Source organism: Meriones unguiculatus, chromosome 6 (assembly GCF_030254825.1).
Source record: "Meriones unguiculatus strain TT.TT164.6M chromosome 6, Bangor_MerUng_6.1, whole genome shotgun sequence".
Taxonomy (NCBI): Eukaryota; Metazoa; Chordata; class Mammalia; order Rodentia; family Muridae; genus Meriones; species Meriones unguiculatus.
Window position 1 is genome coordinate 117,045,899 of NC_083354.1, and position 72,089 is coordinate 117,117,987.

The 72,089-nt window shown below is 38.0% G+C and overlaps 2 protein-coding genes across 2 annotated transcripts in view; both read right to left on the minus strand.

Moving 5' to 3' along the window:
* Positions 1-360: 360 nt before the first annotated feature.
* On the minus strand, positions 361-39,457 carry Tcea1 (transcription elongation factor A1). Its single transcript, XM_060385920.1, has 10 exons — positions 39,251-39,457; positions 31,018-31,080; positions 24,076-24,181; positions 18,712-18,799; positions 16,016-16,161; positions 8,313-8,369; positions 7,248-7,402; positions 4,661-4,807; positions 3,169-3,240; positions 361-1,779 (listed from the first exon to the last, which is right to left on the minus strand). Exons 1-10 carry the CDS (start codon positions 39,311-39,313, stop codon positions 1,771-1,773), a joined length of 906 nt encoding a protein of 301 aa, XP_060241903.1. The 5' UTR covers positions 39,314-39,457; the 3' UTR covers positions 361-1,770.
* Positions 39,458-52,924: 13,467 nt separating this feature from the next.
* Lypla1 (lysophospholipase 1) overlaps positions 52,925-72,089 on the minus strand; it is a 25,767-nt gene continuing 6,602 nt past the window's right edge. Inside the window, exons 3-9 of the mRNA XM_021627828.2 lie at positions 66,269-66,334; positions 64,915-64,962; positions 64,174-64,244; positions 61,050-61,123; positions 58,708-58,809; positions 57,337-57,513; positions 52,925-54,631 (exon numbers count right to left, since the gene is read on the minus strand). Of these exons, the coding sequence (XP_021483503.1) occupies positions 54,578-54,631; positions 57,337-57,513; positions 58,708-58,809; positions 61,050-61,123; positions 64,174-64,244; positions 64,915-64,962; positions 66,269-66,334 (592 nt within the window). The 3' untranslated portion in view covers positions 52,925-54,577. The remainder of the gene's footprint in view (positions 54,632-57,336; positions 57,514-58,707; positions 58,810-61,049; positions 61,124-64,173; positions 64,245-64,914; positions 64,963-66,268; positions 66,335-72,089) is intronic.

A 72,089-nucleotide genomic window follows, 5' to 3' on the forward strand; every position in this document is an offset into this window, starting at 1 on the left:
AATGTATTTATTTGTCCAAATCACTTACCCTGTGTTCACTCAAGTTACTGTGTCTGGGGAATAGCTATAAAATAAAACGCCCAAGAATGCATCCAATATTCTTGAAAAGAAGTCACATGTGACATTATGTGCATGTAAGATGAGCTCATGTACCTGAGAACCACCACTCTCTTATGCCAGCAGGGGCTAGAGCAAAGAAAAATTAAACTCTAATATTTTATACCAGTTTTGACCTGAGTATGACCAAATTTACTTAGAACAGAACCTCAGAGTATTTCTAATAGATGGAGGAGGAAAGGAAGACAAAACTTTTAAATAAAGTTTCAACATCTAAATAAAATGATTAAAAAAAAAACCCGGTACATTTTAACAACAAAAAATTTATTCATTTACAAATTTTAAAATGGATCACTTAAAAGTGGGACTATTTTGTTAACCTTATTACTTTTAAACTAATTCTTTCAAAATGTACTTTATTTTTAAAGTGACAAACATTACCCATGGAGCACTCCTTTTTAACAGACATTTAAGTGTTTTCTATGGTATGTCAAATGATCTGCAAAGCAGAGCAGAGCAGAGTGCAAAGCTTGTGCAGTGGTCTTTTACATTGAAGTCTGAACAGATGCATAAGCACTTAAGTTGTAAGCTTTGCACAGTGGCCTTCACTATACACATTAGAAAAATCTGTATCAAGAAAACTATGTGAAAACCACTGCTTATTACCATCAAAACATTAAACAAAATTAAAACTTAATTGTAAAATGTGTATTATAAAACTACTTGCTATAGCCTACATTTGAGTTGGCTCAACATCATCATGTAAGAAAAAGTCAGCACGAAAGATTCAGACTAAAGGAATTTTTTTTTCAACCTCCATATGCAAAGAGCACAGCTTAATGATTTACACAGTTCTTAGGCTTAATCCTTGGTCAGTAGGTTTCCAAGTGCAAGTCCAGTCATGTTGCCTCCAAGAACTTAACTAAGATGCTAACATTTTCTTCATAGCATGTCTTCCTAGGGGCAAATTCATCAGAAGCATACCTGTGAGGGGCTTTATGAAAAGCGTAGGAAGTTATCACAGTTCTGCAAAACTAAAATAGTTTTAGTCACATGTGACAAAGTAAAAAAAAACCAAACTGATAGTAACCAAATCAGTTCCCAAAGTAAAATCTATTAAAAAATGGTAATATACATATACATGTATAAGAAATACAAGAAATGATCACTGTGGTTAGTCACAGACGCAAGAGCTTTGAGGATCCGAGGCACGGATTATCATCAGCACGTTAATTAAGAGCCAAGTCATATGCTAGTTTAAATAGTGTGCACAATTTTGATAAGCTGGTCAAGTACTACTGGAATATATAGTGTATTTGGTAACTCTAAAATTTATATTATTCCTGTTTTCCTCCTTGAGCATTTTAGGTACATAACAATGAGAAAAGCAATTTGTTTTTATGCATTAACAGAGAATAACAGAATTTTTGTGTTCTAGATTGTAAAAAGTTAATATTTAATAAAATATAACATCACTTACAAAAAAAAAAACCCACAACACATTATATAATTATTCTATGGTCTCCTAGCTGATCTGAGACCACAGAAGGCATTTAGGAAAGAATGTTAGGTGAAAAACAAAGACAAACCCATGGGATGTGTATTGTTTACAAATCTCACTTGCAGGGAAAGAGTTGCCTGGTCTAATTTTAAAGCTAATTACAAAATCCATTTTTCTTTTACTGGTCCAGATACTTTGCCGATTCTTCCAACTCAACAGAACTGCAAAAACAGAAGAATTATCTTGTAAAAATTTTAAAATACAAGCAATGGTATATATTTTAACTTTATATACCTTATAAAAAAGCCATCTTTGGAAAAGATTAACATAGTAAAAACTCATTTTGACCCTTCATCATAGAATTATGAAGACCATATACATAAGAAAAAAAAATATAAAGTTTTAGTATTTTTTAAAAGTATTTCTCTTAGTGTTCCTTCATTAAAAAATTAACAATTCTTATTAGCTTTCTACATTAAACTAAACTTTCTTAAATTCATTAGGTACCATATGGCATAGCCTGTTTGGTAAACCACTTGTATTAAAACAAACTGTATTGTACTCACTCATAGCAGAGAGATAAAACTATCCAGCACATATAACAGATCTCTGGACAAGTCAAGTTTGCTCAACAGATTGGAAAAGAGAGGGATGACAAAGGGGGAGCTCAGGTATTATATGCCCACTACATTAAGAAATAATAGTTCAGTGAGGGTGACAGGCAAGGAAGTTCCAATTACTGTGTGACTCTAAACACTTATCCCCACTATGGGCATCACACATTACTAACATCCCCATCACTACTGATAATAAAAGTAAGCTTGGGACACTAATTTTATATTTTGATTTTGGAGCTTAAAAAAAAGAGTAAAAACTTAGGTTTCCACTGGCCTGTACCAAAATGGGATGGTCACCAGCAGTCAATTTTGAGTCAGGAGGGACTTCTCTCCTTGCTTAACTGTTGATGAATTCTGGGACAGGAGCAATGGAAACTCCAATGGACAGTGGAAAACCTATAGTCACACAGACTATCCAGGTTAAACTCAGTGGGTCAGAAAACAAAGCAAAACAAAACAAAACGATTGTGAAAAAGAGACTTGTAGGGAAAGGGTACTGACAGTGAAAGGAGAAAGATGAGAAGCTAAGAGTGAGAATAACTGAAGTACATTATATACATGTGTGTAGTCAGCAAGGACCACATACAATAAACAGAATAGAAAAACACTTAAAAATACATTATTTTAAAAAACCATAAACTTGCCTATATGAGACAAATTCACAGATATATAGGCAAAATGAAGGTACCAAGTCACAATTAAGCCCACTATAATTCCTAAAATAAACACTGATATCATAGAATTCTATAAATTTTTTCAAGATCAAAACATATTAACATACGTAATATACATACATAGCTTTTCTGGAAGAACAGGAGTAGAAATAGTTTAATAACTACAATATATGGAAATGTGTAAACGCAATTTAATATTCTTTCCTGTGTTAAAACATGTGTGGCTAAGATCAAGTTCTACGAGGTTACATGTTAATATCTTAGTTGGCTTATAAAGAGAAGACAGAAAATTATTATACATATCCAAGGGGTGCCATACCTTCCACCGATTTCCACATTCATTACATACAACAAATGTTGTCATTGGTTCATCAGCACTACGAGTTTGCACCTGCAGCAAAATTAAATGAAATATATCACTTTTTGAATTACCATCAAAAATAATCCAACCCATGTAAGAACACTGTACATATACAATAACTATAGTGATATCACCCTAAGATGTGTAAGAGTTTAAACAAGTTCAAATACTCTATTGGAAAAAGAGCATATATCTCTAAACTTCATTTTTCTAAATCCTTCTGTTTGTCCTTCTTGTGTAATTTATCCAGCTGAGTAGGAAAAAAGCAAAAAACAAACAAACAAAAAACTCTAAAAGTCACTCATTAAATTGTACTTTTTAGCTGGGCACTGTGGTGCATGCCTTTAATCCCTGCACTCAGGAGGCAGAGGCCAGCAGATCTCTGTGAATTTGAGGCCAGCCTGGTCTACAGAGTTCCAGGACAGCCAAAACTTACACAGAGAAACCTGTCTCCAAAATCCAAACAACAAAAACAAAACAGAAATGGTAAAGAAACATTCTAAGTAAGAGCTGAAGAGATAACTTAGCAGTTAGGAGCACTTGATATTCTTGCAGAGGACTGGGGTTCTATTCTAAGCACCCACATGTTACTTTACAACCACCTATAAATCCAATTCCAGGGGATCAGACAGCTTCTTTTGATCTCCAACAGCATGGAGATGTATGTGTTGCATGACAACATTCAGGCCAAACACTCCATACATAAAACATAAAATAAATAAGTCGAAAAGAACAAGAAGGAAACATTCTAAAAATAGTAAAAGGCCTTCCAGATCTCCCCCCCGCCCCCGCAACCCCCAATAAAGGTCCTTCTGGCCCTCTGAGATGATCAGTGGGGAAAAGTGGTTGCTATTAATTGTAACAACCTGAGTTTATGGCCCAGGTACCCCATGGCAGGACGAGACACTCAAATCCCAAAGCTGTCCTCTGGCAACACACACACACACACACACACACACACACACACACACACACACACCCCTCACTGAAAAAAAAAAAAAAGTCCTGTTATTCTGTACACAATGGCAATAATACCTGGGCCCCTGAAGAGTATAAGGCAACTTTCTGTTCTCTGGGATTATCTATTTGTAAGGCAGTTTAAACCTAAAGTATCCATAAGGCCATGTGAGAGAGTGGAGAACTTCCCTTAAACTATGGTCCTACTTACTCTGACAGTAACCAGTAACTGCTTATGAGCTGCTTCAAACAACCTGACCATTGTAGTACATCTTGTAGTTTATATAAGTGCTGTAGTTTTTACAGTAAATATTTTCATGACCATATAACTATATCAACTCATCTTCACCAAGTTGGAATCTTCTAAAAAGCACTTTTTCACAAAAGAGGTCACATCTCTTCTAGAACAATATCAGGTTCTATAATGACCTTTACTCTGAAACAGGAGTGAAACATTTTTAATGTGTCCATAAGGCCACAGTCAATCACAAACCTGTGTGTAAGTGCAGTTCTTCTTTTTACATTTGCCACACGTGAACAAGTCAGTCTGGGTCCCACCTGTCTTGGCCATCTGATGCTCCCTAATGGCTTCTTTGGTCAGGTTTTTCCTCATCTCTTTGAGCTCATCACTAGCCATTTCCTAGGGCAGAAATGGCAGTATCAATGAATCACAATATTGTTTATAACTACTCTATAACCTAATGCTTCCATGTTCACAAAGCTTAACACTAGTCAATAACAAAAGTAAAACCAGCTTATAAAATCTTAAAAGCATGAAACTTAAAAGAAGACTTAAAATAATTTGTTTCCTTTCAAATCTCTTTAAAGACTTGTAAACCTTTTGTGAACTTTAGTTCCACATACTGCTTATAAATTAACAATGCAAACATGAACCAATCAGCACCTCTAGCATTCAAAAAATGGTCTAAATATATCACCACCCATGCCATCCTCAAAAGAAGCCAGGGACCTTTGGACGAACACCTGGAATTGTTTTCAGACGAGTATACAGGATATGCCAGAGTTACTTTTTTTTTTTTTGACTTCAGTGAAAGAGACTTTATTTAGCTTTATTGAGGTGCTTATTCAAACATCCCTTTTTAAGACAAACGAATGCTTGTTAAAGGAGCATGTCTGATTGCATGCGGGTTGATGCCCCAGGTCCCGCCTCTGAGAAAAAGGTATCAGACGGGTCTGATGCTCTTTGGGTGGATGACACCTAAATGAACATCAGTACAAAGTCCCAATTTCTTTCTTTTTTTTTTTTTATAACACATAATTTTAAATTTATTTAAAATTAAGATCTATTATTTTTTATTTCAAAGAAAAATGTGCTCAAGTTAAAAGAAACAAGTTAAACACGAATAGCTAAATTCATCAAATACAGATAATCTGCTTTCTACAGAGTTACTTTTTAATGCCCAGAAGGGTAGCATCAAGGAATGTGTGGTGGTCCAATACAGCTTCTTCAGTCACGGAAATAACTAATGTAAGGAAAAATCCCCACAGATAGAGGCCTCAAGTCCATGATAGTACTTAGTCAAGGGCATGAATACACAAAAGCAAACAGCTACCATTTTGATAATGGCTCAACTAAACAAAAATAATTTTAAGTTTATCCTTTCTTATCAAACCAACTGGGTAACCAACAACTTGAGTTTATGTGAGAAACTGCTTCTTTAAAAGAATCCTAGGTATAAAATGACATTTTGGAAATCGCTCTCTTGCAGTGGTTATCCTAGTCAAATAACACATGATCATCAGTGGATGAACTCATTGGATAAAAGATTAGTGGAGAATTTTACAACAGAAAAACTAATATTATCCAAAGCAATTGATAAAACTTAGCATGCTAAGAGAAAAACAGTAAGACACTATGTGCCTTCTGACAGAACGCAAATGAAGCAAAACTCTTCATTTAGGAGAAGGGGATTTATTTTTCCCCAGTGCATGCCTTTAATCCCAACATTTGGGAGGCAGAGGGAAGCAGATTACTCTGAGTTCCAGGCAAGCTTAGTCTACAAATTGAATCTAGAACAGCCAGTGCTACACACAAAGAAACCCTGTCTCAAAAAAACAAAAACAACAACAAAAAGCAATAAGACAAACAAAAAAAGGAAACTTGAGTATAATTAGTCAATATAGTAAGTCAAAGGGAGAAAAAATTTAAAAAATATGATCTCATGCAATATCCACAGAAATTCATAATGTGTGGAGAGAACTAGCTAAGCCTTCAACACAGCAGCATAACAAAGGAAAAAGGCAGAGCAGAGGAGATATAAGGAACAAAAGAGACTGGTTTAGATGAAAAAACACAAAGGTAGAATGTAGAATCTAGTTCCTCCAACAAAATAATGCTCAGGGAATTGTGTATGAGCATCATATCATGGTGAGGGAAAAATGTTAGCATTGTTGGACATGGTGATGACAATGTAGTTACACAAGGAAAATATGTATTTTAAATTATGTGCACACATATAAATATATAAAGTAGAGTTGAAAGGATAAATGCCTGGGATTTGCTTGGCATAAGTTCAAGAGAAAAGAAGGAAAAAGAAAAAAGTGTGATAAAAAAAGGACGATAAATTCTCAAAGGTAGTTAGAACTCAGGTGATAGATATATGGAATCTGACTACCCAAATCTCTGCTGTGTTCTCTGTTTTGTAGAAGTTGTAGATATTTTAATAAATTTTTAACAAAATTTCTTAAAGGTAAACTTTATTAACTATTTAAAAAGTCAGTATTACTCTATACTGGATGGTTAATAAAAATCAAAATTGTAGATACACTATAGCTAATGTGTGTAAGTAGCAGGCTATGATTCTACCCCATCATTCTCTCTATACAATTAAAAAAATAATCATGAAGATGACCAAGTTTAGTTTTTAATCATGATAAAAGCTTTCATGCAAAGTCTGTTCACAACTAAAAGATTCACAATTCATGTAAATTCACAAGACGAAGAGTTTCAGATCATTTAATGTATCACACAAAGAACATCCTGACAGCTCAAGACAGAAAGAATAAACCAACACTGTCAATAAGATATTTATACTGTACTGATATACAGACTTGCTCACCTCTGCTGTCATTCTAGCAAACAGGTCAGGAGGAATATTCCCACACAGCACATTTTTCCTTAAATTTGGATTCTTTGCATCTTTAAGATTTGATATTCTACTTCGTACTCTGTTTTTATATTTCATGTCTGTATTTCTTATTTCTTGATATATAGGTACTTGGCCATTAAGGAAAAAATATTAAGTCATAAAGATAGGAACATTTTTTGTTCTGCCAAATTAATAATTCTTAAATTTTCTAAGCAATTCACAAAAATGGTTTCCAATTTAGATAAATTATAAGACCACACTTCATTCAGATCCCTTCATCTGTAATTGGTCACTAATGATAATCTTTATAACTGTGATTGATTTTTTTTTTTTTTTAATGCTTAATGCCAGAAGCATGCATCAAATGACTTCAAAGAATAACGGGCACAACCCAAGTTAGCAAATGTATGAGAAACAGTTTTAAAATTATACAAGCTTTTAATTTGCCCAAGTCTGAATCCCACTAAGGATCTCTAATTTCTATGAGCATTACCACAGTTCCCTTGGAGGTCTTCTGAGACAGTACTGGAGGCTCATCTCATCTACCAGCTCAGTGACAAGATATTAAAACTGGCTCTTCTCCCAGTAGGTCAGGTCAAAACAGTGATCAAGGCCAGTTCCTCAAAAAGGACAGTCCCATCTTAAACTGTCACTTAGGCACTCCACATGCAAGACCTCTCTCAGTTTTTTTCTATGGTGTCAGGTATAAACACGTCCTGCCAGAACAAACAGGGGACTGTGAGTATTTAGCTAATGCCCTCCCACTGAACTATCTTTACATATTCCCTGACATTTTACACAACTTAAATTCAGATGCTGAATTCCTAATCTGGAAAGGCAGAAAGACAAAATTACCATCAAATATATGCTGTTTAGTTTTGAATGACAGAGAAACAGGTGAAACAAATTAACACGAATATCCTTCTCCTTCCTAAGAAAGTATAGAATAAATCTCTGACTTATATACTAGCATGAAGGAGACAATTAACCTCACAGATTACTAAACACAGCTATGGATGTGCACACAAAGGATATCTTCCTCAATCTGGGATCCCAGTTCCTCCTCATCAGCTCCAATAGCAACGTAGTCATCTAGAAACAAGAATGAGAAACTCGTTATTATAAAGCGTAAGCAAACCACTCCTATTTCTTAAACCCTATTTGCCTCATACAAAGAACCACTGAGTTAAGATCTGGTATCTTACTACCCACTACTCCTTTCCTCTAGGACTGATCTAAGATCTGTGCCACAGTACTCTTGCACTGATGTTCTTTTCCCAAAGAAGTAATTCATATACTAGGCAATTTCTCATTTTGTAACACCATAAATTCTGGGTGTTCAAACAGAAGGAAAGAACAGATACTAGGAAGAGAACTGTCTTGTCTCCTGCGACCCAGGCTTCAACACAGAGAAACTACTCATTTAATCTGCCAATCACATACATAGATATACTCAGAAGACTTCCACAATGCTCAAAAAGATATAAGGAATAAATAGAACTGCTAGATAGAAAAAGAAAAAAAAAACATACAAAGAGGAAATTAAAGAAAATTAAAGTAGAAAGGGCCAAGTAAAGAACAAAATTGGTCACCCTAGCTATGCATAAATCAGCATAACTGAAAAGAAAAAAATTTGTATGTCATATATCCTGCCAATCAATCTTACTTTTTAACTGATATATTTTAACACGTATATATTTTGCACACTTTAAGGATAGCACATTGTTTTTCACTGTATATGAAACCTTAAAGTGAAAACTTTACAAGTCTAAGGATTAGTCCCTGAGTATTTTCCACATAAGTGTAAATTGTAAAATATATATTACTTTTCCAACTATAAAATGTAAAAAATAAATTATTAATATAAAATTTAAATACTGCATGTCACATGAACATTTAATAATTCAGTGCTGTTACCTCTCAACCTAAGATTAGGGTAAAGAGTTTGCAGATTAAAGTTTGTGTAAGAGTTGCTGCGTGCCCAGCTCTCCAGCACAGAGCTGTGCGCCCCAGGGCACCAACAACTGGGAATCACTGTCGGGAGAAATCCTCACAGGGAACGAAGCAAAGGGGACGGACTTAGGCCATCCACTATAACTCTGGAAAAGGCCCTGCAGACCGGCCCAACCCAGGGACCTGCTGTGCACCAGATAGCCTGCTGTTACCAGGACAGCGGTATCCACCTGCCACAGATTACTGCACAGAGCCCCAACCTCAGACCTACAAAAGCCCGGAATCCCCAAGATCAACCCCCAGATACTGCTCCAAGGGGCAACCAATTATTCCTAACAAAACTGACCAAACCACTGGGCACACAGGTTACAGCAGCAGATCACTAAATTTACAGCAAGAAACCCAGAAGCAGGGCAGCTGTCTTCAGGACTTCTCCGGATGAGAGGAGAGCCCTCTCAACTAACAAGGACCACAGTTACCACTTAGGTCTCTATGCCTGAAGTGAGCAGTGGCAACTCCTGAAAAACACCTGCCATCCAGTTACTATACCCAAAAAGCTGAGAAGGCTTCCTTCAGGAAAAATCATCTTCCTGCCAAGGGGATTCTCTCCACCACAGGATTCTAGGAACCACCAGAAACTAACACCCAACAAATAAGATTTCCCAATGGGTAGAGGCCAGCGTAAAAGCTCAACCAACAAAAGGCAGAGCAATATGGCATCTCCAGAACCCAGTTATCCAGGGGCAAGTAGCCCTAGACACCCCAGCATAATTGAAATTCAAGAAGATGACCTAACATCTATGCTCATGAAGAGGATAACAGAGGAAACAAAATGCGTAAAGACCTAGAGGAAGATAAACTCAAACAGATTATGGCCATCCGTAAAGAAATACAGGAAGTTGCAGCCAAACAGTTTGTGGTCTTTAGAGAGGAAGTGCTTAAATCACTGAATGAAATAAAAGAAAGAGAAGATTGTTCAAACAAACAGCTGAAGGAATTGATGGAAAAACAGGAAAATACAGTCAGACAGGGGAAGAAAATCAACAAAACAGCTCAAGATCTGAAGACAGAATTGGAAAAATTAAAGAAAACACAAATGGAGAAAATTGTGGCAAGAAAACTTAGGGAAGAAAACAGGAACTACAGAGGTTAGCATAACCAATAGACTACAAGAGATGGAAGAAAGAATCTCAGGTGTGGAAGATACAATGGAAGAAATAGATGTATCTGTCAAAAAAAATGTTAAATCTAAAAAATTCCTGACACAGACCATCCAAGAAATTCAAGACAACATAAAAAGACAAATCCTAAGAATAACAGGAGTAGAGGAAAAAGAAGATTCCCTGTTCCAAGGCCCAGAAAATATTTTCAACAAAATCATTTAAGAAAATTTCCCCAACTTAAAAAAGAGGCCAATGAGAATACAAGAGGCCTACAGAACAACCAATAAATTAGACCAGAAAAGAAAATCCTCCCGCCACATAATAATCAAAACAGCAAGTATACAGAACAAAGAAAAAATACTAAAAGGTGCAAGGGAAAAAGGCCAAGTAACATATAATGGCAAACCCATTAGAATCACACTTGACGTTTCAACAGAGACTATGAAAGCCAGAAGGTCCTGGACAGATATCATGCAGACCCTAAGAGAACACAGATGTCAGCTCTGGCTACTATACCCTGCAAAACTCTCAGTCCTCATAGATGGAGAAAACAAGATATTCAATGACAAAAACAAATTTCAACAATACCTACACACAAATCCAGCGTTACAGAAGACACCAGAAGGGAAAATACTAACCAAGAAAACTAGCTACATTCAAGAAAACACAGGAACTAATTAACCTCATTACAGTAAAACAAAAAGCAACCGAGCACACAATCTTATGACCGCAGCCAACATCAAAATCAAAGGATCTAACAGCCACTGGTCATTAATCTCTCTCAACATCAATGGACTCAATTCTCCAATAAAAAGACCCAGACTAACAGAATGGATGTGTAAACAAAACCCAGCAATCTGTTGCATACAAGAAACACACCTAAGTCACAAAGATAGACATTACTTGAGGGTAAAGGGTTGGAAGTCGGCTTTCCAAGCAAATGGACCCAAGAAGCAAGCAGGAGTAGCCATTCTAATATCTGATAAAATAGATTTTCAACTAAAATTAATAAAAAGAGACAGGGAAGGACACTTCATACTCATCAAGGGAAAATTCCACCAGAAAGACATCACAATCCTGAACATCTATGCCCCAAATACAAGGGCACCCACATTTGTAAAAGAAACATTGATAAAATTTAAACCACATATAGATCCCCACACATTAATAGTGGGAGACTTCAACACCCCTCTCTCAACAAAGGACAGGTCAACAAAACAGAAATTAAACAAAGAAACAATATCTCTGACAGAGGTCATGAATCAAATAGATTTAACAGCCATTTACAAACCTTACACCCAAACACAAAAGAATTTACCTTCTTCTCAGCACCTCATAGAACTTTCTCCAAAATAGACCATATAGTTGGTCACAAAGCGAACCTCAACAGATACAAGAAGACTGAAATAATCCCTTGTATCCTGTCTGATCACCATGGAATAAAGCCGGACCTCAACAACAACAGAAATAGCAAAAAGCCTACACACACATGGAAACTGAACAACTTGCTACTAAATGACAGCTGGGTCAGGAAAGAAATAAAGAAAGAAATTAAAGTCTTCCTAGAACTCAATGAAAATGAAGACACAACATACCCAAACTTGTGGGACACAATGAAAGCAGTGCTAAGAGGAAAGTTCATAGCATTAAGTACCTTCAAGAAGAAATTCGAGACAGCTCATTCAAACAACTTAATGGTTCACTTAAAAACCCTAGAAAAAGAAGAAGCAGACACACCAAAAAGGAGTAGATGGCTGGAAATAATCAAACTCAGGGCTGAAATCAATCAATTAGAAACAAATAAAACAATTCAAAGAATCAATGAAACCAAGAGCTGGTTCTTTGAGAAAATCAACAAGACAGACAAACCCTTAGCCAAGCTAACTAAAAGGCAGAGACACATCCAAATCAACAAAATCAGAAATGAAAAGGGAGACATAACTACAGACACTGAGTAAATCCAAACAATCATTAGGACTTACTTCAAAAAGTCTATATGCCAAAAAATTTGAAAATCTAAATGAAATGGACAATTTTCTTGATCGACTTACCAAAACTGAATCAGGACCAGGTAAATCAATTAAATAGTCCTATATCCCCCAAGGAAATAGAAGCGGTCATCGAAAGTCTCCCATCCAAAAAAAGCCCAGGACCAGATGGTTTCAGTGCAGAATTCTACCAGACCTTCAAAGAAGAGCTAACTCCAGTTCTCTTCAAACTATTCCACAAAATCGAAACAGAAGGAACATTACCAAACTCATTCTATGAGGTCACAGTCACCTTGGTACCTAAACCTCACAAAGACCCAACAAAGAAAGAGAATTTCAGGCCAATCTCCCTCATGAATATTGATGTAAAAATACTCAACAAAATACTTGCAAACCGAATACAAGAACACATCAAATATATCATCCACCATGACCAAGTAGGCTTCATCCCAGGTATGCAGGGGTGGTTCAATATATGGAAACCATCAATGTGATCCACTATATTAACAAACTGAAAGAAAAAAAACACATGATAATCTCTCTAGATGCTGAAAAAGCATCTCACAAAAATCCAACATCCATTCATGTTTAAAGTATTGGAGAGATCAGGGATACAAGGCACTTATCTAAACATAGTAAAGGCGATATACAGCAAGCCTGTAGCCAACATCAAACTGAACTGAGAGGAACTTAAAGCAATCCCACTGAAATTAGGGACAAGACAAGGCTGCCCACTTTCTCCATATCTCTTCAACATAGTTCTGGAAGTCCCTTGCTAGAGCAATAAGACAGCTGAAGGAGATCAAGGGGATACAAATTGGAAAGGAAGAAGTCAAATTATCACTATTTGCAGATATGATAGTATACGTGAGTGACCCCAAAAATTCTACTAGGGAACACCTACAGCTTATAAACACCTTCAGCAAAGTGGCTGGATGCAAAATTAACTCATAAAAGTCGTTAGCCCTCCTGTATACAAAAGACAAAAGGACTGAGAAAGAAATTAGGGAAACAACAACCTTCACAATAGCCACAAAAGACATAAAGTACCTTGGCATAACCCTAACCAAGCAAGTCAAAGACTTGTATGAAAAAAATTTCAAGTCTCTGAAGAAAGAATTAGAAGAAGATATCAGAAGATGGAAAGATCTCTCATGCTCATTTAACATAGTAAAAATGGCCATCTTACCAAAAGCAATCTATAGATTCAACGCAATTCCCATCAAATTACCAACACAATTCTTTACAGACCTGGAAAGAAAAATTCTCACCTTCATATGGAATAACAAGAAACCCAGAATTGTTAAAACAATCCCCTACAATAAAAGATCTTCTGGAGGTATCTCCATCCCTAATCTTAAGCTGTACTATAGAGCAACAGTTATAGAACTGTATGGTACTGGCATAGAAACAGAATGGTGGGTCAATGGAACCAAAGAGAAGACCCAGAAATAAACCCACAACTTATGGACACCTGATCTTTGACAAAGATGGCAAAACCATACAATGGAAAAAAGACAGCATCTTCAACAAATGGTGCTGGTCTCACTGGATGTCTACATGTAGAAAAATGCAAATAGATCCATACTTATCACCCTGCACAAAACTAAAGTCCAAGTGGATCAAAGACATTAACATAAAACCAGACACACTAAACCTGTTAGAACAAAAAGTAGGGAAGGGCCTTGAACTCATTGGCACAGGAGACAACTCCCTGAACAGAACACCAACAGCACAGGCTCTAAGATCAACAATCAATTAATGGGACCTCATGAAACTGAAAAGCTGCTGTAAAGCAAAGGACACTGTCATCAAAACAAAACGACTGCCTACAGATTGGGAAAGAATCTTCACCAACCCTTTATCTGACGGAGGGCTAATATCCAGTATATATAAGAACTAAAGAAGCTAAAAAGCAGCAAACCAAGTAATCTACTTAAAAACTGGGGAACAGAGCTAAACAGAGAACTCTCTGTAGAGGAATATCGAATGGCAGAGAAACACTTAAAGAAATGCTCACTGTCATTAGCTATTAGGGAAATGCAAATCAAAATGACCCTGAGATTTCACTTTACACCCATCAGAATGGCCAAGATCAAAAATTCAAGTGACAACACATGCTGGAGAGGTTGTGGAGAAAGGAGAACCCTCCTCTACTGCTGGTGGGAATGTAAACTTGTACAACCACTCTGGAAATCAATATGGCGCTTTCTCAGACAACTAAGAATAGCGCTTCCTCAAGATCCAGCCATACCACTCCTAGGCATATATCCAAAAGAGGCTCAAGTACACAATAAGGACATTTGCTCAGCCATGTTTGTAGCAGCTTTATTTGTAATAGCCAGAAGCTGGAAACAGCCCAGATGCCCCTCAACTGAAGAATGGATGCAGAAATTGTGGTACATCTACACAATGGAGTATTACTCTCCAATGAAAAATAAGGAAATCATGAAATTTTCAGGTAAATGGTGGGACCTGGAAAGGATCATCCTGAGTGAGCTGTCCCAGAAGCAGAAAGACACACACGGTATATACTCACTCATATATACATATAACATAGGACAAACCTACTAAAATCTGTACACCTAAAGAAACTAATCAAGAGGGAAGACTCTGGCTAAAATGCTCAATCCCCATCTTAAAAGGCAGAGGCTGGACATCAGAAGAAGAAAACAGGAAACAACCTTGGAACCTGCCACAGAGAGCCTCTGAAAGGCTCTGCCCTGCAGACTATCAAAGCAGATGCTGAGACTTATGGCCAACTGTTGAGCAGAGTGCATGGAATCTTATGAAAGAAGTAGGAAATACTAAGATCTGGAGAGGACAGGAACCCCACAAGGAGAGCAACAGAACCAGAGAATTTGAACACAGGGGTCTTCCCAGAGACTCATACTCCAACCAATTACAGGCATGGAAATAACCTAGAACCCCTGCACAGATGTAGCCCATGGCAGTGTCCAAGTGGGTTACATAGTAATGGGAAGAGGGACTGCCTCTGACATAATCTGAATGGCCTGCTCTTTGATCACCTCCCTCTGAGGGGGGAGCAGCCTTACTAGGCCACAGAAGATGACAATGCAGCCACTTCTGATGTGATCTGATAGACTAAGATCAGAAGGAAGAAGAGGAGGACTTCCCCTATCAGTGGATTTGGGGAGAGGCATTCGTGAAGAAGGGAGAGGGAGGGTGGGGTTGGGAGGGGAGGAGGGAGGGGCTTCTGGGAGGATACAAAGTGAATAAAGTGTAATTAATAAAAAAAAAGTTCCTTCTATAGAGGAGGAAGTAGGAATATTAGACAACCCATAATAATATCCTAAGAATATACTGCAAGAGGAAATACACAGCAAAGGCTATGAGTGTGCCTACAGTAAAAAAATAAAAATAAAAGTAAATAAAGTTTTTGTAAGAAAAGCTTAAATTAGCATGAATCAGAAAAAGTTATCAGCTCCCTAGAAGGCTCTGCTTGTTGGGGTCCTAGTGCTGCGTTCTTCTTCCCAGTGGCCTCTAAACACTGCTACTATCAATAAACTCCTAAGCTGAGCCATCAGTAGGATGATTCCTACAAAACAAAAGCACGAGGGTGACATGACACAGGGATACAAAAGGCTAAAGAACAAGCAAACACTAAACTTACCTCCTGTCCGGAGAGCTGCAGCAAGCATCTCCCTACACTTTAACCGCACAGAATCAGAAGTGCTTGGTGCCCGGGGAAAAGATGAAACATAAGTATCTCGAGCATTTGTCTCATCCTTTCTGCTGCTTACATTGCCGCTGGAACTACTACAATACACAACATAATATACACACAGACCAGAAAATATTCAGGAAAACCTTCTTAATAGTATTGTCATTACTCTCTAAAAATATTTGGGGTCTAAATGAGACAATATTTCAATCTCTAACATATAACAAAAATGTTGCCTGCATATAGTCTAAAAGTTTTTAAAAAGTTTGAATGCAATCGATAAATCTGTCTTAAAAAATTTAAAAAGCAAATACTCTGCCTTGATTTTCCTTTTAGACATTAAGCAGAAACAAAAAAAAATTTTTTTTGAGATGGGGTCTCACTATTTAGCTCTGGCTAATCTGAAATTCTCTAACTCTCTAACCCCTCAAACTCAGAAGTCTTCCTACCTCTGCCTCTTGAGTGCTAGGATTAACTTGAGCACCACCACATGCCAGCCGTATACTATTTCTAACAGAAAAAAATTACACACACAATATTAGAGCTCAGCATAGTATATAAAAAGTAAGGATTTCGGCTTAAAGAAAGAGATGAGGGGATATGGTCAGAGACACAGGGCAGCTTGCAGGCAAACTAGAAAGAAAGAGAAATTGTTCAAAACCTCTATTCTAGTTAAATAAGATTCTAACTCTCTTTAAGACAAGAACAGGTGTAGTAAGTTTCAGAATTATAAAAGGATTCCTTCCTTGAAATACTAGCTTAATCTGAATAGTTTTATAATTTTCTACTCAACTCCAAAATTTTAATTTCATCTGATTAATTTCTACTGGACATTCACCAAAACAAGTTCTTTTCGCAATGCTTCTGTCACATTTTGTCCCATTAGTAGTATCTATCACAAATCCTGTTTGTGCCCTCCTGCTGTGTTTGCTGTTAAGAATACACTTCCTTCCCTTCTCTCTAGGACAAGCTACTATTAAACATCAGAACAAGTTACAATTGGCAAGACAGTCATCTGTGCCATCCAACTTCAGTCAGTTGTTCAGGGGCCATTTCTTCTGACTCACTTTACTTAGAAAATACAGAGGTTTGCACATAGCTTTTCACCCAATCTTTCCTGCAACACTAAGTTTCCCCAAAGGAAGGTCTAGGATTTAATCCTGTGTGTTATTTTCAAGCTGCAGCATGGCACCTGTAAGTAATAAATAAAAAAGTAATTGTTTATTTTTCAGATGGTCTCATATAGCCCAGGCCGGCTTTGACTCTCTATGTAAGCTAAGAATAACCTTAAATTTCTGATCCTTCTGCCTCTATCTCCCAAATACCAGGATCAGAGATATGTGCCACCATGTCCCATTTTATGGGTTTCTAAGAATTGAATTCAGGGCTTTGCACATGCTCAGCAAGCACTATACTAATTGAACTACAACTCTAGCCACCAACCAATGTTAAAAACAAAACTTTTCAAATATTTTAAAGGTTTTCACTTCTTTGCTTATGGCCAGTACTTAGCCAAAGCATTGCAAACTGCCTATGTGGACTAAGGGAAACTAGTTTCACTATTACCAACCTGACCTCTTAAAATGTGATGCCTAGGTCTGATCCATTTAAATTAAATGTTTCTCAAATTCTTGCACCAAAATATAACACCTTGTTCAACTCCAAATCATTCAGAACTGACCTTCCTTTATATTATACCTCAGACTTGTCTGGACAGTCCTTCATTGTTTCCTCCTGTGTCCTGTATTTGGACAGATACTAGAATCTGGCAGATAGATACTCCACCTAAACTTCAAGTACTAATAAAAATACACTAAAAATTCATTTTCTTCTAACTGGCTCAGTTTGGGAAGAAAAGTGCTCAAAAAGCAAATGATTTCCAGCACCAATCCCTAATCACTACCTTTACTTTTAGATCCCTTATTGCTAGTCCTGCAATCTTATTCAAACTCAAGTACGATATAAATAATCTCACTTTATGTAGATTTCCATTTTTCTTTTAAGATTCTAAAATATCTTACTAAAATTATTTAAGTTAGCTATACATGTACACTAGTTCCATCTGACTAAATAGTGGAAAGAGGAGTGCCAGGTCTCTTTCAGCAGACCAGGAACAAAGGATGGAACAGGTAAACTATTTAGTTATCCTGGCTCTTTGTTTTTGTTAACTTGACACAAACTCAAGTTACCTGGTAAGATAAACCACAACTGAGAAAATATCTCTATTAGATTGCCTATAGATCATTCTGTATCTTTTTTAATTAATAAATGATGTGGGAGCGTCCCATTCACTGTGGATGGTGTCACTATTGGGCAGGTGGTCCTGGGTTGTATAGAAGAGCAGCAAGCCATAGGGAGCAAGCAGGTAAGCAGCATTCCTCCATGGATCCTGCTTTGGTTTCCCCCAATGTCCTGAGATACATACAATTTTGTTCATGGTCTTGGTTTCTTTTCTTTTCTTTTCCCTTGAAAGACAGGGTTTCTCTGTGTAGCCCTGTCCTCAAACTCAGAGGGTTCTGCCTCCCAAGTGCCGGGATTAAAGGTGTGTGACACCACTGCCAGGCTTCAGCATGGTCTTTATCATAGGAATAGAAACCCTAACAACAGCAACCTCAGCAGAAATTAATTTACATAAAGTGAGCTACCTTTCTTCTCTTGCTTCAGGACTATTCTGTGATGAAATTGCAGGCTCTTTTTTCTTTTCTTCAGAGTCTTTATCAGTTGATGGTCCGTCTGAAAAATTTATCAAATTCCTAAACAGTCTATTTTTTCTTAAAAACGAACACAAAGTGCTATACATTAATAGCCTAAACTCTCTAAATAAATAAATTAGTAATTAATAATCAAGCCCCAAAGAAGATCATTAAAATCTGCATATAAATATAAGAAAGCTATTATATTAGCATACTGGGCATTTTTCACAACAGCCATACAATTAACAATACTAAATTGTCACTTGGAATGAAACAGAAATTCACATGCCAATGGCACCTGAAAGTTTAAAAGGAAATTATACAAAGAAAAGAAGGTGAATGAATGTAAGCATGGCCATTCTGAAAAATGAGAGCCTAGTATAAAGATCAATAGCATCTGAGTGACTTTATAATAAATTAAAAGCTTTAAAGTGCTACTTAAAGCAAGTTAAATTATTTCTGGGAGAGTGAATGAAGAGCATCTTCATAGAGACCACTCAAGCATCAGTATGGCCTATTCAGCAACTCATTTAACTTAATGATTTATCAACAGAACAGCAGTGGTTCTCAACCTGTGGCCACATACACTGCATATCAGATATTTACATTATAGTTTATGTAGCAGTAGCAAATTACAGGTATGAAGTAGCAATGCAATAATTTTGTGGTTGGGAGGTCACCACAACATGAGGGACTGCAATAAAGGGTCAGAGCAGGGTCACAGCATTGGGAAAGTTAAGAATCACTGAGAGGAAAGCAATTGAACACTGTGAACACATGTAACGTGAGTCAAAGAAATTATCTTTGCATTGACAAGAAGCATTCATTCATTCATCCTTCCTTTGCCAGTCAAAACTGGTCCCATGCTAGATTTAGAAAATATTTAGGTCTATTGGAGAAATTATTTCACTTACCTATACTTTGCTCTGTCTATATAAATAACCCTTTTAAACATTCATCTCACTCTGCATAAAACACTGAAGAACATATATTCAACTGGTTATGAAGATCACCTAGACAACTTTTAAACACAATCTCATGCCATGCTTCAAGCCAAATTCATTCAATCTAAATCTCTAGTAATGAAGCATAAGCATGATAATTGCTAAAATTCCACAGACAATCCTTACACAGCCTGGATCATTAGCATGGCTAAAGAAAGGTCTATAATGTAACTGTACAATTTCATTTCAAGTATAATTTTATCAACCTGAAATACAATTCAAGCCCTCTATACATGAATGTATTCTTTAGTTTTTTACATATTAATTGCATCACACTTTGTTATTTTCAGTTATTTTCCTGAAAAGCCTGAAAAACTGCACCTTTATAATCCCAACATTCAGGAGGCAGAGGTAGGAGGATTGCAAATTTGAGGCTAGTCTGGGACACATAGTGAGTCCTTGTCTCCTAACCATAAGGCAAGGGGGAAAAAGCCCCAAAGTCTTAGTATTGTGAATTAGAAAGCCAATACTAATAATGACACAGGAGTGGGGTTAGGTGCACACCCAGCATTTGGATGCAGAGGCAGGCAAATCTCTAAGTTTGACAGCCTAGTTCATAGTCTCCAGGCCAGTGAGGACTAGAGTAAAACCTTGCCTCAAACAAAATGTGACTTATGGTGAGTCAGAAACAGACCCATAAACATTCCTACTGGTATTTAATGGGGCTTAATGGCAGAACTCTTGCTTAGTATAGTCAAGGCCGTGGGTTGATGTCTACTCCTTGGGGTGGGGCATTCCTACCATTCAATATAGTACTGTAGGCAATAGAGCACAGTGGCAGAGAAGGAAGTACTTAGACCTCCTATAGTAAGGCTCAAGCTCAACTTTTTACCACTGACCCAACTTGTCCAAGATATTTAAACTGGTCAGTGCTTTAATTGCCTCCAACAGGAGTTTATTAATAGCACCTAAAACAGTAGATTATACTGAAGCTTAAATGCATGGATGCATGTCAATGCTTGACATATCCGAAGTACTAAAAAATGTGTACCTACTAACACTAGCACTAAATCTTTAAACCAAATTAAGAATCTTTAAAAAACAATTTAAAACAGAAACTCATCAGGATGGAACAGCCAAAAAGTTAAAAGCAACAGTAACAAAGCTAACAAAAGCCAATTGATAAAATCACTGCATGACCACTGACTGGATTACACTGAAGCCAATTAAATGACAATTACAATGAAAAATAAAACAGTATTTTCATATATAAAAATGACAACATAAATAAGTACACATATAGAACCAGGTAGCCATACCCAGTAGGGGCTAGAAAAACTGATGGGCCCTGTCCTGGTTAGTCTTTTGTCAAATGGACACAAGCTTGAGTTATCTGAAAAAAGAACCTCTGTAAAGAAAATGCCTTCACTGACTGCCTATAAGCTGGTCTGTGGGGACATTTTCTTGACTGACTGACGTGGCCTCCCACATGCCAGCCCACTTTAGGTCACATGCCCAGCCCACAGTAGGTGGCGTCACTCCTAGGTAGGTGGTTCTGGATGTATAAGAAAGTAGGCTTAGCAAAACCATGAAGAGCAAGCCTGAAAGCAGCATTCCTCCACAGCCTCTGAGAGCTTTAGTTCTTGCCTCCAGATTGCTGCTTAAGATCCTGCCCTGACTTTTTCCTTCATGATAGATTATGATCAGAATGTGTAAAACAAACAAATCTTTTCCTCGCCAAGTTGCTTTTTGATCATAGTATTTCACCACAACTATATAAACCAAACTAGGACAAGCCCAATATATACTATAGATACAGAATGTTGGTAAGTGATCAAACGCATTGAAGAGTGCTAACCAAGAAACCAGCCTAAGCCAAGGTTGGAATAATGTAAATACATATGAATAGTAGTAGATTGCAGCCCATCATAGAGAATAAGAATCTATGAAAGACAATGTTTTCTTTTAGCTTAATGATGATTTGAAGGGTAAAGAAATAAACTTTGTAATCATCACTATAAAGACTGGGCAAAAATAATAAATACTAAATTTGGGGGGACATGATCTGATAAAATGTAAGACAGATTCGGGGTCTTTCACAGAGTAACTGTTACAAGAACAATAAAATACATACTTTCCCTGGGTATGAGACTTAAGACTCTAATATACTTAAGTAATATTCCAACTATGGATGTTCAGCCTGATCTAACCCTGAGAAGCAGTAGGAAAAAAAAAGCCCAGACAAATGGCTGATTTGCCTATTTAACATATCAAAGTGGACCGGGGTGTCAGGTCCTCTTTGCATCCCTTAGTCCCTACTTGTAACAGGGCCCTCCTGGCTGACACAACCCACCTCCTATCCTAAATTCTCCAGCCCAAGAGCTGGGCTGCCCTTCCCAACATTAATTCAGCCATTTTGGTCACTTCTCTTTGGGGCTTCCTGACTGCTGCACCTGGTTCCCCTCTCTCTTCTGCATATATGGTTCATGGTGACCACTCTGGACTCTCCCAGATACCTCTGGTGATGTCTCTCCTCTATCTACAATAAACTTTCTCCTCCAGCACACACAGAAGCAGTCATGTCTAATTTCTTTTTTCATTCATCTGGTGCTGAAACCAGGGAGTGCCATAAATGAGACAGTACTTCTAACCATGCTGCTGACCTGAATCTCCTAAGATATGTTGGGATCATTTGTTTGTTTCTGCTCGCTTCTGCTACCCACAAAATTGGATTCCAAATTCCAGAATCCAATTATTTTTACTTTTCTTGGTTTTTCAGACAGTGTTTCTGTGTAGCCTTGGCTGTCCTGGAACTCACTCTGTAGACCAGGCTAGTCTTGACTCAAAGATCTGCTTGCTTCTGCCTCCTGAGTGCTGGGATTAAAGGTATATGCCGGCTAGAGACCAGTTCTTAAGCTACTGCTTCCCTCTACCTGCTTTCTAAACTCTGGCCTGCTATGGCCTCCATGTGGGCACCAAAGTGTTCCACTGGTTCCTGCAGCCTACTACACCTCTAGCCTGCATGCCTGTCATCCTAGTACTTGAGTGGTATAGACAGGACAAGCAGGAGTTTAAGGTTATCATTTGATACTTCCAGTTCAAGGTTAGCCTGGATTACATGAAACTTTACCAGAAGAAAAAAAGAAAAGAGAGAAAAGGAAGGGAGGGAGGGAGGGAGGGAGGGAGGGAGGGAGGCAGGGAGGGAGGGAGGGAACAAGTCTATTATATTTTCCAAAATGTCATTACAGAAGAAAAATTAAAGACTTACAGAATTGTTAAGATTAAAAAACTAAACATGATTATGGACTAGATAGTAGAAGAGGTCAAAAACCTCAAAAGAGCATTATTCTGTGTCCGACTTTGCGTCTCTGTTGCTGTAATAAAACACTGGCCAAAAGCAACTTGGGTAGGAAAGGGTTTATTTGGCTTACTATCTTGAGTAGGTAAGTTACTGTCTTGGCTGATGGAAGCCAAGGCCGGTCAAGCAAGGCAGGAAGAGACCAGAATGAAGCTGAGACTCTAGAGGAATACTGCTTTCTGGCTTGCTCTTCATGGCTATTTGCTTTCTTTTATAACCCTGATCATCTGTTCAGTGGTGTCACCACCCACAGTGGATTAGGCCCTCCTACATTAATTATTAATCAAGAAAATGTTCCACACATTTGCATATAGGTCAACCTAATGGTGGCAGTTTCTCAGTTGAGGTTTTCTTAGATAGCTCTAGCTTGTATCAAGTAAACAAATAGTGTAAAAGTACATAGGGATAGCAGCAAACTAGAGCATGGACTGTAAGTTAAAGGATTACATTAATGTTTGCTTTCCTTTTATCACAATTGCATAAGACTTGTGCTGTAAATGCCAGCACATGCCTATAATTCTAGACACTCTGGAGTATGAGGCAGCATCTCAGGTCCCAGGACAGCTTATACAACATAGTGGGAGCCTATAAATGAAGGAAACTAAGACAGGAAAGGAAAAGCCTGTTCTGAGGAGATGTACACCTAAGTATTACAAAATAAAATGACAATTAATCTACTCTCAAATTATTTACTAAAAAAAAAGATTAAATATGAAAAATAATAAAAGCTGACTTAGACAGAGTAAATATGAGCAGTCTTCATTTTAAAATGTATAGTTACAAGTTATTTTAAAATCACTTCAGAGAGCATATACAACCTTTCCCTTGGAGAAAACTATGAAAGAGCTTATCTACAGAGACCACCGAGTTTATTAGCCTACAACTTAAAAGCAAATTAAACTATGCCCCTCATCCTTATTACAAAGCACTAATTTTACTAAGTCTGGATTCACAGACAAAAAAAATGAACAAGCCAGGACGTAATAAATATATGTAAGCAATGATAAGTTTTACCTAATAATTTTTTCCAGGACTTGATGAGAGATTTGGCTAAAGATGTGACTTCTTCATCTGTACTCTGCTTGCGAATAGCATTGACAGACATTCCAATTCTTGTGGACTGCAGGGCAACAACAACAAAGTGTCCATCAATGCTGTTTCAAATAACTTATTTACCACTCTTCTTTTTCAAACTTCTCTTTCTACTTCGGATTTAAAAACTTATATTATTCACATTGTGATGAAAGTGCACATTACAAACCTGAAGTACGTATGTCTTCAGATCATGCACTGAATTCACCAATGCTTCATTACTGAGATCAACAACCTTTAATGTGGTATAAAGGCCAATGGAGAACTGAAATCAGTCTTTCAGAGAGAAACGAAAGTGATATGTAAAATGTACTTGCACAGTAGGTACTCACGACCATCACCCCGCATGCCTTTGTTTGCACTATACTCTTCTACAAAGATTACCTCAAAGCACTGCCTGCAACTTATAACAAAGCTATCCAGACAAAAACTACCACCTAAAGAAGATTAAAAAGAATCTTTATTTTTGATCCCATATAAGCAGAATATAATCGGGTATTAAAATGGACTTCATAGAATACAGATAAAATTTAACAAGCAGCAATATTATATACTAGGATTATACTAGAATAACTAGGTATATAAATCTTCCCAAGAACATTGAGATCATTGTTAACTATTTTTAAAAGCCAGACTGGAAATACCAATATAACCAGCCCAGCATCATTAACCACTGCTAATTGGCAGGACTGGAATTTTCATCTATGCTTGACCACCTCCAGCATGAATGTCCTTTCCAACTCATTAAAACCATAAAAGCTAGGACAGCTGAATTATGAACAGCAAATAACAATGGTAAATTATTCAGTAAGTTCAAGTTGTTAGTAGACAAGCTTTCAAAACAGTCTATGGGAGAAAAACACAACAAAAGACATTCTTAGTTGTTTAAAAAAATAAAGGAAAATCCCTGCTGATTCCTTTGAGATACAAAAGTAGGTACTTAAAGGCTTCCTTCTAAATTATTTAACACTGCACAAAAGCAGAAGTTTTGTTCAAGAATTTAGAATATATATGGACTGCAGTAGCCTGTGTTGTATCTCTCAGAGCTGAGCACAGCAAGTAGGATTCAACAGTAGAACAAAAAAAAAAAAAAAAAAGGCACGAAATTCTAACACCCACCCCTAATATTTGGGGTTAACAAAGTAAGTTTTCAAAAAGAAAACCTAACTTTGGATGCATGGAGGAAACAACCTGAATTAATGAGTTGTTATGAAGTGTAGACTGACAAACAACAGTGGTGAAATTTGCATCATAGAAGGTCCTGCAGGAGACCAAGGTATAAGGAGATTAATAAATTGTGCTGTTGGGCAACAGCTGTTTAATTATCAGAGGATGCTTTGATTACTAAATCCAACCATTACTTTTCTTGGCATCTATTCTAAGACTGTAACTTTCTACAGTAAACATGCTTATTTAAGGAAGAGACTATTTAACTGTATAACAAGAGGTCTGGCTGCTGAAGTGGAGTGAAAAATAAAAAGACCACAGCATATCTCAGAAATAGAAGGATGGAGAATAGGAAGATAATTACTTAGGCAACCGAGTCTGGATTTCTCTCTCAAAAGACTTTTCCTAAAACTGGTTATGTTAAGATTTTAACAGATGTTATAAATAGGCCTGTGACACTGTATCAAATAAATTCCCTATCTTGTACCAAGGTTCCTGTTTAAAATCAGACACACAGGAGAAAAGGGAGAAAGGAAAAATGGGAGGACTAGTAACTGGACTGCACACCTATACCATGCTGCTCCAAATCATAAATTCTATTCACCATCACTCACAAGTTCCTATGTTTATTTTACTTTCTGGGCACAGAACCCAAGGCTTGTATGTGTTAGGCAAATGATATACCCCTAGTTGAGTAATTAAAATTGTTTTATATATTTTGGTTATATTTTTCCCTCCTCCTCCCCATCTTCTCCCATATCCTTTCTGCCTCCCTACCTACCTAACACGTTCTTTCTCTTAAAAAAAAAAAAAAAAAAAGCAAGAAACAAAAAGAAATTGCACAAAACCCACAGAAATTAAAACAGGGAAAAGACTAGTAAGACCAAAAATAACAAACAAAATGAAATAAAGAATCCACAAAAATAACATTGAGTTTATTTTCTGTTGGTCAACTACATGAGGCCTGACCTGGATTGTGACTGATATACCCAAGAGATACTCCATTGAAAAAAATGATTTTTCAGCTGGAAGCAGTGACACATGCCTAAAATCCCAGCACCCAGGGAGGCAGAAGTAAGATCTCTGTGAGTTCTAGCCTAGCCTGGGTCTCCAAAGTGAGTCCAGGACAGCCAGGGCTACACAGAGAAACCCTGTCTTAAAAAAAAAAAACAAAAACAAAAAGAGAAAAAAATATTTTTCTCTTTCCCACCAGGTGCCAATTGCAGATAAGCTCTTGGTTAAAGGTGGAAGTCTGTGTCCATTTCACTTTGTCAATGCCGGGACCCTATCTGGCTTGAACCTGTACATGCTGCCAGTCTCTGTGAGTAAATATATGCATTAGTACTGTTGTGTCTGGAAGATGCTGTTTCTTTGTCATCATCCATCACCTGTGGTTCTTAATCTTTTCATTTCCTTTCCCAACCCTTGAGAAGGGTTTGATGAAGGCACCCAATTTAGAAATGAGTTCTCCAGAACTCAAAAGTCTCTGTGTTAATTACCATCTATTATAAAAAGAACCTTCTTTGATGTAGGTTGACTGAAGTGAGGAACTGATCTGTTGGTACAGCACTCCTTTCACTAAAGTTGTTTTATAACTTTCTTTAGCAAAATAATAGTATTAGGTTTTTTGCTAGGTCCACGACCTATCTAGTCTCAGGTTCTTGACTACTTTATCAGTTTCAGATTATGGGTTGCATCTCATGGAGTGGGCCTCAAATCCACTAAAAAAAGCGATTCATTACTTGTGCTAATATCATACCAGTAATAGTTTGCAGGCAGGTTACAGAATTTGTAACTGGGTAATGCTGATGATTACCTTCTCCTTCAGTATCATAAAAAATACTTTCCAGCACCATGAACAATAGTTAGTAGGGTAAAGCTTCTAGTCAAGCTCTAGCTCAACTTCTCCAAGTTTGTTAGTAAGTGTCCTCAGCAACAGGGTCTTAGCACCAGGTTGTACAGACAATCCAACAGCATTGGCAATGACCTATGATATTTAGGAATCCTCTGCCAACAACTCAACAAGATGTAATGCATTCCTGGCACTGGAGGTTTGACTTGATAGTACGATGTCTAGTAGGGGCATTGTCTCCACTATTATTTGATGACTCCATTTGGATTCCTTTCATGTTCTTTTAGGATACTTCTACCTTAGTAGATTTCCATATGGCTTTTCAAATGGCATTTGTGTTAGTAGTCTCTTTATTACTTCCTTTCCCCTCTCTACTAAGTCCTCCTATTCTAATTTCCCTTATTTCTCCATAACACTATTTTCCCTTCCTTGGGAGATCCTCCTCTACCTGGTCCCTTACTAGGCACATAACCTTTGTGGTTACTCGGATTGTAGCATACATATTGCAGCACACATATCGAAGGCTTAAAAGCTAACATCCACATATAAAAAGAAACATGCAATACTTGTCTTTCGGGGCTGGGTTACCTCGTCTGGGATGTCTTTTTTTTTCTAGCTCACTCCATTTACCGACGAATTTCATTTATCAGCTGGTTAATACTCTATTATGTGACTATACCTCACTTTCATTACCCATTCATCAGCTCATAGCTTTCTAGGCTGTTTCCAATTTCTGGCTATTATAAACAGAACAATAGTAAACATGGATGAGGAGCACGTATCTCTGTAGTAAGCCTTTGGGATTATGCCCAAGAGGCATAACTGGATCTTAAGGTAGATAGATCTATTCCCAGCTTCTGAAGGAATCCACACTAATTTCCAGAGTGACTGTACCAGCCTACAATCCCAACAGTAAATGGATAAGTATTCCCTTTTCCTTGCATAGTTGCCAGGAAGCATTTGTTTGTTTGTTTTGCTTTTCTAAAATTAACCTTGACCATTCTTACTGGATTAAAAGAGGAAATCTCAAAGTAGTTTTAAATTTGTATTACCCTGATGGCTAAAGATGTTGAACATTTTTGTTTCTTAGTCATTTGTATTTCATCTTTTGAAAACTGTTTAGCTCTATAACCCATCTTAAAATTGGCTGATTTCTTTATGTTGCTCGAGTTTTGTTTGTTTCTGTTTTTCGAGAGAAGGTTTCTCTGTGTAGCGTTGGCTGTCCTGGACTTGCTTTTTAGACCAGGCTGGCCTTAAACTCACAGAGATCCACCTGCCTCTACCTCCTAAGTGCTGGAATTAAAGGCATGTGCCACCATCCCCAGCATTATGCTATCTTTTTAGTTCATTATACATATTAGATAATAGCCCTCTGTCAAATATATTTTTGGTAAAGATCTTTTCCCATACTGTAGACCCTTTGCCCAAATGATTATATCCTTTGTCACATAGCTCTTCAACTTCATGAGGTCCCATTTTTGATTCTTGGTCTTAATGACTATGCTATTAGTATCCTATTCAAAAAGTCCTTTCCTGTGCCAAGAATACTTTCCTTCTATTAGATTCAGCATATCTGTTCTCATGCAAATATCCTTGATCCATTTGGATTTCAATCTTTTACAGACTTAAATAAATAACTCCACAGACATACATAAGGGCAAGTTGAGGTCGTTTTCTTATTTCAGACTCCCTATACTCAGATGACTCTAGTTTGTGTTATGTTGGAAAAAAAAAATCTGACCAACACACTACTAAAGTATATACTTTAAAGGAAAAAATTATGTGGCATGTGAAGTATAAATTAATAAAGGTGTTAAAGAAAACTAAAGGGAACAGAGCTAGACATGTAGCTCAGTGGTAGAGTGCCTCACTTAATAAAAGATGTCTAGGGGCTGGAGAGATGGCTCAGAGGAAAAGAGCACTGCCTGCCTTTCCCAAGGTCCTGAGTTCAATTCCCAGCAACCACATGGTGGCTCACAACCATCTGTAATGAGATCTGGTGCCCTCTTCTGGTGTGCAGGTGTGCATGCAGATAAAACATAAAACATTGTATACAGAATAAATAAATAAATCTTAAAAAAAAAAAAAAGATGTCTAGGTCCCTACCACAGTAGAAATCAAATAGATGACTAACAATCAAATATAGCTGTATTTACTAGCTTTTTGGTAAGTTTCATCCTAAATTCTTTTCACCCTCCGCACTTTCAATCAGCAAACAATTCTTATAAATTGTCTATCATTATCCAATTCCTCTCTTCAGGATAAAGATGAAGCTTGGTGGTAGATCTCTTGCTTAGCCTGTACAAAGCCCTAGACCATGGTTTGATTCTTGGTTTAAATACAAATAAATGAAGCATTTATTTATAAAAATAAACAAATGAAATGGGCATCATGGCACATGCCTGTACTTCCAGCACTTAGGTGAGGCAAGAGGTATCATAAGTTCAAGTCTAACTTGGAATACATGGTAAGACTCTGTCTTAAAATTTAAATTAATAAAACTAAAACAAACAAACACTTGTTTGCCTAGTATAGTGGCACGTCCCTCTAATCCCAAACCAAAGAGGCTAAAGCAAACAGGACTGCTATGAAACTAGATTACTTACTGACCCCACCTCTACACCTCCCATACTGCCACCACCTTAAATTCTCTTCTATCCACTTTTACTTCTGATACCTTTGTTTATTCCCCTATCAGAGCATACCTGATTAACTTTACTAGTAAGTCTTCCTGTCTTTCAAGTCTCCCATTTCTCTCAAGGTACAGAACTGGTTATATATTCTCCTAACACCTCCATGCAGTACTGTTCTTGAGAGTATATGACAGTCTATATGCTACCCTGCCTCTAGCTCTTCCTTGCCCTGCACTACTTGAATATGCCACACCGTTTCCTCATGCTACTTCTGTTGAAATATTCTTCTCTATCCTGGATGCTGAGGGAAAACCTGAATTTCTTTGGAAACCACCTGTGTGAAGGCTTTCTTGAACACCCAGATTATGTCAACTTCTGGGGCTGGAGAGATAGTTCAATGGTTAAGATGGTTTGTTGCCTATGAAGAGGACCCAGGTTCAATTCTCAGCATCCACATAACAATTCCCCACCGACTGTTACTTCCAAGTTACAAGGCATCTGATGGCTTCTTCTGGCACACAGTGCAGAGACACACATGTACTCTGTTTAATTGTTTGCATGTATGGCTGATGCTGAAAGAGTGATTCTCTGTTATGCCAATACTAAGCTGTTGCAGGATATTTGATCCCACTGTGAAAACCGAGACTGTGTATTGGAAAAAGCTGTTTCTGGTTGTGGTGTGGCTCAGCCCTAGCATACTTGTATTATCCAAGAGCATTCTGTAAACAGGATTAAATAAAGTTAACCCTAGGTCAAGAGGTAGAGCAAGAAACCAGTTGATAGGGAGTAAACAAAAAGGAAGAACATTGAGTTCAAAGTATTTAAGACATCCTGGAGAAAGAGGAAGGGATATTTTTTTTCCTTCTGGAACATGAGCTGAGTAAAAAGGGCTTTTTCTTTCTGGGACATTGGCTGAGTAGGAAAGTCAGCTAGGGGCTTTCTCTGCCTGAGTTAGTAGGCTTTCACCCCTGCATTTGGCTCCTGAGTTTTTACTGGTAAAATTAAACAATTGGGATTTTCCTTCTTTATTACAAGACTAAACTACAGTGAAATGCTGAAGGACCAAACCAGGCCAGAAATCCAGGGATAGTTCTTACAGTGAGCTCTCGTGACCCCACAGCCTTGGAAAGTTCTTTTTGAGGAAGATGTAATGAAGATGATTATCTTATGGCAATTGCTAATTCAAATACTATAAATCATAGAAGCACATACCTGTAATAATTCCAGGGTCATGGGAATATTCTTAAGCTCTTTCAGCAAATCCAGTGCACCAGCCTATAAAATAAAACAGGTTCATATTGAATTTCCATGGCAGTAAAGCAAGGACTAGCCTAGGCGATTAACAACTTGCAGTGGCTCATCACTCATTTGAGTACAAAGATACATGTATGCATATACATCACCTTGCAATGAAGACTGAAATATCACAGCTTAATAACAACTGATTTCTGAGTTATGGCTATTACTTACTGAATTGTTTTTTTCAATAGTATTTATTCAAATGTGTGTTCTGAGAAAAAAATGTAAAATTTCTTACTGTAATAAAAAACATACCTAAGATGTTCATGGGACACACCTACATGAAGGAGGTCTAATAGATGTTATCAGTCCCGCTAGTACTTATCTGTGCACAAGGCAAGGAAAAGACACTGTTTTGTGAAAATTACAAATCTCTGCACTTCAATGGCTATATCTTGCGATCTGTCACAAGAACACTACTATCTACCTGATAGATAATTCAAAAGTTACATGTTATACTCCTAAGATTGTCTACTGGCAATTACCATCTGGAATCAAAAGCTTCTACATGATGCTGAAGAGGGAAAAAAAACCCATGGAAAAATTACAAAGCCTGGCATTAAAGAGGAAAAACAGTGCCACCTATAGCTTTTGGCCAACTATCATCCCCCACATCCCACCCGCACTACCTTTTTTTGTTGTTTTATTTTTTGTTTTTGTTTGTTTGCTTTTTGAAGACAGGTAATAGGTAGCTTAATAGGTAGCTCTGGTTTGAAATTCCCTATATAGATCAGGATGACCTCAAACCCCTAAGTGTGAGGATTAAAGAAATATACCACCACGGTGGGAACACTGCTATTCACTCAATTTCATTCCACCTAAAACAGTTTCTTAATCATTTCATTAATGTTCTACATTTTAACAGCAAAAAGGAAAACAGGAGGGGGGGTTATTTTGTTTTCTTATGTGCATTATGTGGGTGTATACTGTCCTGTGTGTCAGACAGCCCTAAGAGCTCTAAGGCTGACATCAGGCATTTTCCCTGAGTCCCTTCACACCTTACATACTCAGACAAGGCCTCTTGCTCAACTCAGTAGTCTAGCTTGCTCCAGGATTCCCTGTCTGCACCTTCTGCATTGGGACTACAAACAGCTACCATATCCACTTCCAGTCTTTTTTACATGTTTTGTTTTTTTTGTTTTTTTTGGGGGGGATGGAGGGAAGGAACCTCTATTCCTCATGCTTTACCTCTGCCCCATTTCCTCTGCTCAAAAATAACTTTTAAGTTAGGGTACGTTTTCTTATAATTCCTTTTTCTTAGGCTTATTGAAAAAAATTTTATCTTGATCATATATATAGTTTTAATTGCAGCACTCAGGATGCTAAGGCAGATGGATCTCTAAGAGTTGGAGGTCAGCTTGACCTACATAAAGATAAAGAATTCCAGGCCAGCTAGGGCTATGTAGTGAGATACTGTTAAACTAACAAACAACAAAACCGAAGAATTGTTTTAGACATGAATTTTTTTTATTTTTATTATATATTACCTCTTACATACATAAAATGGAAAATATGAACGAAATAAATCAGCTAAGGTATTGCCAAAATACTTCATGTTCAGAACCAGACATTGATATATTATTTTTTGATTTAGATAATGTCTTGTTTCTACAGAGGGTTGGGTGAGGTGGCACATAACTTTAATCTTACAACCTGGGAGGCATACAAACAGCTTTTTGCAGGCTCTAGTTCAGCAAGGATTACACAGTGAGCCCCAGTCTCAGGAAAAAAAAAAGAAGAAGTATAAATAAAGACTACTAATGAAGTGATGATGCTGGTAGTGCTGAAACATGCCTGTAATCCTAGTGCTGGGAGACTGAGGAAGATGCGTCACAAATTTACGTCCAATATGGGCCATAAGGGAATATACCTTGTCTCAAAACAAACACAGACATGAATGTAATGAAACACTCCCTAAAAAAACTAATGCTAGGCTAGTTTTGCAGTACGGAGAGCTATATTTTAGTTCCACTCTTTTTATAACTATTTACTTTCTTGGGGTCCAATGGTATTCTAAGCTAATGATATGGAATCTGCAAGCAATTCTTCTTAGCATACATATGTGTGAGAGCGAGTAGGAGTGCTTGCATGCTTCAGTGTACCTGTGGATGTCAGAGGACAGCTTTCAAGAGCTGGTTCTCTGCTCCCACTTTGGGTTCAAGGATGGAACTCATGCTGTTAGGCTTGCCCTGCAAACCCACTGGCCATCTCAAAAGCCCTCTAGTTTTGACAATCTGCTGTGAAAGTACACACTACACTACAAATAGCCATCTAGCAAACTATATATGTAACTCATGCTGCCTTCCAAACCCAGTGACTTTGGAAGCCAAAAGAGTGTGTTGGATCCTCTGCGACTAGAGTTACAACCAGTTGTTAGAGTCATCATATGGATACTGGTAATTGAACCTGGGCCCTCTGAAGGGCAGCCAGTGCTCTTAACTGCCGAGCCATTTCTCCAGCCCCTTGTACTGTAATTTTTTAAAAATAAAACCAAGAAAAGATCTCCACTCATGATTATTTTGTCATCTGACATCAGCCCTGACCTTCCAGAATAAAACGGTATTAACATGTATTCTGGCAACATCAATATGGAACATACTAATTTAACTATAAACTTATAAAAAAACAAAAGAATAATTATGAAACAGGTTATTATAAAGGATTTTTATAATAAATCCCTCTTTATGCTAAAATTCTGTACACTAAGAGTGAACTAAATACAGTGAAATACTGTTAGAACATTGGCTTAAAGTTTAGTATTAGTAAAAAATAATTCTAGTGGTACACACTCATGTGGCTCATAATCACCTGCAGCCCCAGTTCCAGGGCACCTAGTATTCTGGTTTTCATGGGCACCTGCATGCATGTGGTGCATCTACATATACTCAGGATCACAAATATATATGTAAAATAAATGAATACATAAATACATCTTAAAGAATTTCTAAACATTTTTTTTAGTACAAATGAGGTCTAATTCCTTATGTGCATATGTCTAAACTCCCTCCAGATCAAAAATTTCAAAACCAGAGTCTTAAATTTATTTGGCAGAAAAGGCTATCTCAACAGATGTAACGGTTCTACTCAGCTCACTTACTGTTAAATACATTACTAACAAAATGCTAATGTCTGATTACTAGGAGCCACCCAAATCTCTTTTAGGGGTATCACATAACTTATAAGGTCTCATAATACCTTGGTAATCTGAAAAATTGTGGAAATCTCAAGAGACCAAAAGTTTTTAACAGATGGTAGGACTATCGTAGCCTCTATTTATGTAACTTACCTTTGAGAGTTACTGTGTACCAGGGATTGTACTAAATACTCCAAAATTTTCCCTATTTTATGTATGTGAAGGTTTGACTCTGTGTGTGTGTGTGTGTGTGTGTGTTGCAACGCAAGAAGAGAGCAATTGATCCTCTGGAACTGGAGTTACAGTGAACTATAAAAGCCTAAAGTGAGTACTAGGTTCCTTGCAAGAGCAGCAAGTGCTCTTAATAGCTTAGCCATCTCTCTAGCCCTTCAGCAAATACTCTTAATGTTATACAGTAAGCTCCATTCTGTGTGAACACAGCAGTAAACAAGATAGCAAATAAAATTTCAGAGAATTTATTTTGATGTTGGAAATTGAACCCAGAGCCTCACACATGCTAACCTAGTACTCTACTACCAAACCTGCCACATGGATTAAAACAAAACAAACAAAACCTCTACAATTTGTGACCCTGCACAACTGTTTTCCATTCCTCTGACCCACCACTGACAGTTGTGCTTTTTGAACTCACTACCAAACTAGAAGCTGTATTCCATCCCTTCCCAGTTATCTACCTCCTAGCATCAAGTTCATTGCAGCATCTTCTATAGATAATGATGCAAGAGAAAGAAAGAAATGACTGTAACTTCCAAAGCCACATTTAGTTCACAGCACTGACTGAAAAATAAACTACAACTATCACATTATTTTATTACATTTTTAGTATGCTGTTAACAAAAGTGCTTTCACAAAACACAGCATTCAAAGTTGCAGGGAACCTAATCTGTATAAAACTATAGGATACAAACATCCTTCTTCTCCACATACAGAAAAAGGCACAAGGGACTTAAGAGTTAAAAACATGTGCAGTATTTTCCCCAGACCTAAATTCAAATCCATACTCTTGTTGTTTCCTAATTTAAAAAGTTGTTCTTTTCAAGCTTTTAACATAATGAAGAGAATAACAGAGCTAGTAAGTAGATGAAATGGCAAGGTACACAAGTATTAAAACAGAAAACACCTGACACAGGAGAAAGCTGGGGGTTGCGGGGTGACGGTGGTAAAGCCCTATATAGATGTTCCTATAAAACAGACACACAAATTTCCAGTAAATATGGCAAAGATTCCCATAGCATTTCACTAATAGACTGTAATTTAAAGGACAGATATCAACAAGTATTAGAACAATATGGTGAGATCGAAACAGTCAAACACTACTGATGGCAATATAAAGTGATATGAGCCACTTTGTGGCAAGAATAAAAAAAAATTTTTTTTTGACATCTTAAATAGTTAAGTAGGTTTGGGGTGCAGTGTTTGCCCAGGAGTCTATGCCAGGATGAAAAATAAGTTTCATATAGACTCTACATGACCTAGTACTTCTACTTCTAGGAATATACCTAATACAAACAAAAACATGTCAACACAGATATAAAAAAAATATATATATATTTTTTAATGAAACTCCAGGACATCTTTATTGTGCAAACACTAGCAAAGAAGCTCAATCCTCATTCAGAAGGGCAAACACCATAGACATCAGAAGCAAAAGAAGACAGGGAACAGGACAGAAGCCTACCACAGAAGGCCTCTGAAAAACTCTACTGATTGAGGTATTGAAGCAGAGGCTGAGACTCATAGCTAAATTTTGGGCAGAATTCATGGAATTTTATGAAAGAAGGGGGAGGTAGAAAGACATGGAGGGGACAGGAGCTCTAAAAGGAGACCAACAGAACCAAAAAAAAAAAACAACAACAACAACAACAACAAAAAAAAAAACAACAAAAAAAAACCCAACCAACCAACCAAATAAAAACTGAGCCCTGGGGGCCCTGAAGAGAATGATACCCCAACCAAGGAAAATTCATGAAGAGAACCTAAAACCCTGGTTCAGATGTAGCCCACAGACTCAGTCCCCAAGTGGGATTCCTATTAAGGGGAGCAGGGGCTTTCTCTGGCATGAACTCAGTAGCAGGCTCTCTTATCATGTTCCCCCTGGGGGGATGCAGCCTTGCCAGGCCACAGAGTAAGACAATGCAACCAGTCCTGAAGAATATTAACATTAGTTTTATAGTTCTAAATGGAAACAGCACACATACATACATCAAAAGATGAACCAAAATAGGCATCGGTACAATGAAATACTATTCTGCAAAAGAAAAGAATGACTTTAACAAGATACAATATAAATTGGACTTTAAAACACAGATAGTAAGCTGAGAATGGTGGCATGAGCCTAGATTCCCAGCCAGCTACTCAAGATATTGAAAAAAAAAAAAAATCCAAGATTTCTTAACAAATCAAGACAACACAATGAGACCCCGTCTCAAAACAAAACACAAAACATTATAGTAAGTTTTAAGACACTACATACTATATAATTTCATTGACATAAATTTCCAAAAGCAGCAGAGACAAGTTATGTAGTAGTTCTAAGGTGTTTTAAATTTCCAAATTCACCTTCATTGGATGGGACTACTAACCTAGCGAAACTATTTGTGTAATAAAAGAGGTAAGATTGGTCAGTCCTGGATTTAGCAGAAAATTTTGGAGTACTAGTTCAATAACTGGTAGCTGTTTTTAACTGACACCTCTTCTACAGCTTTATTAAAATGAAATGTCAAAAACAGTACCTAGATTTGTCCATTAATGACAAGTATCATGCTTCAAGCAGTTCCCATCTCCCCTCCCTAGCCCTGAGACAAGATTTACTGTGTAACAGCCCTCATTATCCTAGACTCGCTTTGTAGACCAGGCAAGCCTTGAACTCAGAAATCTGCCTGCCTCTGCCACAATACCCCACAGCAGGTCCCATTTTTATAGTCTGAAATAATTTAAAAATAGCTCCTGTTACATACACTTTATGCATATAATCCCATTTATGAGGCTACTGAGTCAAGAGAATCATATGAGCCCAAGAGTTCCAGCTCAGCCTGGGCTACACAGCAAGACCCCGTCTTTAAAACAAAACAAAACAAACACATAAAAATACGGGGTTGGAAATGGGCATGATTGTGGCCCAGCACTCAGGAGGCAGAAGCAGGCAGATCTCTGGGAGTCTGAAGCCAGCCTGGTCTACACAGTAAGGTCCTGGTCAGGCAGGACTACATTATGACAACCTATCTCAAAATGTGTGTATGTGTTGGTGGGTGGTGCCAGAGAAATAGATCAACACATAAAGGGACTTGATTTCAAACTTAATAAGTCAAACTTGGTATGGTAGTGCACACCTATGGTCCCAGCATTCAGGGAGGCAGAGGCAGGCAGATCTCTGTGAGTTCAAGGCCAGCTTGGTCTACAAATGGAGTCCAGACAGCCAAGGCTACACAGAGAAACCCTGTCTTGAAAACAAAACAAAAATTCAAAAAAGTGAGTTCAATGCCAGGACAATGCCTTTAATCCCAGCACTCTAGAAGCAGAGGCAGGAGGGTCTCTGAATTTGAGGTCAGCTTAGTCTACAGAGCAAGTTCCAAGACAATCCTCAAGTTGTCCTGTGACCTGTGCACACAAATAAATGTTAATGTTTTTAAACTTTTGAATTTATAGAGCGATAGTGTCATTCTGATCTTTCTCTTTATTTCATCAGCCTGTTTGAATTTCAGAGAACAGGAAAATGAAAGAAAAGGCAATTAAAAGAAACAGGTTTGTCTTTCTTTTTCAAAGGAAATTTTCATACTGGTTAAGGTTTTACACTATCAGAAACAGATGACTTAAAGTTTGTCCTGATGGATTAGGGAAAATAAATTATCCAGTTAATGACTTGTTCCCCCACCCCCTGAGAACTTTCACTGTGGCAAGCCGGGGAACTCCAGGCAGAGAAAAGTTTCCCAATTTAAATCCCCCCCCTCCAAAAAAAAGTTTAACCTATCATATAACCAGAACTCATCTCTTCAAAGCAAGGAATGAAAGGGCCCCCATCAAGTAAGGAAGATAAATGACTAGGCTAATATCTGGAACAGAAAACAAACAGGAAATACTTTAATAGACCAAAATTGCAAATACAGATTAACAGGGCATGAAATTAAGTGCCGGGCAACGCACCTGTTAAAGCAAAAGAAGAACTGTGTATGTGGGTGTTGTCTGAAATCTTAAGTTATTTGGTATTAACACTAATTCCCAAGCTGCCAGTGAGGGGAAAATCAGCTACCTCTTGGCTCAACCAAAACTACACAGTACTTTATCTCTGACTCAGTCTCATAAAACGGACAGACCATGTAACTCAGAGCTGTATCCCAGTGACAAAAGAATTCTGCAGAGGTCTGTAACTCTAAAGCGCTGTACGAATGTAAGCATCTCCTCACGGCTTTTATTTCACAAATGGGAACAAGTTCTGGCTGACACTGACAAGGAAAACGCGGTGAGTCCGGAAGAACAAATTCTGGCGGAGCTGGCTGCAGAGAGGTTAAGTGGGCAGCAAAGGGATGCAGAGTGGTACACACTGCGGACTCGTAAACACACACCAATGAATGGCCAGCCCATGCCATCCCCGGCCCGCCACCACCTCCGCACCACCTCCACCGCCCAGCGGCCGGCTGCCGAGTGCGGTCTTCCACCACAGCTGTCCTGCACGCTGCACCCAGGCCTACTCGCTAAGGGACGGGGTGTTGTCTGTCTCTAAACCGCCCGGCGGGGCTAGGGCAGCGCTGGGATGGACACACACACTTCACGAAAGGGACCGCGGCAGGCACCCAGCGAGGCCGCTCTAAGGTAACCGGCGGCGGTCGCCACCCATTCCCTCGGCCGCCGTGGGCTTCCAGCCCGGGCTCGGCGCGGGCGTCGCCGGCACCGACGTGGAAGCCGGGAGGGCGCGCGGCCCGCCGGCCCGGACGGGCTCCCGCGTGGGCCGGTGGCGCGGTCCCGGCCGCGGCCTGCCCCGGGGACCCGCCCGCTCACCGCATTCTTCTTCTGCACCATCTTGTCCATCTTCTTGGCGATGCGAACCACCTCGTCCTCCATGGCTCCGGAAAGCCTCCGCTCGCCCGGCCGCAGCGGACAGGAAGCGAGAGAAGCTGCGCAGCGCCTCGACAAGGCGGGAAGCCGACCGCCTAGGCCTTCCTCACAGACCCGGCCGGCGACGGCGGAGGCGAAAAGCTCCGCCCCCCAGGCCCCGCCAGTCGAGCGCCGCGCGTGCCGCGCAGGCGCGATCAATCGATCGCGAAGGCCGGGAAGGGAGAGAGAGCTCGCACTCGCGGGCGCGCGCGGTCCTGTAACCTGTTCCCAGCCCCACCGTTCTGGAACTTCCGGCTCTGCCGGGATTCGCGTTGCTAGGGAGTTGGAATGGGACCCGCAAGGGTCTTCACGCCGGCCGGAGTCCAGCCCTTGACGATAGACAGCTACTGGTTCCAACGGAATCGCTCCGGCTCGGCGCCTTTGGGGACGCCGAGGAGTAGGCCTTGGCTGACGGCTTTAAAGCGCTTGAGCACGGAGACCCACTGTTGGCCTCGGCTATTCGAGCCATCTCACCTTCTGATGGAAACCGACTTAGAAGATGACGGCCTTGAGAATTGTGACTAACCAAAAGCCAAGGTAGAAAACTGACATGTATTGTTTGGGTCGTTTACTTTGTTCCTTGTGTGAAAGTTTTTAATAAATCAGGAGCCAGTGAGCATTACAGATTTTGAGCCTCAGAATGTGTTCTCTCCAATGAAGAAAAATTACCTAAAACACCTACCGTGTTTAATTAAACCTGCGTCACCAAGCATGAAAGAAGGCTGTGATATATTTGTGCTTTAACACTTTAGGCTCCATTTAATGAGCAAATAAAGTACATTTTCCTAGGGTAACAGTAAATTCCATTTGACCAGTTTCGACTGAAATGAAACAGTTCAGTAGCATTTTTCACCCACGACACATGCTTGTCCATTGTTTTCTTTGTCCTTGTCCCTCAATATCCTTGTAAGGTAATAAAGGGGTGGGGAGAGACAAGAATTTTTCTCATTTGCAGATGAGAAACTAGGTCTGTGCCTGTTAAACCATTGACTGCCAGTTCATACTATTTATTGTAGTACCCCTCATATCAACAATAAAGACCTTCCTTTCAGTTGGGTGGTGGCGGTGACGGTGCATGCTTTTAGTTCCAGCGCTTGGGAGGCAGAGGCAGGTGGATCTCTTGAGTTCAGGGCCAGCCTGGTCTACAGAGGTCCAGCCCAACCAAGGCTACACAGAGAAACCCTGGTAGAAAAACAAAAATAATAAAGTAAAAATAAAGAGCTTCCCTTCAATAATACCTTGGAAAGGTCATGCCCTCACTTTATAAATTTATCACCTCCAAAAATTGTACAATTTTGCCTATTTTTTTAAGATTTATTTTTAGTTATGTCTATGTGTGAATGCCTTTTGCCTGGAGAAGCCAGAAGAGGGTATAAGTTACCCCAGAACTGGAGTTATAGGCAGTTGTAAATCATCATGTGGGCCCTCAGCAAGTGCTTTTAACCTCTGAGCCCTCTCTCCAGCCCGTTTTCCTATTTTGTACCTGGATTGTCTTTGTTGCATTATAGTTCTTATATTTTGGGCACAGCTCTTAGGGAATGTTTCCCCGTCATGCAGGCTGTCTTCCTCTTGGGAGTTGGTCTGTTATCTATTCAAATGCTAAATACTGGCTCCCAAGATCTGGTTGCAGTCTAGTGGAGTGGATTCTCAAGAACACCCACCCATCTTTGTTATGTAAACTTTGCTCTACCTAATTTAAAGTTAACTGGTTAATGAAAAAGCTAGCCTATAGCTGGGCAGAGGAGAAGTAGGCAGAGCTTAGGCTCCCGTGCTTGTGGTCAGATGAGGATCACAGGGTGGAGAGGAAGCCAGAGAGAAGGAAGTAGTCATGGGAACAGTATGGAACAGGAGCATGTGGCCATGAGGGCTGGCCTGATGGAACAGATCTAGTGAGAGACCAAAAAGATTAAAAATTAGCAGCTATTATTAAGGGCTAAACTATGTGGGTGGAGAAGTCTGTTGATGCCCTGAGGGGAAGGACTGCCTTACTGCATTCTTTCCCCACCTACTAGAGATAACAGTTGCTAGGAAACTGGCCCATCCCCCTAGGGAGGGACACCAGGTCATTATGGTCTGGGGACCTTCCTATAGCCAATCAATTCAAAATGTAGCATTTTGACCAATGGATGCTTGTCAGGCAGGAATTGCCCCTGCCTTGGGCATGCTGGGAGGAACCAGAATCTATATATCACCCAACTAACCTGGGCGCGGCGCGCTCAGCTCCCACCGCTTCCGCGGTGGGGCTGTGTAGCCCAAGCTGCAGCTTGTAATTTACAATAATGAGACCCTCATGTGTTTTGCAACGGAGTCGATTCCTGGAGATCTTTTGGGGGCTCGCGAACTGGGTATAACACTAGCCCAGGCAGGAACAATTATGGCAAGTAACTTGGGGTGTGTAGCTAGGAAATAGCAAAATAGAGGGCTGATACCTGCCCAGTTATTGTGCCTTAAAACTTATAAATCTAAAAGGTCTGTGTCTTTTATCAAGAACTAAATGAAGTGGGGTAGGAAACCGAATAGATATTTAGGAGCAAAAGGGGACATACTGACCCCCCCCCCCCCAGAAAAAGTTATTGCAATATCTTCCCATTCATCTTTCTCCAATACTTGCCCTTTTGCTACTGAACTTTAGTTATGATATTGTGTGAAAGTACTCCTGGTGTCTGGTCACTTAGACCAGCCATAAATTCCTGTACAGTGTGATACTGACCTAAGTTATAGGAACTGCATGACCACTTAACTATTTCTCCACTTCTGTAAATAGTGCTTGCTTGCTGCAGTGTCCACATCTGCTTTTCTGTATATGTCACAATTGTGGTCATTGCCTTTAAGAACTCAAACTGATGGTCGTTGCTTCCTGATACTCTGAGACAGCTTTGCTGGCAGTGAATAAAGATGAGGACTTACACAGGTATCTTGGGAGTTTTTCGTATCTGGTGCCCTATAGTGATGTCAAATCTCAGAAGCAATTGCCAGACCCAAGATCATGAAGAGTGACCATTGATTGTCATTTTAATTATATTATCTTCTAATGCATTAAAGTTATTTCCATTAAAATCTGGAGCTACTTTAGATTCTTTTGGCAATATAATTTTTAACGTTATCTTTACTGTGGCTAATTTACTTATTTTAGTGTTTAGAATGTGATTGTAAATGGAGTCTTCCTTAGTTGCTCTTATTGGTAGTGTTCACACAATGTTTTTGTACTGATCTTTTCTCTTTAAAATTTGTTGGTTTATTCACTCTCATGATTTATTTGGTTGTTTTTTGAGACAGGCCTTGGTCTATTGACCACCACTATCATGGAGCCAAACAGCTGCCATGAGTTCACTTGTACCTGCTTGGAAAAGCTCATCATAGCTGAGTTTGTTGACTGCTGAAGGTCCATAGAAGGAGGAGGCAGGATCATTAGACCCTCACCTGAATATCCAGACACTCCTCCCCAAAGTAGTTGTATGCATTTCTGCCCTAATTACAGTTGGCCTCAGGATCCTGGGGAAGGGGCTCCATTATCCTTGGGGAAGCAGTTATCTATGTGAAGAGGGTAGGGAAGGGGCATACTTTGCTCTGTGGCTGCTTTAGGATCATCCATGCACTGAATAAACCTTATAAATTCATTGGTCCCTCAGAGTGGTGGTTTTTTTGTTTTGTTTTGTTTTGTTTTTTGGTGTTTTTTTTTTTTTTGCCTTTGGAACTTTAGAAATGGGTAGAAAACATGAATAACGTACTGTTTAACTAGGGTTGACCTTGAATGTGCTTTCCTGCCTCTACCTCCCAAGTGAGAGGACTACAAGGCCTGTCACTATGTCTAGCATCATTGCTTTTTAAAAAATAGCCAGGCAGGTGATGGTGCATACCTTTATCCCAGCACTCTGGAGGCAGAGGCAGTTGGATCCCTTTGAGTTCAAGGCCAAGAGCAAGTTCCAGGACAGCCAGGGTTACTACACAGAGAGAAACTCTGTCTCAAACATACACACACATACACACACACACACACACACAGGAAAACAAAAACAAAAAAGTATTGATGTAAAAACCCAGCTTTCTTCTTAAATGCAGTAAGATATAGTTTACTCTTGAGCCATTTTGAGACCATGGCCAGGAACACAGATTTAGTTTATCCCAAATTCCATGTTCCAAAGTAGAAGCAGTTGCATGAAAGCTTATAGTTCTACAAGAAAATTATAAATCAAGGCAAGTGGCTACATCAGAGTGGTTACAGTAAGATGTGGGAAGCTTTTGGGTTGATGGAAACTAATGGTCTGCTAAGATTTGAAAAGCTTCATCTATGTTAGTCACAAGATATCAGTTTAGACACAGAGGTGGGCAAAAATACTGTTTCAGAGGGCTTGAACTAGCCCAAAGTTGGGTGGGTCTGCAGAATTCCAGTCTCTTCACAATACTGCAGAGCTATTGCTGGCACCCTACAACTTTTAACTTTCAGTGTGCTGTTGAATACAAGTAAAAATAGTTCTTTTCCTTGTCCCTGACCTTAGGGAGAAAGCTTTGTGTTTCCTTTGTGACATATATGTCCACTATTTTTTATAGACACATTCAGTATTCCTACTTCTAATTTGGTGCTTTTTCGTAACTTGTTGAGAATTAGGTGCTACTTTTCCTTTATCCTATTTGTTAGTTTCCTGCTGAAGGACTACTTCCCAGCTTCCCTTGCTGCCTAAGTCATCTCCCCACCACTACCACCATTTGGCCATCCAAACACACAGGTAACAAGATGTTCCCTCAAGGTGAATAAACAAGGTCCCACCTAAGGTCAGACCAAGCCTCTCTTTCTGCCTTCTCTCTTTACAGCTTCTCTAAAAACAAAAAACAAAAACTCCCTAACACTATTAATGTGATGTATTAATAGTTGCTTTTGTATGTTGAACCACTCTTATCTAACCATTGTGGATAGCCCAATATTTTAAATATGCTTTTAGATTGGGTTTACTTACATTTTGTTTAAGATTTTTAAAAAATCTTTATTGATAAAGAATGGAAGCCTTAGTACCTGGTGATACTGGTTTCATAGACTGCTTCAAAGAGGTGTTCTTTCTTGTAGTTTGATACAGTTGAAAAGTATTGTTGTAGAAAGGACAGAATTACAATGTGAAGATCTCAGTTGACTAAAACACCTTTTTAGAGTCAATAAAACTGTTCCATTGAGGGGAAGAACACATGTTCGGATGGGTTAAGGACAAGAGCTGTTACAGACAGGAAAAAAGATGAAGAAAGCAGATATTAAAGAATAATTTTAAAAATCAGATTGATTACTTTCCTTGTAAACTTGAACAGAGACAATTTGGAAAAAGAAATCTGCATTGTTACTTTTGTGTGAGGTTAAGGAGAGTGAACTATATTATCCTAGTTGAAACTGGCTTGTTTAGAGAATTTGACAACCTCCACCCCCAATATTTCTGGGAAGGTCAAGACAAAGTTTTCAGTTTGGTAGCTGAAAACTTTGGGATAAGTGGCTCCATTTCAGTATATAGCGTTTTTTTTTGCTGGGCTCTAGTCAGTTTGGACTAACCAAAACAATGGCCTCTTATAGGATTTATCCTTAGCGTTAATATTTAAATATTAATATTTAAATGGAGCATATTTAAATATTAAATGGAGCATTTTTAATATTAAATGGAGCATATTTAAGTATTCTTTAGTTGGTAGAATTCAATCACCTCTTGAACTTGTTTTCTTAATGGATCCAAGCTCATTGTTTCTGTATTCTTGGAGCCAGTCTGGGCAGTCTGTATTTTTATAGGAATTTCTCTCATGTTAATCTAGGTTATCTATTATCTTTACAGCACTGTGGCCTGGACCTACAGCGTCAGACATTCTACCCGGAGCCCCCCTTTTCTCACAAAGAGTTGTTTATAATATTCTAAATCTTATCTCAGAAAGTGTGCCAGGTAGTTTTGTCAACTTGACAAAAGTCATCTGCAAAGGAAGGCTCAATTAAGAAAATGCCCCCATAAGATTAAAAAGAAAGCCTGTAGGACATTGTCTTAATAATTGATGGGAGGACAAGCCCATTGTGGGAGGTGCCATCTGAAGACTCATGGTCCAGGGTTGTATAAGCAAGCAGGCTGAGCAGTCCTTGAGGAGCAAGCCAATAAACCAAACCGCACTCCTCCATGGCTTCTGCATCAGTGTCGACTTCCAAGTCCCCTGCCCTGAGTTTTCAGTGATGGACTGTTATCTTGAAGTATAAGCTATAAACTGAAATCCCTTCCTGTTGCTTTGATGGTGGTGTTTCATCACAGTAATAGTAACCCAAACTAAGAAAGTAAGTATTTTCCTTAGTGCAAAAGCTTTTCAAAAAAACCTTTTAGTTTTGTTGAGTCTCTGTTGTTCCTCCAATTTTATTTCTTTTCTATCTAATCGTTAACATTTCCTTCAAACAGCTTAAGAAGTGTCCAAACATTTTTGGAATGACTATTTTATATTCTTACCAGCAATGTATTAGACATCCAATTTCTCTACATATGTATCAGTACTTGGCATTATAAATATTTTAAAAGTTTCCCATTTATTTCTGTGTATATATGCATATATTCACATGCCATGGCACATGTACAACAAAGATAACTTCTTTTTAGTTGGTCCTCTCCTTCCAGCACGTGGGATCCAGAAGTTGAACTCAGGTTATCAGACCTGGCACAAGTGCCTTTACCTACTGAGCAATCTCACTAGCCCAATTATTATTTTATTTTATTAAGTTTTACTGTGGTCCCAACTTCCAATCCCCTTATGGTTTGTAATACCAGTCATTTTTTCTTATCATTTATATATATAACTTTCTCAGTGAAACATTTCGTTTTTAAAAATACTTTTTAATGTATAAAGATATAGTTAAATAATTTATATTATCAAGTTTGCAAACATTTCCTAGTTTTTGGAGACAGGTTCTTACAATGTAGCTCTGGTCTGGAACTTGTTATCAAGACCAGCCTAGCCTTGAATTCACAAAAATCCATCCACCTCTCTGGGATTAAAAGTGTGCCACCACACCCACCCTTGCTTGTTTTTTTCTGACAGGCTTACTGAAAGAGCCAAGTTTTTAACTTTTGTATGAGGTGTAAGGTTTAGATGGAAATGCTTTGTCTATGGTTATCCAATTGCCCATCCCCTTATATAGGCGGTGTTCGCTATTTTGTGGGGTCTGACATGGTTTGTTCACATCTGAGATTAATCTTTGTTTAAAAAAAAAAGTCAGTGAGGGCTTCTCCAGAGCCTATTTGTAGAGGAATTTAATTCAGAACATGGCTGCTCTGGTAAGAGATCACAGCCAAAGTCCTTCTAGGTCTGTGTGATCTAGCTGGAATACAAACATGGAAATCTCTGAGTTCAAGGCCAGCCTGGAATAGAGCAAGTTACAAGTAAAGAAAAGCTTAGGTCCAGGCATGGTGGTACACACCTTTAATCCCAAACAATGAAGGTAAAGTTAGTTCATAGAAGGAATCATACAAGTTTGAAAGCAATGTCTAATTGAGTGGCAGACAAAGTAATGAATCAGAGAAAGTTCTGATAGAATAGGAAATGCCCAACTCTCAAGAGAAAAGAGAGGAAAGGGAAGCTACTTAAGGGAGCAGCACAAATGAGGGAGAGAGGAGGCAGTTTTCCTGGGACAATAATATATAGAGGGGCAGATATCAAAGAGAGAAAACAAGCTAAAACTCAGGTGAAGACAAAACAAGCCAGAGAATGTAAAGGAGTCAGAAGGTTAAAACACATTGCTAGAGTTAGTTTGAGGCCAAGCAGAGCAATTCAGAGACCAAGAGAAAAGCCAGATTAAATAAATCAGCTGGGAGAAGAGTCTGAGCCAGAACAGCTGAGTTGAACCAGCTGGCAAGATCCAGAAAGAAAAAGAAAGACTGAACTTATTCAGAGTTAAGTCTTGGAGGCTGAAAACATTCTAGGCCTATATTAGCTTCCATACAATTAATCAGGGTAAATAAAAGTTACTTGTACACCTTGCTTAATCTTTGTAAATGAGGTGGACCTTTTACTGGGCTCAACTTTGTCCCAAGCTCTTAAAGCCGCTAAGCGACATTGTCCTATAGTGACATCATCAAATTGAATCTGTTCTTGTATATCAAAGTACTGCCCTTCATCTAGCAACTGATCTTTTACCTTTTATTACATTCATTTTATATTCATTCCCTTCATTCTATTTCAATGTTCAATATTCGAGGCTTCTTAGTTCCACCATGTTATCATTGCAATTGTGGACCAGCCCCTGTCAGTCTTGGGGAATAATTCTGTTTTGAGTAGCCCAGTTAGTTATAATTTCACTTACAGTGAATGTATCCTATAAGAAACCATAGCCTCAACACCTTAGATCTGTCATTTGTATAGGATACCATCCAATCTCATCATAACCATGTTCCACCCTGTTAGCAGGCATATGCTGTAGGACTACTGGGAAAGCTGATGGTGATTTAACCATTTTTCTCAAAATGGGCTTTCTCATCAGACTGTCCTCCTGTCTTTTCAGCCGTTCTCTAACCTGATCACTCTCGGTCAGTTTCTTTGCTTCATTCCTCCTGAGGGAAACTTCCGCTGTCTTGCTCAAGTTCATGGGGACTGGGCCCCTTTTGTACTCCCTTTTCCAGTGCTACTTGTTTCCAAAGAGCTTGCATTTCCACCACAATTTTTCCAGCTGCTCAGCCATTCTCCCACAACCTTTCTTGAAACAGAATATAAGAAAACAAAAACAAACAAACAAACAAAACAAAACAAAACAAAAAACAAAAAAGGGGGCTGGAGAGATGGCTCAGTGGTTCAGAGCTCTCCCAAAGGACCTGGGTTCAATTCCCAGCACCCACATGGCGGCTCACAACTGTCTGTAACTCCATTTCCACGTGTCTGACACCCTCACACCAATGCACATAAAATAAAATTAAATAAATTATTTAAAAAAAAAACAAAAAAAACCCCAGAAAAACAGAAAAATCCCCTCTGGGAACAAGGCAGGGGTGGAGAAGTGGGGGTTGTGATTTATACTAGAAGCAGCCACAGTAATATTCATTCCTTTGTCCCCTGCCATTTTTCTACCACACTTGAAATCAGATTTCCAATTCTACCTACTCCCTTTTCTGGGTGCCACTTGTAGCTAGCATTTACTATTTGTGAGTTCCTCTCTCTTCCACCCTTCTCCACTCTTTTACTTCCCCTTCAACTCCCTAACATTAGATAGGAGATAAAAGGATAGAGAGGAAAGGGAGCTGACACTATCATTAGACTACTTCCTGTTGAGTTCCTTGGGACAAGTTTGATCTACTTTCTTCCTGTTTCTTTGCACATGACAACCTAACAAAACTTCAACCAATAGCATCCAACCACCAAACAGACACACCTACCCATCGGGCTCTAGCAATTTATATATCCCCAGAATGCCAAAGGTCATACAATCGCAGAAACCACACAGCAGGCAAAACCACACCACTGTCAGAGCACGAAGCAAGGCATAGTGAGCTGCTGCAAAGTAGCCCCATATCCCCACACCTGGGATTAAAACAAGAACATTCCCATAACATCTGTTTTCTAAAGAAACTAGAATTCTCACTACTCCCTGTGCTTGAATTTCTGGTACTATTTGAAATGTTGCACTTTCCTTTTAGAGCATCATTTCAGCCAGTCTGTTCTTGTCTTTCACATACATTTCAGACTACCTGTGTATTAACAACTCATTGGGATTGTTTAGGAATTGCATTAAACTTGTGCACTGATGTGGGGAGAATGAACATATTTACTATTCAAAATCTTCCAATTTCTGTTAATCCATTTTCTTGAAGCAATAAAATAAAATACAGGATAACATATTAAAAAGGAGGTTCATGTGGAGACAGCTTCCTTGGTTGGGATTACCAAGATGGTGCATGGCATTGTGTATCAAGAGATATGGAGCTTGTGTTGACTATTTTCTACCTCTTATAAAGCCACCATGATTAAAACGCAGTTTCTACCATAATGACTAACCCAAAGCATGTCCAAAAAGTCTTCCGAATAAACATCATAGATTGTTTCTGTTCTTGTGATTGTTGTTAACCTGACAGAAATTAGAATCACCTGCCAGACTGACCTCTGGGCAAAATCCTAGCATTGCTCTCCAGGAAGGGGGATTCTGAACTATATAGAGTAAGCTTTTGAGCACTGCCCAGCTCCTTTTAAATTTCTGCTGTTGTGTCTTCCCTACTACAGTGGACCACAACTTAGAGCTGTGAAATAAAAGTCAAATCAGTCTATCACAGCAACAGCAAACTAAGACAACTCTCAGTATCAAAATGAGTTAAATTGCAATATATGAACCTCAAGGGACTTGTTCAGACCACATCCCATCCACAAACAGCATATATTTAGATTTTCATGTCTTCTGCTGTTACTTTGTAGGATCTTTTTCCCTCCAAAACCTGTAATTTAAAATTTATTCATTTGTAAGCAACTGTAAATGGTAATTTTTATCTCTACAGACTAATTGCCAGTATATAATCTCTACAATAATAAACTTTATTGCCTTGTATCACAATAAAGTGGCTTAATAATCAGTGTATATCAAAAGGTTAGGTGTCCTTTCTCCCATTCCCATTCATTTCTAATCTCATTTCTTTACACAGAACTCCACAAATATGTTTGTGTATGTGTGAATTAAAATGTGCAGCCGGGTGTGATGGTGCATTCCTGTAATCCCAGCACTCAGGGAGGCAGACAGGATTTCTGTGAGTTTGAGGTCAGTGTGGTCTACTTAGTGAGTTCCTTGGCCATGTAGTGTAGCAAAAGCTACACAAAAAAAACCCTGTCTCATAAAATGTGCAAGTGTGTGAGGCTAGTAGATGTAGATTCCTGTGAAGCTGGAGTTATAGGGAATTGTGAGCTTCCAGACATGGGGTGCTGGGAATTGAACTCAGGTCTTCTGGAATAGCAAGTGTTCTTAGCTGAGCCACCTCTATATCCCATATTGTGTAAACATTACATATTCATGTAGTATACCCTGAATTGGTTCCAAACTAAGATAATGCATGTATTTTTTTTTTTAAATCACTTTCTGCTCATTTCTCAATTCATTCTATGGCATTTTATTTATCTGGCCCACTTTTGACTTTTGAGTTATTTCAGCTATTTTTGCTGTTTCTCCACTGGGATCTTTAATTGGAGTGTCTGGTTTTCCTACCTTACCCACAAATCTGCATTTTGAAGCCATTTCTCCTTGTTGTCTTTAACATTCTCATACACTATCCCCAGGCTCTATTTCTTCAAGTTCCTAAGTATCTAATGACTATCTACTTTCATCACTGGCATACCTTCATTGCATGTTCTGTATGGTTTGAGGGCCCTCACTTCTAATAGGACTAAACATACAGAACTCTGTAATCCCAGCACTCCAAAAACAAAACCTATAAAACTCTACACAAAGCATTTTTAAATGTCTACCTCTTCAACATGCCTGAGTGGCAGGACTGAGCTATAGAGGTTCTTGGTATTAATTTATAATTAATTGGCATTGCCAATCCATATAATACATGTTTAAGACCAAAATGCATGTGAGAACAAGTTTCTGGCTAAAGAATTTCAGAAGGATGTCTCCCTTTTAAAATTCAGTGTACAGGTCCAAAGAAATAGGATTCCTTTATTTTGTGTTGAGAAGCCAGGCCATTTTTCTAGTTCACCTTGTGTGCATCCTCTAGAAGGAGCATGATTTTATAGTGGTAGATTATTTCCACACCTTTCCTCATCTGAGTCCAAAGTTAAATGTGCCACATGAGCTGTTTCATTAATTCCCTTAGGCTCTGGAGATCACAATTTCTGCAAGGTGCGATGATTTGCATCATAATCTGACTCAGAATTTTTAAGGTGTTTTGCAGAATGTGAAATATATTTTTGTTTAAAACATATTACCTGTGGAGGTACAGAATAAGATGTGAAAGACCACGTGGTTAGGCAAATTAATTTGAATTCCAACAATTCTAGTCCCAGGCACAGCTTACCTCTGTTCTCTTTCCTTTCAGTTTTTAGGAACTTCTACAAAATAAAATGTTTTTATTAGGAGTGTGGCAAGGGTTCCATACAACTACTTCCAAAAGATAATGAGACCTACTGCAAAAGCAGGGAAAATTCTGTTATTTATGACTACAATTAGTTAAACATGGAATGTCTTTTCTTACTCAGAAATAAAAACCACAGAAAATGTGGTGCTGCTTTGCAGGGTAAATCTACACGAGTGCATGTTAAAAATGACAGTATTATTACATCTCTGTATTAGTTACTTTTTTGTTACTGTGATACAAGTGACCAAAATCAATTTATAGAAAACCAGCTTATTTTGGCTTACTACTCTAGGAGGATAAGAGTCTGTCTGGTGCCAGGCATAGTGGCACACCTCTGTAATCCCAGTACTTGGGAGGCAGAGGCAGGTGGATCTCTGTGAGTTGGAGGCCAGTCTGGCCTATGTAGTGAGTTCCAGGACAGGCAGAGCTATAAAGAGACACCCTTACAAAAGAGTCCACTTGGTGGAAAGGCATAGCAGCATTCAGTGGGTATGGAGGGCATGAAGGCAGGAGCTGGAAGCTGAGAGGTCACTTCTCAACCATGTGCATGAAGCAGAGAGAACAAACCTGAAGTGGGACAAGGCTTTAAATCCCTAAAGCACAGCACTGCACTGATGTGCTTCTCCCAGCAAACCTGCCCTTTCACAGAAACTCTCCAGACAGCACCACCAACTAGGGACTGAGCCTATGGGGGACATTTCTTTCTAAAACCACCACAAACTCTCTGCCACTGGGACTATGCCAAAATCAAACAAGCAGGATCAAAAAAAAAAGTAAGCTGGTCAACTTCAAGTATTTAAGTAGAAACTGAGAAACACTAACACTAACACACACACACACACACACACACACAGAAAAAAAAAAAACTGTATTGGTAAAAGTTTGAACCCACTAATAAAATACATGGAGGAAAAAATATTTGGACAACTGATACAAGGCATTTATTTAAAATTCCTAGTGATAACTATATTAAAAGATGAAAACACCCAGTAAAGTTCCTTAAATAGGTTTAGACACTGAAAATTAATTTTTTAGCATACTAAGCAAAATACTTTTTTTTTCTCATGGCTATAGTTCCATTCTAAGCTAATCATATCACATCAAAGTTTCTCTCCCAGTGCATTTTCTCATGATAACATTTCTATATTCTTTCAACACTAATCATTCCAGGGTGAGCCCAGATGTTAACACCTGTGGTGGTGTCACCTGTAATTCCAGGGCCAGGAAGTCAGAGGCAGGAAGACTGAGACCTTGAGATCAGACTGGGCTGGTTATAAGGGAGACTTTACTTCAAAAACCAATACAAAACTTGAAAAAACAAGCAGGCCACAGGAGCACATATCTATAATATCAGCACTTGGGAGGAAGATGCAGAGGCAGGTGAATCTCTGTAAGTTGTGGGCCAGTATGATTAGTTACCTTCCTGTTGCTGTGATAAAATACCATGACCAAAAGCAACTGCAAGAGTTTATTTAGGCAAGTTCCAGGCCAGCCAGGGGTATGTAGTAAGATCCTATCTTAAAGAAATGAAACAGTATTTCATAAAACAATCCAAGAAGCCAGGATTAAATTTTATTTCATGTTGATAGAAACTGTGAAAAACATGACATTTACTTGCATTACAGCACAGGAATTCAACAGAATATTTCTTACCCCAAATAAAACTTTATTGATGGTATAACTGAAGTAAGTTTATGTTTTTCAAATTAAAACAAAATAGTAAGTGATTGTCTGAAATTGTTTTAAATCCAGACATAAACATATGGCTTCATTGTTGACATTCTATCTAGTACATACCAAATGATCTCCATATCAGTTAGCACCCGTTTATAAAGATGCTTCTTAGCATGGTCTTGGGTCGGTTGGAAAACAGCAGGAAAAGCAACAGTTCAGAAATAACCATAATTTTTGCAGCATATTCAACTGTGTGGTAACAGTTACAAATATGGGTTTATATATATCATGTGGGTTCTAATCAGTTTTTATTACCTATACATTAATTTAAATTATTTTCACCAGTACTTTGAAAAAGCAAATGATTGCTATTTTAATTTTTGCACAGGAGACTTATTATCAAAAACTCCTTTACCTAAGATGAAAGTTTCAAATTAGTATGTTACCACATAAAAATAAAAGTTTCTGATTGCTCATCTTGAACAGTATTTGGCTTTAAGCATAACATGTATAGAAAATGTAAACTTACTATCAGATGTAACTGTTTTAAAATTAGTCTTTATAACTGGTCTTAAGTACTTATTTCTGAACATGCCAAGATATCATTTACCCTTTCATCAGATTTTTACAGAAAAATAAAAACTACAGAATTACCACCAGGACTGATATCCTTACAGCCTAAAATTGGACTAAGGTGCAGTTATCTGAAATATGTAAGCTTAAGTAATGTTTGGTTTCTTTTCATATTACCTAGATTGGAAATACTATATGTCTATGTTCCCAATGTCAAATTATAATATATATATATTGCCAGATTTTTTTAATGACAGAGAGGCAATATTGATTTACTATGGAAAAATCAAAAAACAAAGAACCTAATTTTTTTTTGTTTCTTCAGAGGAGAAAATTAAATAGAAGGAAAAAAAGCCTGGTCCCCAAATAAAAGGGCCATTAATTGAAGAGCGCAGTATTACTTTTTGACACTTAAAAGCATTATCCCTAAGATTAGGGGTAATGCAATATCATCTAATTCTTATGTATTACAGTCACATACATATGAATACACATATAAAAATACAGACACTGCATGGTGAGTGAACAATTGTGGTTAAAACCATAGTTTAATTACAGAATTAATAAGTCACTTAGATCTTAACAGATTGTTTAGACCTGAAAATTTCTTCAGTGAGCAAACTAGTAATATTCAAATAATGTAATAAAACTCTGGATGTGGTATTTTATTTTGCTGAATTAATTTGAGAAAAAAAAGCTAGCTGCTTCACTTCACCTACTTTAATACTAGTATATTTTGGGCTTTATAATACAAATGTATGTATGGAAGCTTAAAAGGATCATACATTTCCCATTAGGGATCATTTAGCCTGTATCATTGGTGTGTGATTGTAACACATTTTAACACTGCAAACATTAGAAGTTTTACGATCAGGCATGGGAAAAGGTTTATACTCTACTACAGTGATGCTGGTGAACGTCTATACAAGGCCTCTTAGTGACGTCAATCAATTGGAGGTAGGAGTTTATCAATGAATTGCTTGACATCCATCATTTCCTGTTTGGAAAAAATGATTTAATAAACAGCTACATAAGTCAGAAATTACATTTCCAAAATAGCCAGTAATAAAATCCATGTAGGTGAGGATGTTTTACTACAATAAAAGAGCATGTAAGGAAAATGAAGCTCCAATAGAAATTTCATAACATTTCTTGGCATTATTATTGAACACTGAAACAAAAGCTCCCAAACTATCTAGTTCCATGAAAAGTCTGTATTTTCTGATATGTAAATAGAACAGCAGGGCATCAGGAAGTTCAGAATGACAGTACCCATACAGAAAAGTTCCAGTAATGTCTACCTACTGACAACTGAACACAGTGAAAAGCCTAGCTTTACCAGTTCCTCATTAAAAATAAATGATACAAAACTAATCTTCGTTTATGTACACCTTTCAAAAAGAATCACATACAGTTACTCATTTGAAAGAATATATGTGAGACAGACCTTGAGAAGGATGAAGTTAACTTTCTCCTGGAAGCCTCCTAAGTCTGAAGCCATTTTTCCTCCTTTCCTAAAGCCTCTGACCTCCAATGGTCAACAAGCTAGCTATGTAGTAAACTTCCAACCTGAATCTGCATCACTGAGAAGAGCTAAAACATGAAAGTGATCTGTTTTGCAACACTACCTAACAGTTTCCAGTAATAGTCTACCCCCATCCTACAGTTTTTGCTCATTTAGCCCAAAGCCCTCCAACGCCAGCACAAGTACTTTCTATGTGCATGGTACTTGAGATGCTCAGAATTTCCAGCCATCCCGAGTCTCCCTACTCTTCTGGATTCAACAGTTCCTTTCAGGATCAGAGTGGGAACAGAGGGTTCTGTAGGCTTCCAGGCACGTAAGTCTTTGGGTTACATCACATTACTACCCACTTCCTCTGTTCCTCTGTGCCTAAAGTAAATGACCTAACGTTGCTTAGTGGTTGTACAACAGTGTTAGCTTAGACTACAACCCCAGTGATTAGCCTCCAAACATCCTATTCTAGGCCATTACAAGCACCCCAAACCCATTCAGGTCTTTGTCTTCTAAGTAACTATATCTTCTACTTCGTCAAAAAGACAAAAAAACATGTAATGTACGCTCCCAAGAACTTTGATTCCTCTTCTTAACATCTCCTAATACTCACCCAATCCTTTTCTATCTTGATTCAAAATATCTCTTTTTAGATAACACAATCCAGCTATGGTCCCAGATGATCATATGATCTAAAATATCCCCTCATCAAATATCTTTATCACCTTCTACTCACAGATGTTTTTATCCCATTTCATTAAAAAAGAGAGAGGGGAGGGAGCTCCCAACTTCCCAACTGTTCTCCCTGTTTCTGAGACAAGGATTTTGCCAAGGTGGCCCAGAATCTGCTGTGTAGCCCAAGCTGGTCTTAAAAAGAAGGTCTTCCTGTCCCAGCCTCCCAAGTGCTGGGACTGCAGAAATGTGTAATCCTGTCTATCAACAAAACTTTTTGAAAGAGGTCTACCTATACTGTCTCTATGTCCTCATTTCCTTTCATTAATCTCAACCTCATCTCCTTGTTATAGTAAACTCATCTTTGTGCCTACTTTATGGTCCCTTTGAGACCTCCTGTCCTATCTATAGAATTAACCCAAATATACTACTAGATTCTGCTTCAGCTGTTCCATGATCTTGACCAGATCTCACTTTAATAAAAAAAAAAACGCTTCCTGTTAACTAGTGATCAAATCCTTCCTCAGCACACATGCACATTTCTATAAGTCTTTACTCCCTTTATCATCTACCCTGAAACCTCTCTCTCCCTTTTCTCTCTCCCACTTCTGCCCCCTTAGGCTGGCCTTGAAATAGGGTGAGGATAATCTTCTGCTCCTACCTTTCATGTGCTGAGATTACAGTTGTACTATCATGCTGTGTGCACATCATATGAAGTGCAAAGGATGGAACCCAGGGCATTGTTTATAGCAGGCAACCACTCTACCAAGTGAGCAACACCCCTAGCCTGACAAGACTCTGCCAAACTGGACCGATTGCTTTTCCTGCCAGCAACTTAGTTCCTTTACCTGCACACTTGGTATATACATACTACCTACATACTCTAGCTATCTTATCATGGTCTCAGTGCCTTCTAAGATAAATTTTATTTCACTCTTCTCAGTTTCTCAGGATACTCTAAAAACAAAAGACAAAACAACAAAAAACGCACTACAAATGCAATATACACCACCAATCTGTTCTGTCAGTAGTTATTTGGGTATGTACATTTTCTCTATTAAACTTTAATTATTATAATTTAAATTTTACTAAGTAAAGAGGTATATTTATAAATTGGATTTTGTGAGCTGGGCATAGCTGTACAACACCTCTAATCCCAGCACTCAGGAGGCAGAGGCAGGCAGATATGCCTGCGTTTGCGGCCAGCCTAGTCTACAAAGCAGAACAGCAGGGTTGATATCCAAAGAAACCCTATCTTGAAAATGCAAGAAAAACTTAAAACTTGGCTACTGGACTACGTATAATGCTCACTGGTAAAAGGTGATCAGATTTTTAAATTTTAATTAAATAAGATATCATTAAGAATTTGGAAAAAAAAAAGAATTTGGTTAACTTGCTTCAATCATGAATTCATTAACTCCTTTAAATCACCAACATCCAAATGCTATTTATCTTGAGAATACAACACGGAAGAAACTAAGATAGTGGTGCTACTCACTGCTTCCAGAGACACCTACCTGTGGACATGAGCTGTGCATCATGCCTTCATAGATTTTGAAGGTTACATTGTCTGGATTTACCAATGCTTTTAGTTTTTCAACAGTAAGAGAACCAAACATTAGGGGAACTAAAGGGTCACAATCTCCATGGCACTGGAGAACAGAAATATCTCTATTAGCGCTATTGATAGGTCCCTGCAAAACAAATACAAAAGAAGTATTATGTATCAAATATATAAAGCACTGTACCAAACTCTTAAAAACTATAGATATACATGCATATGCTATTACTCATAATTCAGTCAAATATTTTAGCCAAGTAAATCCTCTCTATCCTTATGTTTCCCTGGCATCTTTAATTTAAATTCTAGGTTTAATTTGCACTTTCTGATTCTACATGATTATGTTGCCATGCAATATAATACACATTCCCAATGAATATGTTTCTTTAAGCCAGTTACCTTTTATTTTCAGTACATTGACATGAGAGGTAATAACTACTGGTACACATTAGGTAAGTCATGTTATCAACTTTATTTAATTGAGTTAAATAAGAGAATTAACAATCTACTATGTATAATACACTAAAAAATTACCACATAGCAAAAAGACCTAAACTCTAGATTAGAAAATGAATTTGGAGTGTGGCATAGGACACCTGCAAGCCCAGCACTTGGGATACTGGGGCTAGCAGTATCTGGGATTCAGATTTAAGGTCTTGTCTAGTCAGCCTAGTCTTGTCTCACGAACAACAGAATGGCAACTTTAATACAACAGTGTATTAAAGTTAAAATGTACGTGGTTAGTAATGTTCAAGGCTCTGGGATCAATGTCCAGCACCAAAAACAAAAAGGAAAATAAAATAAAGAATCTGAAAAGAATCTCCACGTCTCTCATGGTATGTTACATATTTTGCCACTGTTAAAATATTTTAAAATTCTATAGTAAAATTTGTCTAATAACATTAAACATTTAAAATTCGAGGTAAAATGTTTGAGTGTGAAAATGTATCTTAAAATGCATCAAATAATTCTATGTAGACAGGATAACAAGTTTATTCTATAAATCTCAGACATGCAGAGCAAGCGTAGTAACACATCACAAGAGTCTAAAGAAATCTGTGAGGTAAGCCATGAACCTTGAGTAGTCTCACCAGCTGAAGCAAAGGTACCACTGTAGTGTGGGTGTCTACTGTAGAGAAGGTTGTGTATGGAGCGGAAAGAAGGAATAGAAGAACTCTTTATTTCCCACTCAACTTTCTATGAATGTAAAACTTCTTTTAAAAGATTAAAAAGCTCACTAACCAAAATAAAGAAGATGCCTTGCCCCTAAACATTATCTGCTGTCTCCTAGCTCTGTAATCTCATTTATGCCCACTATGCAGGCTACCTGTGAAAATGAAGCCCGGAGTGGAAGCCAGCAACTGAGCGCAGTGACACCAGCCAGTTTCTGCTGTGTGGTAAGAGCAGTGTATAAAGATAAAGCGCCTCCCTGGAATAGAAGCAGAGTTAACTAGAGCACGGTTCTGACAAACACAAATAAGAGAAATTTAGTAATGTTCATAAGAAAATATACTATGTGAGCAATGTTACATCAAATCAGGTAAAGAATAAAAATATGTATTTGTAGCTTTTGGATTTCTACCTTCAAGAAAATACACCAATACAAGATTTCTACTTACAGCATGGCTTAAGGATAGTCTGTATTTATAGTTCTCATTTTCCTCTCTGAAAAGTCTTACATATAAACTCCAAAGTACGTTTAGATTGTTTTTCTAAAGCAGGAATTTAAAATAATACACAGTGTACCAGATACTTTTAGAGGTTTGCTCACCCAGCTCACACCATGCTATGTGTTGGGAACTATTATTCTGTCACCTATCTAGATGCCACTATTGTGACCAGGCCCCCAACTTGCTGCATCACACGGAGATATGAGAAACTTTCTGATCCTGGGAAGTGATGTTCTTTTTCTCAGGATTGTGGAATTTGGATTCAGCTACATTCAGGCTGTCTCTGTTTGGCTGGAAATAAAACATGTAAACCTCAGAGCTGTAAAAGCTAACATGGCCAACATCTGGTGGAAAGGCAATAACCAAATAAGCAGAGAAAAAAAAATTGAAGATGGAGATAAAGTCCTGATAGCTTTGCAAATACTGCCTATTTCCTGGGGTATAGTTTTATTTTCAGTTTCCGTGATACAATGATGCCACAGACTTATAGCTAACTTTTTTGCTGAAAGTGTTCAGAACTGGTTTCCTTAGGTGTACGGAGTGTTAGTGTATAGGTCAGATAGGTATCTTCCACAATTGTTTGCCACCTTCTTTTTGAGGCCTGGTCTCTGGTCTCTGACTGAACCTGGAACTACTCAAGGCTGGGGGCCCAGGCAGTTCAGGGTATCTGTCTGTCACCACTTCCCTAGCACTAGGGCTATCAATGTTTGCCATCACACTCAAACGTTAACACAAGTTTTGAGGATACTCATGGTTATGTGGAAAGCACCTTACTCCCGGAGCCATCTCCCCAGCCCTGGGAATTAGTTTCTGTATGCTGTAATCAGTACAAAATAATGTAAGAACTACGTACACATTGTACTTTAAATAAAACATTAATTTTTGACCTTATGCTTGTGTGGGGGTATTATTGTATTAGTTAGATAAAGACCACAGATCAATAACACTTATTTTTTAATAATTAATTTTCATTTTATGTGCATTGATGTTCTGCCTGCATGTGTGTCTGTGTGAGGGAGTCAGATCTCCTGGAGCTGGAATTATAGTTGTAAGCTGCGATGTGGGTGCTAGGAATGGAACCTGGGTTCTCTGGAAGAGCAAGTGCTCTTAACCACTCAACCACCATCTCTTCAGCCCCCATCAATAACTCCTCTTTAATGTACTATATTAACCATATTACCATATATTATTACATTCCATTGACTTTTATTGTCTCAACTGATTCCAGAGTTCTGACATTTTTATAGTTACCAATTGGGAGATTAGAAGCTAGAGCATTCTAGGAACAGGTAACATGGAAACTGGTGAATAAAACTTAAGTTCAAGATGGGGATATAGAGCTTCTTGTTCGGCTTGTGCTAGGACGACCTAAGGCAATCACTAGCACCACAAAACAAACCAAGAAGGATGTAAGGTCATCATAAAGAAGCCAGACATAGAGAAAATATCAAGCTGGAGAAAGAAAGCCAACTAATACTGTACTTCTATATCAGCTCCCTCTTAGAAACCTAGGCATTTACACCTGTTCCCTTACAGTACTCTTTCACTAATAGAAGCCTAACTACAGTGTATTGTAGTTACTTTAAGGGCTCCAACACAGTGAAACTGTCTCAAAAACCAAACCAACCAAAACACACATACACACACACACAAAAAAACAAAAAACAAAACAAAAAACAATAACCCAAAAGTACATTCTAGGATCCAATCAGTTATTTAATGAATCAATTTTGAAGGCAATCAAAAAGATAAAGGCAATGGTAATAAGAAACTAGGAAAGGCAATAAATGAAAGAATGAAGAAATAAAAGTACACAGCAGAAATAATTTCCAGTACATTCTAACTTAATTCAGCCCAATGAGCCAAGATTCTGTAACAACTGTAACAGTACCAAAAAAAGAAACTCTTCCCCTCAAAATTATATATATATATATATATAGTTGAGGTACATACTTGTAGATAAATATGCTAGTGGTGTGGACATTCCAATCAAACTTACCTGAGAAAATCCTCCCAAAATAATTCTGTTAGAAGGAATGCCATTCTTCACTTCTTGATCGATCAAAGCTTTTACTAAAAACAAGAAAAGTATCAAATACTTTTGAAGTTAAGTACACTGAGATAACTAAAAACTGGAAATAAATAACAGAAGCAAAGTATATTAAAGACAGAAATGAATGAAAAGCTTGAATACTTTGTATTTTAGAATACAAAGTAGCATATAGTTTCATGATCTGACTCCTCAAACTCTACAGAAGCTGCTTAGATTAACACTTCAATAACTTCTTGTTTAATATTTTTTCTCACAGAAAGATATATGTCCTTCCTCTTATTTATGGTTAATTCTCATGTACATTGTATAGTTCTCTCTTCAATGAACTAAACAGAAATTAGGTAAAGTTCTCATTTTAAAATAGCATACAATTAAAGATTACCCATTTCTTGACTTACAGTGTCTAACAACATTAGTCATGTTTTTAAAAACCAAAGTGCTACTTTTTCCTATAATTCAAATTATTAGGAGGTGGAGAGATGATTCAGAGATTAAGAGCACTGACTGCTTTTCCAGAGGACCCAGGTTTAATTTCTCAGTACCCATATGGCATCTCACAACTTTCTATAACTGCAAGAGCTGACACCTTCACACAGACATATGTGCAGGCAAAACACCAATGCACATAAAATAATTTTTTAAAAATTACTAGAATTCTGTTTAAGTAAAAACAGTAAATGAAGGGGGAGGAATTGAAATTCTATGTGTGTACCCTGTGTGTGCACAGGTGTGCCTTCTGGTGCCCCTGGAGTCCAAAAGAGAGTGTCAGAACCCTTGGAATGGCAGTTATAGTCATGTCCAAATTTAAAGTCATTTTTAGTTTATAAAAAACTTAAGCTGGGTGTAGTGGCTTATGCCTTTAATCCAGCTGAAGCAGGTAGCCTCCGAGTTCGAGGCCAGCCTGTTCTACATAATGAGTTCCAAGACAGCCAGGACTATAGGGAGACTATGTTTCAAACAAACAAACAAAAAATTAGTTATTAAAATTTGTATGAAAAATAAAAGGCAGTCCAACCAGTATGAACATCATGAGACAATGGGTTTTATACCAGGAAATGAAAAACCTATTGAGACAAATGAAGGGCGGGGTAGACAGCCCAGCTGTCAGGAAGGAGGAAGCAGTTGTGGGCTGAGACTATTTAGCTTTCCTTTCTAGATTATACCAACTGACAGCATAATCTAGATGGTATAAAACAAAGTTTTTAACAAACTAAAATAAAATCAGTCACTTGCAGAGCAGTGGGTTCCAAATTCAGTCACACTCTCCCTAGGTGCACAGGCATCTCCTTCCCAGAAGGCAACTCATAACTGTTCTTTAGTCAGTAACATATTCTCTCTATCCTTGCCTTCCTACCTGAGTCTCTTACCTTCACTCTCTTCAATATTCATTTGAGAGGAAAAAAGTGACCAATTCTGTTGTTTTGTTTTTTTGAGATTCATTTATTATGCATCTTACAGTGTTCTACCTGCATGTACAGCTGCTCACCAGAAGAGGGCACCAGATCTCATGGTTGTGAGCCACCATGTGGTTGCGGGAAATTAAACTCAGGACCTCTGGAAAAACAGCCAGTGCTCTTAACCTCTGAGCCATCGCTCTAGCCCCACCAACTCTATTGTTAAAAGAGAATCTTTTATTCAGGGGCTTATCTAGCCAGGACAGCTCTTTAATCTTCCACAGGTTCTAACACACTTATAACCAAATAAATATTATTCTCATTTAAAAACCCTAGCTCTAGGATTCTAGCTTTAATATTCATACTGATAATCGAAAGTCAGTGGTCATGGTTTCACATCCCAAATAGCTAATGCATTTTGAATGTATGTTCTCTATTTCAAAGATTTAAAGATGTTTTTTAAAAAGAATAAAAGGATTTTTCTGGGTTTTATTTTTCTATATTTTGGAAAATTTCAAATACATATAAAAGTAGAAAGAGCAGCTCATATACACAGCTCCAAGATTCTGCAGTTACTAATTCTCAGCTGGGTTGGTTTCTCCTGTGGCCCACAAACAAAAGTCACCATCTATTGTAAGTCATTGCCAGTTACTGCATTGTATGAAAAACTAAGAATACTCTTAACTCCCAAATGCATGTAAATAAAACAAAAGGCTGTTGCTATGCAGTTTTTAAAAACTGTATCTCTCAGTGAGTTAGTCTGTTTTCACCCAGAAAACAATGCTAACAAAGGAGAATGGAGCACTAACTTGACAGGAGTGCTCAATGAGCCCATTCACAGGAAATGCTGACCGGGAAGAAGCTAAGTGATTAGTCAGTGGTACCTATTATTACCTCACTAATCTTAACCACTAATAGCACTTTAACTGTTAGTTATCTTTACATTATTACATTCTTACCTTTTTATCATGACTTCAAGTCTCTTTAATAACTAAATACAGCTATTAAAGTATTTTCTCCATTGCCTATGTACTGTTGTTTTGAGACAAGGTTTAGTGCAATCCAGGTTGGCTATATCTTACAGCAATCCTCTTGCTCAGCCTACCAAGAGTTAGGATTATAGACGGACACCAACATGCTCAGCTTTACTTATGTCAGTCAAAACAAAGTCTATCCAACAGAGCTCGTTTGATGACTACAACTGACTATAGATAAAGAGGGTGTATGTAGCCCTAGTTGGTTGGTGCAAGCGTTTAAGCCCAGCACTCAGGAGGCAGTGTATCACCTTGAGACCAGCATAGTCTACAGAGTAAGTTCCAGGACAGCCAGGGCTACACAGAGAAAGCCTAGACTCAAATCCAAAAAGAGAGAGACAGAGAGAAAGTATGTACATGTGGTAGCAAAGGAGAGAGTACTTAGAATGGAGAATGTGGCCTGGAAGGTATGGGCCAGTGATAGAGTGTTATATAGCATTTGTGAGACCACAGGTTAGTCGGTAACACAGCAAAGGGAGGAAGAGAAAGATGGGAAGTAAGGGAAATGAACAGAGGGATTAGCTTCTGAAAACATGTAACTATGTCACATTTAATCAAGTACATTTAATCAAAATGTAACTACAGAATCTACTAAGATATTTATGAATGTGTTTGCCTTTATAAATGCTTTTTGGTACTCACCATTTTCTGCTGCCTGTATAATTCCAGATTCATCCTCCTGGGAATCTGGTGAAAGCCCAATAATATCAAACCTAGAAAATAAGGGCAAGTGTGAAATTTCCAAATATTCAATAAAAATATGTTGGAGAAAGAAAAAAGGAAGGAAGGAAGAAAAGGCCAAGAGAAAAGAACTATTTGATTCTAAAGGCCCATACCTGGCAGGTATGTTTACTAACTTCAAGTCTGTAGAGAAATTACAAATAGTAGGAGCTGGACTGAAAATGAAAATGTCATGATGAAAACATTTCTGTTTGACAAATCCAGGATCTCAGTAGTGGGAAGAGCCCAGAAGCAGTACAGATGACACTCACTCACTCTACCCTCTGGCTGTAAAGGGCATGAGACTCCCCTTGAGAGGGCTACAATGCTATGACCTAAACATCAGCAAGCCAGGCAGGAAGGCCAGGAATTGGCAGAATGGAGAGGCTGTGGGGCAATCAGTGACCATGTCTCATGAAGCAAATGTTTGATTAGGAACCCAACAAACACCAAGCAGAAGAATAGATTTCTCTTCATTACTCACAGAAAAAAAAGTTTTTCTACCTTTTGTATAGCTTAACTCAATTAAAAGCATGAATACTGTACTAAAGTTTAAGCTTAAATGTTCTCTTGCAATTTAAAAATATCTAAATAAAGGATATACACAAGAGCCCTTCTGAAAAGGCTAAAAGGTCCTTAATGAGTAAGTAAACTCTTACTTACCAAGAAGGCATTGCCATGTTCATATTTAATGTAACTGGCATAATGGGCCTAGGAGGGAAAGAAACAGCACATCAGTATAACAGAGCCAAATTTCACAGTAAACTTTAATAGGAGATGCCTTTCACACTTCACACCTCTACAGCTCTGTTCCCACAACTGTTTTCTGAAGACAGAGCAGCTGTTGCCAGGACTAAACGTGGTTCATAACAAGTACCTGTCTCAATGGCTTTATTTTATACCTGTAATTTCTGGGAACTGAGTCAATTGGAAATACATAAACAATGAGGCTCTGGCAAGAGCATTCATTGCCTAGCTACTGTACCATTAATTCCCATATGCCCAGATTACATTTTGCTTATTCCTTAGTTATATATCTGCTTGATTAGGAAACCTATAAATAAATATAAGCTCTACACAAGTGTCCATTATGTTTAACTCTGGAATGAAAAATAGGATGATCAAACAAAAAAGCCAGGTACAAGAAAGAGGATAGGAACATGAATATATTCTTAAATTATCAATTCCACTGTCCTCTTTATACATACAACAAAATCAATTCAACATTCTATGAAAACAAACTTCCCCAGATTAGGAAACAGCCTTCAGCAATTCAACTGAGGGGCAAATACTGTGGAAATTCAAATAAGTAAAGAATTCTATCTCTTGCTTGGGCTGGCCACACTAGCCAGAGCATTCAGCTGTAGCCCTCAGAGGGTAGGTCAGAGCCTCTGCTGCAGGCCAAGGAAATCCTCAGCTTCATCCTCTTTCCATCCTCTTCTCAGTTGTGTTGTTGTTTCTAAGAAGTAAGTACTAACCCACTGGTATGGATCCAATGCTCCCAGCTTCCCAACAGCTGCTCTTAGGAACCTTTCACCTCAAATTAGCCAAGCTTATTGATTTTCTGAGTTTGCCCAAAACTTGCTGGTTTCTTAATGACATGACAGGTACTGAAATCCTATCTAAAGCAATATACACGCTGCCCCTAATTAATAAAACCCCAGTGTCTTCAATTTAATAGATTTCTCACAAATATAGCAGGTAAAACCATGCTTACAGACAACGCATGGGTAACCTTGGAACTTCATAACACTTACACATCTGAAAGAATTGTTCTGGCTTTAAGTTCCCCTGACCCCTAGAAGAATATCTTAAATTTTAAAAAGGGACCTCCCCTTAACCCCCATTTAACCAAGAGAATATTTTAGTTTTAAAGAATGCTACTAGTCTTTTTTTTTTTACTTATTTAAAAGGAAAACAATTATATTTAAATATTTTTCTGAAAAAGCAAAGCTCTCACAATTTTGTTATAGATTCTGAAGAAAAAAACCCAATTAGAAATATTAGAAATACTCACGCATGTGGACAGATGTATTTGATGTGGGAACTTCTGATACCTGCAAAGGCCTCTGCCCATCCATGCCTGGTAGAAAATTATTAAAATCATGCTATTAACTACTGTTTTCCATTCTAGTAAACTAGTACAGAACACAGTACTTAAAACTTCTATGAGGACTGATGTTCGCTTCATAAAGTACCATGAAAATAGAAAATTCGCGATTGAGCACCACTGCTGACCTGGAAGCAACAGCCACTCTGTTTGCCAAACAGAGGACACTCTTGTGAGTTCTGACTGTCAACAGATGCTGCTTTTGGATGATATGATTTGGTACATAAAAGACCTTTAAAAACAGCAGGAAAGCCTGGTGTGGTGACACACACCTGTAATCCCAAGCACTTTGGGAGGCAGAGCCAGGCAGATAGATCTCTGTGAGTCTGGTCTACAAAGCAAGTCCAAGACAGCTAAAGCTACAAAGAGAAACCCTGTCTTGAAAAACCAAACAAACAACAAAACCAAAAAACTTCACCAGAAAAATTCTACAGCTGATGAACATTTTTAGCAAAGTAACAAGATACAAAATTAACACAAAATCCATAGCCTTCCTATATACAAATGACAAACATATTGAAAGTCAGGAAAACAGTATCTTTCACAATAGCCTCAAATGATACAGATATGTATAAGTATATATATATATATATATATATATATATATATATATATGTTCTAAATATGTATATGCTAAAAACTATATATTTAAAATAGTTACTTTAAGATAGACAGATAATATAGATGTCTTATAACCAAACAAATGAAAGACCTATATAATAAAATCTTTAAAATACTAAAGAAAGAAATGGAAGACACTAGAAGATGGAATAACCTTCCATTCTCATGAGTCAATAGGATCAATACTGTGAAATGGCCATCCTACCAAAAGCTGTCTCCAGGTTAAATGCAATTCCCATCAAAATCCCAACACAATTCTTCACAGAAGTTGAAAATGATAATCTCAAAACTCATATGGAAATAAAAATGACCTATGATAGCCAAAACAATCTGAACAATAAAAACACTGCTGGAAGTATCACATCTCTAACTTCAGAGCTGTAGTAATAACAGCATGGCATTGGCATAAAAACAAACACATTGATAAATGGAAGAGAATGAAAGACTCAAATAAAAGCCTATACTCCTACACCCGATTCTGGACAGGCCAAAAATACACACTGGAGAAAAGGCAGCATCTCCAACAAATGATATGATCACACTGGGTAGCTATATCTGGGAAAATAAAACCTCATCTCACCCTCTACACAAAATTCAACTCCAAGTGGATCAAGGATATCAACATAAGACTGGATACCTTGAATTAATGAAAGAAAACGTATGGAAAAAAACTGAAAATTCACTGGCACAGGAAAGACTAACAATAAATGGGACCTCATAAAACTAAAAAGTTTCTGCACAGCAAAGTACACCATTTAAACAAAGAGCCTACAGAATAGAAAAAAAATCTTTACCAATCATACATCTGACAGAGTACTAGTAACTAGAATATAAAAGAACTAAAAACAAAACTTGAAATACTAGAACATCAAAGAAATAACCTAATTTAAAATGGAGTATAGAACAGATATCAAAATATGAAATACTAATGGCTGAGAATCGTTTAAAGAAATGTTTGACATCCTTAGAAAAAGACAAAATTATTTTCAGATTTTATCTTAGCCTAATTCAGAATGTCCAAGATTAATAAAAAACAACTGACAGTACATATTGGTGAGGATGTGGGGGAAGGGAAATACTTATACATTGTGAATGGGAGTGCCTCAAGAAGCTGGAAATCAATCTATGTCAAGATCCTGCTATACTACTCTTAGGTACATACCCACAGGTCTCTACATCCTATTACAGGGACACTTGTTCATCCATATTCACTGCAGCTTGATGGGAAAGAACCTGGATGCCCATCAGTGTGATGTATGTAAAATGAATGTAAAAGGAAAATGTGGTACATTTATATAATAGTATATTACACAATCCAGCTGAAAAGAAAAACTGGATCAAAGAATTTTCAGGTAAATGGATGGAGCTGGAAACAACCTTCCCGCATGAGGTAACTGAGACCCAGAAAGACAAATATGACCTGTTTTCTTTTATATAAGTATGTTAGCTATTATGCTTCTGATATGTGTATGTCACTTTAAAATACTAAGAGGTTAGGGATGCGGGGAGGGATCCTCTAAAGAAGGGGATATAAAACAGAGTTAAAGGGGTCCAGGGGAAATTAGAGCAGGAGGATTAAGTGGGGTGGGGGATGGTAAAGAGACTACGGAGAGGGACAACTAACTTTAACAGCTTTTGAAAAACCATATGGAGACCTGCTGCTACAGAAGCTTCCTAAGATATGTCCATATAAAAAAGGAATTTAAATCAATTCACCATATGATGGGTGGTGGTGGCAATACCTCAATTTGTCATAATATACTACCAAAGAAAATCTCCGGTAACAGGAATGGGTTACATCTTTGAGTTGTTGGCCAAAGGGGCTGCCTAGGTTGTCCTCCATTCCCCAAACATTATAGGCCATTGGCAATGCTTTTGGATAGTCTCTACAATATTGTTGAAGGCATAACATATTTATGTCATCGAAAACATGGAAAAACTGAGCTGGTACCCCACTGGAAGCTTCACTCACTCCTACTAGTTAATAGTCACAGCGAAAGAAGGCTCTATACACACTACGAGAGGGGGGAAAAAGTAACTTGGAATTGTTCTTAGACTGTGCTTTCATGTTCCTCCCAGGTGTAGAGGATAGGAATGAGTTTTCTTCAGATTACTCATATAACTGGTTATCGTTATTTGTTTATATGCCTCTATGAAAACTCATGTTCTGCCTGTGTGGGTTGTCTGTCACATGTGGATTATGCATGTGATTAGATGCTTTATTGATGCCACTCTTCTTAACCCTCAGAGTATAAACTGTCTGATTCTCTGAATAAAGTTGGTTATTGCATGAGACTTTAGTCCACCTCGTTTATTGGCTCCATCCTCCCAGTCCCACTGCCTGTAGATGGGGAAAAAGTGTGTGTGTGTGTATGTGTGTGTGAACCTGTCAAGATTTACTTGCAAAACTGTAAGACATGTTGAAAATACAGAGCTACACAAATTAAAACATATCCCCATGCTCATAGACTTAACATTGTTTTTAAAGTGGCAGGACTCCCTAACTTGATATACAGTAAACAAATCCTTAATCAGAGTCCCAGAATACTTTCCGAAATTGATCCCAATTGTAAAATTTGCAGGGGAACAAGAAAACCAGAATAACCAAAACAATCGTGCAAAAGAACAAAGTTGGAAGACTAACATTTTCCAATTCATAAAATTACAACAATATAGTTAGAAAGAACATAATGACAGGACTAGAATATGCCTATAAACCAACTGGGAATCCAGAAATAAACTATTACAAACTGCTGTCAATTAAAAACACTGTAAAAAGCCAGTGTAAGCCAGTGTGTGTGGGGGGAGTCTTTTTAACAAACGTAATTGGGACAAATGGATACCTATATGCAATAGAATAAAACTAGATTGCTATTTCACACCCACATAAAAATTAACTCAAAATAGGCCAAATTATGAAATGTAGTAAACAAACTTATAGAACTCAACAAACTATGAAAAAATAAACTAAAAATCAACAAAAATAAAAACCTGCTTCAAGGACACTATGAAGAAAGTGAAGACAATCTAAAGAAAAGTATGTACAAATCATATATTTAATAGTATGCATCCATAATAAATGCAGAACACCTATAACTAAGTGGCCACCCAATTTCCAAATAGGCAAAGAACATTCTGCAAAGCATCCAAATGGTCAATAAATACAAGAACTTATGCTCATCATCAGTCATTAAGGAAGCGAAAGGCAAAATTACACTCAGGGCTGACAGAGTACACATGCTTGTCACCCCTGGAGGCTGAGGCAGGAGGAGATGGAATGCAAGGGCAGACTGTGCTGCAGAGTTAGACCCTGTCTCAAAACCCACACATACAAAAACACATACAGTGAGATTTCACTTCATATCCACTAGGATGGTTAAAAAAATTTGGCTGCTGTTTGTTTGCTGAGACAAGGTCTCAATCTGTAACTAGAAGGCTCAGTATTCACTAAGTGGCCCAAGCTGGCCTCAAATTCTTAACCATCTTCCTGTCTCAGCTTTCTGAGTACTGGGTTTACACAGGCATGCGTCACAATGAGCATACTAAACTGCAGTATTGATATATACTTGCACTTCCAGATCATCAGACTAAACCAGAAATTATCAAGCAATCAAGGCAGTCCTTGCCTCTAAGAGGCCTTTTAAGCCATGTGATTAAAGCAGCATTTAAAACACATAATGTGGGCTGGAGAAATGGCTTGGCGGTTAAGAGCACTGTCTGCTCTTCCAGAGGTCCTGAGTTCAATTCCCAGCAACCACATGGTGGCTCACAACCATCTACACCCTCTACTGCCCTCTTAGAGCACTAATATGCATAAAATAAATAAATAAAATCTTAAAAAAATTATTAAAAAAATAAAAAATAATAAAACACATAATGTAGGGCTAGAGAGATGGCACTTGTTTGCTTTTACGGAGGGCTGGGGTTTAGTTCCCAACATTAACATGTTGGCTCAAAACTGTCCTTAACGTCAGCTCCATGGAAATGGACACTCTTTTGTTTTCCACAGGCACCAGGCATGTACAAAAATGCTGAAAAAAACACCCCCACACACAAAATAAACCTAAAACAGAATAAAACATAAAACCTGGGTAATCTCAGCACTCTGCTAAGTCAGGGAGTTGTGAGTTTACAGCCCACCTGCGTTATATATGAGACCCTGTCTCAAAACGAAACCAAATAAACACGGTTATCGTAATACATAAAACCTGAACTATATACACATACATCCTGTAGCCACTGTAAAAGGCAACAGTCCGTCCACATTAGAAAACGTTACCTTGCTCACTGCCAATGCCATTTCCGTTGTTTTTTTTTTTTTTCAACTTCTAAGTATATCATTAGTATATTCTCTATTTGGGGATTTGTGCTAATAACCGCAGGGATAACTAAATAAGCCATAAACACCATGGTGAAATTTCAGTTAATTAGACCTCTGGGGATGGATGGTAACCAAAAACCACATTTATAAAACAATTGTCCACCAATTATTAAGAGTCCAGATGGAACACAGGTTCAATTATCTTCCTCAAAGTATTATTGCAAGCCTGGTCTGATAACATATACATGTAATGAACCACAGTACTTGAATGGCTTAGGCAAGAGGATTGTTAAGCTTGAGGTCAACTGAACTACACAGTAAATTAAAAGCCATTCTAGAGCAAGACAGTCTCATAAGGAGAAAAAAAATCAACATATACAATAAAGCTTGACTTAATATGACTAGCTAGAATGCCTGACAGCCTCACCTTCGTATAATCTCATTTTATTGAGAAATAGTGACTAAGACATATGGCAACTGGGAAAACAGGATTCAAACAAACAAACAAATGTTACTTTTACAATGCTTTTTAATATACAAAATCTTGGCCACTTTTTCCATATCAAATGGTCTACACGGCAGGCATTTATACTTATGACCTTCTGTGGCTTATACATTTATTCATATTCAATGATGAATAAAAAAGCTTGAGTCATGGAGCTGGGAATACAGCACAATTAGCAGAGCGTTTTGGCGGCTTGCATGAGGCCCTCTCTTCAAGCTCCAGCACTGCACAGCCAGGCAGGATGGACATGGGGAGAAGTAGGAGGAAAGAGTAACAAGTAT

Excerpts from the sequence above, each read along its gene's own strand:
- Tcea1 (XM_060385920.1), bottom strand. The coding sequence starts at position 39,313 with ATGGAGGACGAGGTGGTTCGCATCGCCAAGAAGATGGACAAGATGGTG. Across the intron at positions 24,182-31,017 it reads TGACCCTGGAATTATTACAG|TCCACAAGAATTGGAATGTC; the intron begins GTATGTGCTTCT and ends GTTGCCCTGCAG. Across the intron at positions 18,800-24,075 it reads GTCCTGGAAAAAATTATTAG|ACGGACCATCAACTGATAAA; the intron begins GTAAAACTTATC and ends TAAATTTTTCAG.